A 72,089-nucleotide genomic window follows, 5' to 3' on the forward strand; every position below is an offset into this window, starting at 1 on the left:
CCATGCCAACTCCCTATTAGACTTACGACCACTAAGAGTTTGGTCAACTTTTGACACATCTGGACTTTCTCTTTGCCAACTTTTCGTTGGACTTCTGATCACTAAGTGTGGTCCTCCTTGACCCACTTAGATATACCATCTCGTGCCAAGTGTTCGGTCCTCCATGACCCACTTGGACTTCCTTCCACAAGATGTCTGATAACCATGATTTCATTGCATTATTTTGATTCATATATGCATGGTTTGATGTTGATTTTATAGGTTTAAATCATGGTTACATCATATTTTGTGTATTGTATCTATTTTGGACCTAATTGCAAATTATTATATTTTTATGTTATTTGATGCTAATACTTGATTCTTATTTTGTAGGCATCAAAGGATCTTGGATTTGGATCTATTTGGACCAAAATTGGGCTTGAATCGGAGTTCAAACGAGAAGATCAAGTTTTGAAGCATTATGGGCCGTTTATCAAGAATAGGAGAGATATGAACCATCCGTTGAAGATCTGGCCGATCCAACCTATTGGAGAGCAGATTTGAGCCATTGATGAAGATCCAGAAGTTTCGATCTAGATCTGAGTTCATCCAGTGATCCAGCCGGATTAATCTGGGTCGTTCATTGAAGATCGGAAGATCTGGGCCATCCAGTGATGATCTGGTCGATCCGACCTAAGGGAGAGTAGATCCAGACCCTAGATCAAGATCAGTACCTTCAGATCGGATTTTAGGTGACTTTCCACCATTGATTTAGCTCCAAAGCATCTCAGCCGTCCGTTCAGATCCAGATCTGATTTAAAACACAGAAGCTACAGTGCTTTCTCTTCGTCGATCTCCACAGCACTGTTTGCGTCCCGCGGCGTTCTTCTCCAGCGAGATTCCGACCCCATCTCGATCTCTAGATCAATTTTCCGGCCAATTTCATCGCCGACGACGTTCTCAGCTGCTTGCTACCATCTCCTGATGATGTAACCTCGCTTCAAGGTGTTCCTGCGGCGAGAATTCTGCTCCGCAACTCTTTGCTTCTGTCGCTGCCGATTGTGAGGTGTTCCTCCAATCGGTGGTTCCGATCCATTGGCGGTGTTCCTCCACTGCTACTGGACCATTCCCTACGACATTCCATCCATCATCTTCTCCACATCAGATCTGAGGTTGCAGCTCACAGATTTTCAGATTTCTTGAGTTGGGCGGCTCCAATTTTCACTAGTTCTGTTTGGAGTGGTCTCCGATGGTGCTGGTAAAGGTTGAGCTGAGTGTACCTACTGAGATTGTCTTTTCCGATTACAGTTGGAGTGTTCTCCGTTGTTTCCTTGTGTGACGGCAAGGAGAAGTTGCCGAGAGAATTGGTTTGGTGTTGAGATGGTTTAGGGTTTCTTTTATGCATTCTTTTTATTGTTGGTAGATTTATTTGGATTCAGTAATCATAGTTTTCTTTTAGCTTAATTGTTTTAATTCAAATGTTTGGAGTAATTTAGTTTCGATTGATTTTAAAGTTGTTATTAATCTTGCTTTAGCTTAGGGTTAAGTATTAGTGAGTAATTTAGTTTTCTGTAGTTTAATTAGCTTTAATTTCAGCAGTAGTGTAGTTTTTTATTCGCTGTGCTTTTCATTTGTTAGATTTAAATTCAAGCTTAAATCCCCCCCATTACATTTTTATATCGAAAACTCCAAAAATAGGAATAAAAAGACAATCCTAAATTACATTCTACCGTTGGTTCCTCGGATCGATCCTGGGCTCGTTACTACGACATTATTGTTTAATTAAGGGGTTCAGTGGAAAATACATTTTATTAATTTGATAAGCCCAATCGTGACACGCAGTAAATAATATGCTTTTCAAATTTTGGCGCCGTTGCCGGGGAAAACATTAATATGCAATGTTTGGTAATTTTAGGATTGTTCTTTATTTTAGAAAACTTTAAAAAAAATTTTGTTGTTTAATTGCTTTCATGATTATATATCCATGTGTTGATTTTATTTGTTCCTGAGTCTTCTGATTTTATTTGTTAGTGTTTCAGTGTAAGAACAGGAAATTTATTTAACCATGGATCAATATCAGTATTTTGGAGATTGGAGGGAGAGCTATTATTACCAGCCTCAGTCCTACCTACCTATGGAGCAGCGGAATAGGTATGAGGATGCACAAGAACAAATTGAAGAATCAATGTGGAAATTCAATGAAGTTATGCATCAAATGAGTGAGCATCAAGAGCAACAATTTTCAAGGATACAAAACATACAGAGTCAGTTAGATCAAATTACATCATCCATCAACCAGTTACAAAAACAAAGAGCCAGTGAGGAGATGGATTGTGGAGATCTTGTCAGGCCTGACACTACTTCTATTTCTTCACAACAATTTTCTAGTTTTATTTGTGATGATGTAGTTGTTCAGATTTCTGATTCTACTAATGATGTTGTTCTAGATGTTGTGAATGATGCAGGTATTATTTTTGAAGATAATTTAAGTGTAGGGGAATGCTTACTGGAAGCATTACCTCAAGAACCACCAAGAATTGAAGATGTAAGTGTAGGGACTTGTGCTATGGAGCCAAGCACCCAAGAATCACTACATGAAGTTGTACGTTCATCAGAACAAGAGCTTGAGCCATTTCTTGATGAAAAGGAGGTAACAAACACCACTCCAGGTACCTTTCAACATGATAAGGTAAGTATTGTTTATGAAACATCAGAAAATTTCATAGAGGTACCATTTATCGATTTTATTAGGTGTGATTCATTGTTTGATACATTTTCTACCCACACTAATATTTTCCTATTTTCTTTTTATCCCACATGCGTGTGGGAGGTGTTTTCTTTTATTGATGTGGTAGGAGAACATAAGCTTCCGGAGTGGGTATTAAAACTGAACCGTCTACGACCTTCGGAAAAAGTTTTGAAGGGAAAAAGGATTAATAAAAAGAATTTAAGTGGAACCATGATTACTCCACTTCCGGGGTGGATTCTACTTCTAAACCTTCTTCAACCACCGGGAATTAAAGGGGAGTTAGTTCCAATTTTGCTTACTCTTGCATTTTAATTCATGCTTTGTTAATAAATTCTTTTTGATACGTTTTCTTTAGTTTAATACTTTTCCTTTGCAATTTGCTTTCATACTTTGTAATTTTGTTAGTACATAGCATTTCTTTTTGAATAAAAGTCTCAATGGAATTTTCTAGTTATATTTTTAAGATGGTAAAAGTTGTTTTAAATTTGATCATCAACTTTAGGTCATTTGACATGATTGGATACTTTACTTACATGATATTGGTTAAAATGGTAGTGAATTCCAATTTAATTAGTTGAGCTTGATTGCATGTATATTACCTAGAGAGGACCACCTTAAGCCTATACTTCATTAATTTCTTTTGTGTGGCATGTACTCATAGCAATTGAACTCTAGAACTTGCTTTGCTTCTTTTCAAAGTCACAATAGCATATGTATGCATGAAATGAAGGATATTTGTCATTTTCGTTTCATCATAAATTCTAATTCCTTTCTCCACAATTTTCTTGAAACATTCTCATCTAGAATTCGAATTCTTTAGTATCTTTGCTTGTCATTCTTTCATTGGGAGTTTTGGTTGAATTCTTGGTGAGTTGAATCGACTAGATGGACAAAGAATTAAGTGTGGGGGAGGAAATTACATATGATCAAAGTTCATGATGATTGGAAATTACATATGATCAAAGATGGTTCATTAGATTGAATGCTTAACTTAATCATTCCTTGAGTTTATTCATGTATAGAGCAAGCTTAAATAGTCTTGAATTCTAGAAATTGTTACTTTGGTGATACGTTCAAGCTGTTTGAAGACATAGGTTGAAGAAGATTTAAAAAAAATGCTGAATCTGAACATTGTGTTGGAGCTATCTGATCAGGAAACAATGGAATTCAAGCTTGCATTTACTGGAAGTTAAATGAGAATTAAAGATTATGGCTTGATTAGAGAGAAGGAAAGCTTAAATTCTGAAAATCTCAAGTTGCTGGAAACTCAATGAAGTTGCTGAATTCTATTCTTTGGGCAGTATTCTGCGCTAATTTTTGGAGTATAGTTTTTAGCCAAATGAATTGAATTCAAATTAATTGTTAGTGAGCAATTGATTGCCATAGTTCATAAAGATTCAGGAATTGCAGAAATTCAGTTATAAAAACCTGAATGCAGAAGTTGTAGAATTGTGTTTAACAGAATTGTGTTTCAGAATTCAAAAGTTGAAGCAATTCCATTTGAGTCCAAGGTTTCTGTTGGAAGAAAAGAAAAGATGAATTTGTTTGGCTGATACTCAAGTAGGACAGTTCAAAATTTTCTGTGCCAAATTGATTACAGATTATCAACCAGAAGTCATAACTAAGTGAATTCTTTGAGTGCTACTTGACATTTGAAATGCTGTAACTTCAGGTTTGAATGCTGAATCAAACTATTGGATTGGAATATGGAAATAACCTGTTTGCTGAGATTTGAGTTGAAAAAAAAAATGTGTTGAAAGGTTATGCTTGTGTAGTACAGTGAGTCCTTGCTGGATTTCAAGCCAGAAGTGAATTCCAGATATCAGGTGAGATCAAATGTAGAAAAGAAATGATATTAAGTATGAAACTGGAATCTCTACAAAGCAGGAATGCAGATTTGAATTGTAGGAATGTGCCAACCTGAATTTCAATGTGTTTGAGCTGGAATGAACAGAATTTAAGCTGTTATTTATTGAATGCATACTAAGATGTTGTATGGAGATTAAAACTTCAAGGATTGGTCAGTGAATTTAAGGAAATCAGTTTTTGAAACCAATGGGAAATTAAGTGAAGCTCTTGTGTTAGCAGAAATAGATGTTATGTCCTTTTCATGCTTTTCAAAAACCTAGTGGACAGATTTTGAATTGTTAGAGTTGCTGAAATGGAAATATGTAGCTGATGAAATGTGATTGTAGCTGAATTCTATAATACAGAATTCAGATTGCTTGTGTGCCAAGTCTTTGGTTATAAAACTTATAATCAGTGAGAAGCCACATGAAGTTGTTGGTCTTATATTGTCTTCTCTGCCCAAATTTTAAAATTTGAATCCAGGAAGCTATATTCATACTCCAATCATTATAGTATTAAATGAAATTTAAGTTTCTTTGAATTTGAATTTTGGAGTATTCCTGCTGGAATGGATTTCTGAAACTGGAAGCTAGAGGTAGAGACAGAAATGAAGAAAGTGCAGATTTGTAGAAATATGGCAGTTCTGTGCCAAAATTGAGATATGGATTGTAACTATTAAGAGATGTTGAAACCTGTAGGATTCACAGTGATGCATTGTAAGGGATCTTAAGAAGCAAGATGAAGAAGTATTGAGATTTTGGTGGTTAAACAATGTATAGTTGATACAAAGGCAGAATGCTATAAGTTGCAACAATGAGGAAATTAAAGATGAAAATGTGAGATGAGTGTTATCTGAGATGTGCTAGTTTGTGCCAACTTTTCAACCCATTTTCTGGTCAGAAACAAGATTGAATTCTGCAGAATAAGAGCTGTAGCTGATAAAAGTGTGGATTGCTGAGTGAATCAGAGAAAAAAAATCTGCAGAATCTGCAACTCATTTTCAACAAAGATTATTTTTGAAAACTTGGTCTATTGAGTGCTAATTTCTATGACATTACTGAAGGAATAACTAGCTGCTTTCAGTTATTAAAAAAAAAACATGGCAGAGGATAAAGGTTGCTGCTGGATTTAGATTTTGTTGCTGGAATTTTGTACAATGCAGAACCAAAAATCTGGAATTAAAGTTTCATCAATGACATGTTTGATACATGTTGTGTGCCAAATCCTGATGTTATTTCGGATTAGCATTGTTGAGAATTCGAGTTCTAATCAGTTGAGTGTCAAATGAAATGTTCTCTTTAATTCAACTCTACATGATTCGAACTTCAATTTCTTCAAGTGTTATTTTCTGAAACTAGAAGCTGAATCAGAATTCTGTGAAGCTTGTTCTTTATCTGTAAATCTGCAGCAATTTGGAGATTTTGTGTGCAAAGTCTTCTTCATAGTGTGATCAGTAAAATTCCAATTGACGTTCTTGCTTCTCTATTGTCTTCCTTATCAAATTCCTTTATGATATAAAATCTGTAAATCTAGGAAGCTGACCTTTGGTCTTTCTGAGACGCTGAATTATAAATTGGATTTATGAAGCTTTCTAGCTCAATTGCAGTGCATGGAAATCAGAGTTCTGAAGTTACAGTTATTCAGATGTCACAGAAATCTATAAGCAAATAAAAATCTGCTGTTGATGGTCTTAATTGCATTATAGAAGCTGGTGGCTATTGTGTATCAAATGGTGTACCAAAATTTAATTACTAGTGTAATCAGTGAGAATTCTGGGAATTAATCTCTGATATTGAAGCGGTGAGCGCAGAATCTGCAGGATGCATAACCATGTCAATTTAGAGACTTAAAAGCCTGTGCTGAAATTCCATAAGTGGATCCTGAGATTAATTACCAAGAAAATGGAATCTATTGCTGCTGTAAGTGTACAACAAGGTTTCTACATTGCTGAAACTGAAAACTGGAAAACCAGAATTCAACGGATATAAGTTCTGATTTGGACTGTGTGATTGCATTGCAAAAATTCTGATTTATGAAGTTGATTTTGATACAAATGTTTGTGAGGAATCCATGTGCCAATTCTTATCAGTTAAATGTTGGATTAAGAGGAGTTAGATAAGCTGGAATTTTGTGAGTTTACAGTTTCTGAAGTTTAGCAGAACAGAATTTGAATTCTGCAATATGTGAATGTGTAACTGATTTCTTGGAGTCAGAATTTGGTAGATACATTTGATCTTTAAGCTGGACTTAATTGTGTGCCAACTCTAGATATTGTTTCTTTACAAACATCAATTGGAATTGAACTTGTCAGGGGCTGCTGAAATCAGAATCAGAATTCCTGGAATCTGATTAACTAACTGTAGAAGTGCTGAAAGATTGTAGAAATTATGCCATTTCTGATCTGCATTGTTTTGAAGTCAAGTTCTAAACATCTCAGTGCTGAATGATGTTTGCTTCAAAGCTTAATCTTCATGAATCCGGCCAAGTATTCAAGTGTTGTTAAATGCATGATTTGAATTCTGATATGCAGAAATTGGTAGCTGCATTTCAATGCTGAAATTTGCTCCTTGCTGAGAGAATATACAGTTTTAAGCAATGAGAATCTTTGCTAAACTGGAATTTTCATAAGGCAGTAGGAGTTACCTTAGTTTTTGAATTCTGTAACTTGAGTCCTAGATTCTGATGGAAGAAAAGAATATAGGATACATATTTGAGAATTGTTGTGCTGAAGTCACTTTGAATTTCAATTTCTGGACTGATATATGGAAAACTAGAACTCAGCCTTTACTTTTGATTTATATGGGTGCCAATTCAAATCTGTGGAGTATGATTTCTTTGTGTAGTGCTCTGAACATGAAGATTCAGCTGTACTTCAGAGACGAATTCAGTGAGTTGGATTATCTGTAACGCAGGAAGTTTTTATAGAATCCAAACTGAAAATTCTGTGATATTGATTTCTGCATATATGGAACCTCTGTATCAACTTAGATGGGATTGAGTTAATTTGGAAATGAATTGTTAGACTAATATTGCACGTTATTCTTTGGTAAACTGAACTCTAAATGGTTTTAGTTGCAGTTATCTTGAAATTACAGCTCTGAGACAGTGAGATTTCTGCACAATCTGGGAATGCAAGTTGCTGAAATTCTTATTCTTTGATAGCTGTGATAATCTGAGTTCCTGCTGTAATTGAGGTTTTAAATCATAATGGTTTGGTTACTTGAGTTCCAAAAGAATAGAAACATATAAAAAAAAAACCTGTAGCAGGAAGAAAAACACAGAAACAATGGAAATGAGTATCATGTTTTTGGGTTCATGATGTATTCCATTGTCCGAGACGGCCAAGATTTTAAGTGTGGGGGAGGGAGTTGTCCATAAATTGGTTTGAAGTGTTGGAATGCTGGAATTGAAGTGAAAATCAGTGAGAAAGAAAAAAAATTGGCACATTCAAGAGAGTATCAAAAGGGAGACAATGTATCAAGATTCTATGTTGGTCATCAAATTGAAGGAGAGGTTAGCTTGGTCTTTTGAATTGATAAAAACAAATGGTATTCATCTCTTTTCACATCAAAATAGTCAACTCATCAAGTATATTCCTCCAATACTCTCATCTTCTCATTTTTTTCATTAATGCCTTTTCCTTTGCCACTTCATTCACTTAAATTGTTCTTATTGCTCCATTTTAAATTTTTGATGATAAAATCCTTTTGATTCATGTATGCTATGTTTATAGTGGTGGAGAATTAGAATATAAGCAAGCTTATGGCAGTGAAGTGTTGTGAGTTGCATTGAGTGAGCTCCACTTATACACATTTTTGAGTGTGAGAGTTAGAATAGGTAAAAACCTTGTGAGATTGCAACTTGCTTAATTTTTTCAATTTGATTGAAACTACCATACCTACTGATTATTGTTTGGATTGTATTCATGATTGTTTGTGATCTTTAGATGATCTTACTTAAATTCCTTTTACTATCTTCTAGGTATTGCTAGGGAATTTTCTATGGAGATGATTTTTAGTTTTCTTTACTTGCACGGGACGTTCAAGGCTAAGTGTGGGGGATTTGATAACCATGATTTCATTGCATTATTTTGATTCATATATGCATGGTTTGATGTTGATTTTATAGGTTTAAATCATGGTTACATCATATTTTGTGCATTGTATCTATTTTGGACCTAATTGCAAATTATTGTATTTTTGTGTTATTTGATGCTAATACTTGATTCTTATTTTGTAGGCATCAAAGGATCTTGGATTTGGATCTATTTGGACCAAAATTGGGCTTGAATCGGAGTTCAAACGAGAAGATCAAGCTTTGAAGCATTATGGGCCGTTTATCAAGAATAGGAGAGATTTGAACCATCCGTTGAAGATCTGGCCGATCCAACCTAATGGAGAGCAGATTTGAGCCATTGATGAAGATCCAGAAGTTTCGATCTAGATCTGAGTTCATCCAGCCATTGATCCAGCCGGATTAATCTGGGTCGTTCATTGAAGATCGGAAGATCTGGACCATCCAGTGATGATCTGGTCGATCCGACCTAAGGGAGAGTAGATCCAGACCCTAGATCAAGATCAGTACCTTCAGATCGGATTTTAGGTGACTTTCCACCATTGATTTAGCTCCAAAGCATCTCAGCCGTCCGTTCAGATCCAGATCTGATTTAAAACACAGAAGCTACAGTGCTTTCTCTTCGTCGATCTCCACAGCACTGTTTGCGTCCCGCGGCGTTCTTCTCCAGCGAGATTCCGACCCCATCTCGATCTCTAGATCAATTTTCCGGCCAATTTCATCGCCGACGACGTTCTCAGCTGCTTGCTACCATCTCCTGATGATGTGACCTCGCTTCAAGGTGTTCCTGTCGCTGCCGATTGTGAGGTGTTCCTCCAATCGGTGGTTCCGATCCATTGGCGGTGTTCCTCCACTGCTACTGGACCATTCCCTACGACATTCCATCCATCATCTTCTCCACATCAGATCTGAGGTTGCAGCTCACAGATTTTCAGATTTCTTGAGTTGGGCGGCTCCAATTTTCACTAGTTCTGTTTGGAGTGGTCTCCGATGGTGCTGGTAAAGGTTGAGCTGAGTGTAGCTACTGAGATTGTCTTTTCCGATTACAGTTGGAGTGTTCTCCGTTGTTTCCTTGTGTGACGGCAAGGAGAAGTTACCGAGAGAATTGGTTTGGTGTTGAGATGGTTTAGGGTTTCTTTTATGCATTCTTTTTATTGTTGGTAGATTTATTTGGATTCAGTAATCATAGTTTTCTTTTAGCTTAATTGTTTTAATTCAAATGTTTGGAGTAATTTAGTTTCGATTGATTTTAAAGTTGTTATTAATCTTGCTTTAGCTTAGGGTTAAGTATTAGTGAGTAATTTAGTTTTCTGTAGTTTAATTAGCTTTAATTTCAGCAGTAGTGTAGTTTTTTATTCGCTGTGCTTTTCATTTGTTAGATTTAAATTCAAGCTTAAATCCCCCCATTACATTTTTATATCGAAAACCCCAAAAATAGGAATAAAAAGACAATCCTAAATTACATTCTACCGTTGGTTCCTCGGATCGATCCTGGGCTCGTTACTACGACATTATTATTTAATTAAGGGGTTCAGTGGAAAATACATTTTATTAATTTGATAAGCCCAATCGTGACACGCAGTAAATAATATGCTTTTCAATGTCCGATCACCCTTGACCCATCTGGATTTTCTTGCGCTAAGTATCCGGTCAATCCTTTGACCTACTTGGACTTCTCAATATTAGGTGTCCGGTCAACTTTTGACCCATCTAGATTTCTACGTGTCTGGCTTCACTCACCAAGTCTTTCAATCTACCTGCCTTCACTCACCAGGACCTTCACCTAGCTTCACTCACTAGGATTTTCATACTACCTAGCTTCACTCACTAGGTCTTTCACATGGCTTTACTCACCAAGATTTTCATACTGTCTGACTTCACTCACCAGGACTTCTCCTCTGCCTAGCTTCGCTCACTAGGTCTTTCACCAGGATTTTTCTTTTGTCTGGCTTCACTTACCAAGACTTCTCCTTTGCCTAGCTTCACTTATTAGATCTTCTCCTCTGTCTAGCTTCACTCACTAGATCTTTCACCTGGCTTCACTCACCAAGATCTCCCAACTGCCTGGCTTTATTCACCAGGACTTCCCATCCGCCTAGCTTCACTCACCAGGACTTCCCAGTCGAGTATCTGTTCAACCTTGACCTACTTAACTCTTCTTCACACCTAACTGGTCAACCTTGACCAGAGGAGAATTGTACCAACAATCTCCCCAAATGAAGGATTGCACCTGCAATCTCCATGTATTGTCAAACATTGAAACCCAAACATCAAGACTCAAGCTTGAGCCATCTCAAGCGTAGTCAACCAAGTAAACCTTGACCTAGGGAATATTGCACCAACAATCTCCCCCTTTTTGATGTTTGATAATACCTTTAAGTTAGGCTAATCTCATAGTCTCAACTTCCTTTCCTGCAATGTATGAATGAGAGTTTTCTTCATTCTCCCTCTTTCCTAGAGGGCAAACTCCTTCTTTAAATAATGAAGGCCTAACTTAACCCGACATTCTCCCTCTATTGGCACACATCAAAAAGAACTCTCCCCCTGAAGAGTTACTCACCGTTGTTCACAACTTCACTCGTTGTTCACAACACCATAATGAAGGTCCTATGCTCTTTATTATCTTCAACGCTCACCCTTGAGCGTCAACTAATCCAACAATGAAGGTCACATACCCTTAACTGTATTAAATGATCACCCTGGAGCATTATTCCACATTATCATGCTCATTCTAGAGCATCCATAACCCCTCAATGAAGATATCCACTCTCCATCATTTTTCAACGCTCAACCTCGAGCATTATTTTTCTAAACGAAGGTTTAACCACCTTCAATGGTTTTAGAAAATAAGTTCCATGTCTTTGAAAAGTAACTCCCCCTAAAGACATGCTTCAAACTTCTATCATTGCACCAATAATGACATGGAATCCCTAAATATTTAGGAAACCCAAATTTAGAAGTTTTGAGGTTCAAAAATTCAATAATAAAACCAAATCTCAACCTAAACTTCTACTTAGTCTTCTTTAACCAATCCATCATTGTTATCATCATGAAAACTCCCCCTAAATGTATACAAATATGTTTTGAGGGGTTAGGAATGGTTACCTAGACTAAAAATGATCTAAAATGCTGAAATTTAGCTTTCCCAGTTGAAATCAGCACTTCAATTGATTAAGGTTGAGTCTCAATCAAATGAACCGGATTCAATCAATCACTGGATTGATTCAGGCTATGTGGATCGATCGGAGGATCGATCCAACGAACTTCTGCTCGCAACAACATGCCTTCTCAATCGATCACCCGATCGATTGAGGCACTCCAATCTATTGGGTGATCGAATGAAGCACTGAGAACTTGAAATTCAATTTCAGTGAATATCAGAAACTCCCCAAAAATTCTACAAAATTTTAAAAATTATTAAAATTCGTGTAGACATTACTTAGGGTATACACTATCAAGGAAAAATAATTTTCTATAAAAATACTTCCTATTTTCAAAGATTGACACAAACTTGAAAACTTGTAAAAACTTTAGTGTTTTCTTCAAGTTTGTGCCTAACTTTTTATTGATGATTACTACCAAAAGATAGTTTTCATCAAGATTTTCCAAAAGCATTTCAAAATGATTTTCAAAACCAATATCCAACCATGTTCTTTGGGCTCAATGCACATGACTTGTACATGAGCTTTCCCAATGATTGGAAAACACATAACTATGTATTTTGATGAACCTAAAACTCAAAAGAATGCACTAAATCAACATCTTGAGTTTTGTTCATCATCCTAACATCTCACTTGTATATAATGTGCACTAAAACACATACAAGCCACCTTATAACTTTTTGTGAGATGTAAAGTTTGGTTTTGCCCTAAACTAGGGATCATGCATATCTATCTAGACATTTTAGATTATGAACATCCACCTAGGATGTTACTTGTTAGTAAATGTCATTATCCTTAATTGCAAGGAATTAAAAATAATGCATGATGAGTTAAGGCATACATCAAAATGAATAATTTTCAAAAGAAAAATTTACTATAACTACATCATGTATGTATGACATGACATGGTATTTTTGTGTTTTTCATGATAAGGCATGAATGCAAAAATGATGTCATGGCATGTGATGGGCAAACAAAGCATGACAATTAGCTTAAATAAAATACCTAGATTTTCTATCTAAGTGTCCTTAAATCCTTAGCTAAACCTAAGAATAATCCTAGATTGCCCATATCTTCTTAAGAAAATGCCCAAGCCAAACTTTGGCATTTCTTTTACTCTTAATTTGTTGTGCCAATTAAAATTACACATAATTCCTAAAGGTTTGACACACTTTATTCTTTCCAAGAGTAATCAATTTTTTAAATTAAGGCATAACTTGCTTTTAACTTTCTAAGAAAATACCAAAATACAACTTGGTATTTCTTACGCATCTCCTAATTTTGCCAATTTAAATTGGATTCCAATTCCTCAAGTTTTGGCATTTTTTACTCTTCCAAAGAGTAAACAAATTTAAAATAAGGCTTAAATTTGCCCTTAATTCCTTAAGAAAATGTCAAAATCTCAACTTGGCATTTCTTGTGCTCTTCTTATTTGTGCCAATTAAAATTAAATTCAATTCCTCAAAGCTTGGCACATTTCACTCTTCCAAAGAGTAAACAAGTAATCTATTTCATTTTCAAAGGTTAATAAAAACCTTGAAAATGCTCCTCGAGTGTCAATTTCATCAAGGTTGGATTAACTATCATTCCAATTAGAGTTGACACTCTCTAACCCATTTAAGGGGTAGAGAAAATACTCCTAGAAACCCAAAACCTATTGGTGCTCCTTGGATTCTCTAGATACTCACTAGGGATAACTTTCCGAGTTATCTTCCAAATGACCTTGTTTGGCTTCTTAGAAGCCTTGGTCACATTCTCTAAGTCAACTCTAGGGATTACTTCCCTTGTGACCTTCTTAGTGACTTTGTTAGACTTCTTAGAAGTCTTAGTCACTTTTGTCATAGTAAAGATACTCCTAGGGATAACTTTCCTTGTATCCTTCACTTGACCGCTAGACCTAGGCTTGGTTCCATAGTTATATGGAACCCTATGATAAGAAGGCACATCCTTCTTGGTTTTAGGTTTATATCCCAAACCTTTATGGCCATTGGATGACCCTTGTTGTTTTCCTAGACCTAGGTTTCGATTCTTGAACCCTTGTGTTTCATTAGTGATTCTTCTAAGGGTTCTCTCCAATTTATCAAGTCTTGACTTCAAGACTTGATTTTCTCTCCATAACACCTCAACCTTAGATTTTTCACTAACACCTTGATTTTTCTTTTTCTTAGGCAAATACCTAGAATCCTTAGAGTTTTGCCTAAATTATTTTCCACCATACTAACCTTAGGTTGAGTGGTTTTAGCATGATGGACTACATAATTTTCCTTAATTCTATCATTCTTCCTATCTTTATGGTAAATGACATTAAAATGAAATAAATTAGAGCTAGCATGCTTTTTACCATTATTTAAAGGGGTAGACTCAATAAATGATACCTTGAGTTTTACCTTGGAAGCTCCCCCTTGACTTGTGCTTCCTCTTTTTGGCTTGATCGACTTCTTCCCCTTTGAACATTGGCTCCGGTAACGTCCTTTTTGGTTGCAAGAAAAGCACACAATGTGCTCCTTGCTTTTCTTTGTTGTGGGGTTGGTCTCCTTGGGCTTCTTCTTGCCCTTAAGTGTCACTTGACCTTTATTCTTGGCCAATTTTGGACACTTACTCTTGCAGTGTCCTTTTCCCCTACACTCAAAGCATATAATATGATTTTTATTATTAATTGAAATAATTATACCTTCACGTGTAGGAATGACACTTGACCCTCCATTTGACTTTTCTTGATTTGTGGAGGTGGCACCATCTTTTTCTTCTTCGCTTGACCTAGAAGTAGAAGCTTTTCTTTCTTCTTGGTTCGGTGTCATTAAATGTCACTCCCCCTCAATCCTAGAGGTGGAGGCTTCGTCATCTTTATTCTCTTGCACATGAAACAAAGAGTATGCTCCCTCTTTGTTCTTTTGATTGCACTCCTTTGAGGATGAAGCGTCTTGGACTTCTTCTTCGGAAGTTGAGCATCTTTCAACTTCGATGTCCTTTTCCTCTTGGTCTTGATCCAATGAGCTGCCCTCTTTGGATTCTTCTTGATTTGGTACAGTGGAGGGTTCTTCATGAAGCTTGGCCAATTTGTTCCACAATTCTTTTGCATCTCCAAATTATCCAATTTTACATAGAATTGGACTTGGCAATAAACTAACCAATAATTTGGTTACCTTGTCATTTGCCTCGCACCTTTGGATTTGCTCTTGACTCCATTTGGTCTTCTTAAGGATCTTTTCTTTTGAATTCTTTGGAGCTTCGAAGTCTTCTATTAGAGCAAACCATTGCTCTATCTCCATCATAAGAAAATTTTTGATCCTTGATTTCCAAGAATCGAAGCTCGTCATTGTAAATGATGGAGGCACCCTTGTGTCAAATCTGAGTCCATCTCGAAATTCCATCTTGAAGTTGAGCTCTTGACGAATTCTTTGACTTGATGAATTTTGCTCCAACTTCTTTACCCTCTAGCTTTGTTGCCCCTTCCGGCGATGATTCCGTTGAAAAGTGACCTCGCTCTGATACTACTTGTTAGGGTCGATATGTAGCTAGAGGGGGGTGAATAGCTCGTCGCGCTCGTCATTGCTTATTTCTTGGTGATGATATGCAGCGGAAAGAACAAGAAACACAAATACAACGCTAACACTAGGATTTACTTGGCATCCACCTTAAGAAGAGGTAACTAATCTAAGGATCCACACGCGACACACACTCCACTAGTAGAAACACTCCTTTACGGTAACTACCAAAGGCGGAGAAGCCTTGTACAAACTCATACAACAACAAGAAGAAGAAAAGAAGAAGCAAATACAAGTAAATCTTACAAGATTTTATATAATGAACCCTAGCTAGCTTCTGCTTCTTATTTGAAACGCCTCTTAACCTTGGAAGTGCAAAAACACCTTACTCCAAGAAGCTTCAAGAATTGGCGGTGAGCTCTGGAAATGTCGCATTGAAGTGTTGAGAAGGATCGGGCGAAGTAGTGCTGAAGAAAACGCTCGCAACGACTTTATTCAGGGCCAACGGTCGAATGCCAATCGATTGAATTACTCTCAATTGATTGGGGAGACTTTGGATCGATCAGTTGATCGATTTAGAGCACCTCTGTGCTCTTGAAAATTGCTTGAATCGATTGCCCAATCGATTCAACATGTCTCACGCGGTTTCCAAGACTATCGTGCAATTTTCCAGCCTCCCAATTGATTACCCGATCGATTGGAGGTTTCAATTGTTCAACTGATCGATTCAGAAGCTCACTGTTCACTCAGAAACTCTTCTAATCGATTGACCAATCGATTGGGGAAGTTTTGATCGATTACCTAATCTATCCTGACCTTTTTTTGTACAAAATCACGTCAACCAATCGATTGATCTATCGATTGAACCCCCTCCAATCGATTGGCCAATCGATTAGAAAGAAGAGAATTGTGTGGAGCTTGAAATTAGCTTCGTTTCCCATCCGAGATCACCTCATTCCGATATCTGAGTCAAAAGTTTTGGCATTCGGAAGTTTACTATGTCCGAACTTCCTAGTTCCATGCCAACTCTCTATTAGACTTACAACCGCTAAGACTTTGGTCAACTTTTGACTCATATGGACTTTCACTTTGCCAACTTCTCGCTGGACTTCTGACCACTAAGTGCGGTCCTCCTTGACCCACTTAGATATACCGTCTCGTGCCAAGTGTCTGGTCCACCGTGACCCACTTGGACTTCCTTCAACCAGATGTCCGATCACCCTTAACCCATTTGGATTTCCTTGTGCCAAGTATCCGGTCAATCCTTTGACCTACTTGGACTTCTCAATACCAGATGTCCAGTCAACCTTTGACCCATCTGGATTTCCACGTGTCTGGCTTCACTCACCAGGTCTTTCAATCTGCCTAGCTTCACTCACTAGGACCTTCACCTAACTTCACTCACTAGGATTTTCATACTACCTAGCTTCACTCACTAGATCTTTCATTTGACTTACTCACCAGGATTTTCATACTGTATGGCTTCACTCACCAGGACTTCTCCTCTGCCTAGCTTCGCTCACTAGGTCTTTCACCTGACTTCACTCATCAGGATTTTCCTTCTGCCTGCCTTCACTCACCAGGACTTATCCTTTGCCTAGCTTCATTCATTAGGCCTTCTCCTCTACCTAGCTTCACTCACTAGGTCTTTCACCTGGCTTCACCCACCAGGATCTCCCAACTGGATGGCTTTATTCACCAGGACTTCCTAGTCGAGTATCCGTTCAATCTTGACATACTTGACTCTTATTCACACCTAACTGGTCAACCTTGACCAGAGGAGAATTGTACCAACAATCTCTCCAAATTAACGAATATACCTACAATCTCCATGTATTGTCAAACATCGAAACCCAAATATCAAGACTCAAGCTTGAGCCATGTCAAGCGTTGTTAACCAGGTCAACTTTGACCTAGGGAATATTGCACAGATGCCTGTGTGATGGCTCAATGTGGTCGATTTTTCTTGATTTCTTCATTTGCTGTGTGACAACGAATTTCATTGCCTTGAAATCTTTATCGGAACTTAACTGATTCACCAGAGCTCCCTAATTGGTTTAGGCATCCACATGACTAGCATAATTATGTGGACGCCGATGATTTTGTGCTCCAGACTAAATTGGAATTTTTGGAAGCTAGTGATTCCAAAAGGAAAATCACGGACTCTAGGTTAGATTATGGAAAGGAGCCTTGCAATATAGACGACAATGATGTTGATAAGATATGTAAAGTTTTAAGGTGAACATCACGTCTTTGAAGATCTCTTCCAAGCTTTTGTTGGTTGCAATGTAGAAATTTCTGAGGCTTTGATCAATACGATATTGAAGAGATTTAGCAATGACTGGTTTCCAGCCTTTGGCTTCTTTAGGTGGGCTGGTGCTCGAGCAAGTTTCAAACACTCTTCTATTTCTTATGATATGATGGTTGACATTTTAGGGAAATCGAAACAATTTGATGTGATGTGGAGTTTGGTCAATGAGATGGTTTGTCTTGGAGGCTTAGTGTCACTAACTACCATGACCAAGGTGATGAGAAGGCTTGCTGGAGCCGGTAGGTGCGGTGATGCCATAAAGACTTTCAAAAGCATTGAGAGCTTTGGTGTTAGGAAAGATACCATTTATATTAATGCACTATTAGATACCTTGTGTAAGGAGAAGAGTGTTAAGCATGCAAGAGATGCATTTTTGGAATTGAGGGATGAAGTACAACCTAATGCTAGTAGTTTTAATATTTTGATTCATGGATGGAGTAAAGCACGAAAAATAGAAGAGGATATAAGAATAATTGAGGAAATGAGAGAATTTGGTTATACCCCTTGTGTGATTACATTCACTTCTCTGGTTGAAGGCTATTGCTTGGAAAAGAACATTAGAATGGCCAGTGCAATTCTTAATGAGATGCGTGGGCATGGGTGTCAACCCAATGTTGCCACATATACTATAATAATGCATTCTTTGGCTAAGGCCAAAGAAATTCAAGAAGCCTTGTTGGTATTTGAGATGATGAAGGATGCTGGTTGTGCTCCAGATACCTCATTCTATAATTCTTTGATTTTTTTAATGGGGAAGTCAGGAAAATTGCGAGATGCACATCACATATTTGAGCAAATGAGGAAAAACGGCATCTTACCAGATGTGACCACATTCAATACCTTAATTTCAGCTTCCTGTGATTACTCTGAGGCAGAGAATGCTCTAAAGCTAGTCTTCTCAATGCAAGAATTTGATTGCAAGCCTGACATCAAAACTTACACACCCTTATTGAAACTTTGTTGTAAATGGAAATGGGTGGGAGTCCTTTTGTATTTACTTGGGCACATGTTTAAGAAAGATATTAGCCTTGACTCTAGTACATATAATCTGTTGGCATGCCTGGACTTTGCCGAAATGGCAAAATAGAACAATCTTGTTTATTTTTTGAGAAAATGGTCATGACAAGGTTCACATCTAAACAAAACACAAACTGTATTCTAATTAAGGAACTGGAAAGAAAGAATATGGATAGAGTAAAGTTAAAGATACAACAATGCATGTTGCAGGCTAGGACAATGAAACAAGGTGATTTTCTGTAATTGTATACGCATCATAATTGTGGCAAAAAGACGAATATGCTCGCCTACAGTACCCCCGCCAACCCGTCCCAACGCCAACACGGAGGAGGTAAATCACGAGCGGCTACTAGCCTTTGGAATAGTGACTAGCACATAAGGGAGGTATTTAACTCGACTTTCCCGAGATTCGAACCCCAGACCTCATTGTGGCAACACCTCATGCGCTAGCCACTAGACCCATCCGAGGGGACGTATACGCATCATAATGAATGAAGGCCAAGTGGTTGCTGATGGAAATCAACTTTGAGTAATCTTATTTGTGGGTTACGAGGTAATTATTGTGATTTAAGCTTTTTTTTTTCCAGTCTGGATTTATTGCTTTCTTCAGGGTATTTTATTGATTTCTGTTAGTCCCCATCTACTATCCATGTAATTGGGAGAGAGTAAATCAGGTATTGAGTAGACCCCATGTGGGAGGACATTTTTCACCGGTTTTGTCGGGATTCGACCCTTGCTCCATATTACAAATCTGCCATATTATTACCGGCTCAGCTGCGCCTCGTCGGCATTTCTGTTCTGCATTTGGATCATGGATTTTTCTTCTTTTTCTTTGCAAATCTCTTATGGTTTGGCTTTTGATCTTGGTTTTAGTGGCTTGCTTGTTCTGTTGAACACCTGATCTAACCTTGCTTTTATATTGGATACGTGATGTGTCAACTCATGTATTTTTATGATTGTTTTTTTTTCCTTTTATGCTCTGCATATTTCCATTTTTGGTTGTTGAAGTTACTTATTTTTGTTGGAGGTTTCATTGTGAAAGTTCTATTTGTTGGAACTGGATCACCAATCCTTGTCCTTGTTGATGTTTTGACAGTCTGCAATATCTAATTTGTTTCTGTTTGGATAATCATTAAGATCAAAGGACAAAACCACTCTAGGGTATGTTGATCTGTTTTACTTTGTTTTTTTTTCTTTTAAGTTATTGTATTTGAATTTTCATTTTGCACGGATTGGTCTTGTTAGATCACATTCTAATTTTATTTTTGATGAGTGGTCCTATGTTAAGCCACTTAAGTCATGAGTGAAGAGTTTGGTACTTAAGATGTGGAAATATATTTTAAAACGGTTTTATGTATATATATTATGAAAAAATGTCATAAAAGGTTCCATTTAGGAAGAATTTGGCAAATGATTTGCTTTTTTACCGTGATGTTTATCGTTATCTTCTGTTATATGTTACTATATTTGTTAGCTTAAACTTGAAAGGACTTGCTTCACACTGTTGATCAATTTGAGTTCTCCACTACCATGCTTTCACCAGATCGGCATAACATATTAACATAGCCAGTGGCATATAAATCCTGCATATGCATGTCAAATGAAATTGAATTCAAACTAAAATTAAAACATACAAAATAAAAATCACATCAGCATGTTGTCGACCACTTTCATTGAAAATTCCACCATATGTAAAATACACCATTCCGTTTTAAGTTAGATAACGTAATTCATCAACTAATAATTCAGAAACAAGAATTGAGCTTGTTTTAAAAGTACACCAGCTGAACTTTCAAGTCACTGGATTTTCAATTAAGCCCATGAGCCATCTCTTTCCGCCTCAATGTTACTTGCATAAATAGTGTCGAGTACACATCTGATAGGTTAGATTCAGATTGAGAATATCGGTGGTAGACAAAGAAATCAATTGCGAATAAAGAGTCTTGAGTGATTGAAACAAGAACCATCCAGAACAAATGTACTTCACAATACTATCTGCTTTCTTAACATCCATGTCTTTCAAATTAAACATAGTTAAGTTGATGATGTTCAAATCTTTCTTAGGCCTACATAGGTGCAGTGAATTTATTAGTTCTGACTTAGCTTAAACATGAATGAATATAGAGGAACCATCAAAACACTTTTACACCAAAGAATCCACCAAAAACTGGTGCATTCAGTCCTTGGTATTCTAAAAAAGGTAGATCTGTTACCTTAATGACCCCCCTAGAACCGGCCCACGGATATGGAGGGAGGTTCATGCAGGTATACAACCGTTGAACGCATGGTGGGATCGACCATGTCGGCCATCACCCCGGGGGATCGACTCCTGGCCATTACGTCAGAGTTGTCATGCATCCATCGTCTGTGCTACGCCCTGGGGGTCAGTCCTTGGTACTCTAACTTAGCTTAAGCATAAAATAAAATAGATGAACCATCAAAACACTTAAACACCAAGGAATCCACCAAAAGCTTTTCTTACTAGCATTTTACATGTCATAAAAGGATTATAGACACTATAACTATTGAATTGTATTGACATTTTCTGTTTCATGTCACTTTGTAATTATTCTCTAACAAATTTGATATCACCTTCATACAATCTACTAATGGTTGCTACTCCTTTAATTGACACATGATAATAAATTACTCAGGTGCAACACACCCTCATTCCTCTTATAGATTTTCTGCTTTTGTGATAAAAGACCTGTTGGTGCAATATCCCTTAGGTCAAGGTTGACTGAGTTGACCAAGCTTGAGTCTTGGTCATAATTTCGATGTTTGACAATACATGTAGACACATGGACAATGCAGGTGCAGTTGTTCATGTGGGGAGATTCTGATCAGAGACTGATCAGTGTGGATGAAGAAGAGTCAAGTAGGTCAAGGGTGACCGGATACCTGACTGGGAAGTCCTGGTGAGTGAAGCCAGGCATAAGGAAAGTCCTAGTGAGTGAATCTAGGCAGAAGGAAAGTCTGTTGGTGCGGGAAGCATCCGACGATCAAACCTTTGTTTTGATAATGGCAAAGGATTCAAAGTTAAGTTAGTGTGTGATCTAACAAGTTTGAATGAGTGTCTCAGGAAAGTCCTAGCTGCGGTTAGGCAAGTGAAAAACCCTAAGGGGTGGTAACCTTAGGTCCTAGGGGGCGGTAACCCTAGGTGGAGAAAAACCCTAAGGGGCGGAAACCTTAGGTCCTAGGGGGCGGTAACCCTAGGTGGAGAAAAAACTTAAGGGGCGGTAACCTTAAGTCCTAGGGGGTGGTAACCCTAGGCGGGAAGTCCAGTCGGTCTGGAGGACCGGACTAGCATCAGGTAATCTCTCCTGAGGGAAGTAGGTGAGGACGCGTTCCCCGTAGAGGGAACAGTAGGCGTCGGGTCGACCTAGGGTTTCCGGTTGGGAATCCAAAGTCAGACTCGGACAGTCCGAAGACTGTCAATTATTCCTAACTGTGTTTTATCAGATTCTAACACTATCTTGCAGGGTATTTTGCTCGGACTAACCTTTGTTTGCAGGTGAGAAACCTGCTGGAAAAAGGTGGTCCGGGCGCCCGGGATGTATTCGGGCGCCCGGGATGTATTCGGGCGCCCGGAGGTCCAAGCGCCCGGAACAGGTCCAGGTGCCCGGGACCAAGTTTTATCCCTGCCGCGACTTCGCCACGTGGAGCATCCTGGTTGGTTGGCCACGTCACACTCCAGGCGCCCGGAAGGGATCCAGGCGCCCGGGATGTCATATAAAAAGAGGGTCGAGGGAGCAGCTAAGAACAACAACACATTCTAAGCTTTCTTCTGTGAAGTGCTGCCAACGAGACGACCTTGAAGTGCTACTACTCAACGTCGACAACCCGAAGCTCAGACTCTTCGATCTTTTGTTGTCGGTATTAGTTTTCTTATTGCATTAATTGTAATTCAAATTGTAATCTTTCCGATATTATAGTTGTTGCCCATCGAAAGCGGTCAAGGACCGCGGGCCTTCGAATAGGAGTCGCCATAGGCTCCGAACGAAGTAAAACATCTGCGTCTGTTGTGTTTGCTTTTACTTTCCGCTACGTAACTCTTTTACGATTTCCGAAAAATGTTAAAATAGCCACGAGCGCTATTCACCCCCCCCTCTAGCGCTTTCGATCCATCAAAGTCCTGGTGAGTGAAGCCAGGCAGAAGGAAAGTCTTGGTGAGTGAAGCTAGGCAGAAGGAAAGTCCTAGTGAGTGAAGCCAGGCAGAAGGAAAGTCCTGGTGAGTGAAGCCAGGCAGAAGAGAAGTCCTAGTGAGTGAAGCTAGGCAGATTGGAAGTCCTAGTGAGTGAAGCTAGGCAGAAGAGAAGTCCTGGTGAGTGAAGCCAGGCAGAAGGAAAGTCCTGGTGAGTGAAGCCAGGCAGAAGAGAAGTCCTAGTGAGTGAAGCTAGGCAGATTGAAAGTCCTAGTGAGTGAAGCTAGGCAGAAGAGAAGTCCGAGTGAGTGAAGCTAGGCAGATTGGAAGTCCTGGTGAGTGAAGTCAGGCACGAGGGAAAATCCAGATGGGTCAAGGTTGACCAAACATCAGGTGAAAGTCCAAGTAGGTCAAAGGAATTGACCGAATACTTGGCAAGAGGAAGAAAGTCCAAGTAGGTCAAAGGAATTGACCGGATACTTGGCAAGAGGAGAAAAGTCCAAGTAGGTCAAAGGGATTGACCGGACACTTGGTGGGGAGTCCTGGCAGGTCAAAGGAGTGACCAGATGCTAGGCAGGATGTACCAACAGGTCAAGGTTGACCGGATGTTGGTTTGAGTGACTTGGGGCTTGGTTTTGGGCAAAAACCAAGAGCTGGATCGATCAGTGGATTGATCCAGGCTTTTCCCAGCGCACATAAAGCCTCTGGATCGATCAGTGGATCGATTCAGAGGTCCCAATCGATCAGTGGATCGATTGGGACGCTGCTGCTTCGCGCGATAAGCGCTGAATCGATGCGTGGATCGATCCAGGCGTGTTTCCAGAGCACAGAGGCGCTCTGGATCGATCCGTGGATCGATCCAAAGCCTCCCCGATCGATTGGGAGTTTTCGAATCGATTGGGATCCGACCGTTGCGTCGTATTTGAGCTGCAGGCGGGCGTCTCCTTCGGTATCGCTCTCAAAGCTCAGATCGCCAGTTCTTGAAGGATCTTGGAGGTTTTCCAAGTCAAGAGGCGGATCAAAGTCAAGAAGAGAAGCTAGGGTTAGGGTTTTCTGTATTCATTGTAAGCTTTGCGCTTGTATTTTGTTTCCCTTTCCTTTCTTCTTGTATTGAGAGTCTTGTAGGGCTTCTCCGCCTTCGGTAGTTTCCGAAAAGGAGTGTTTCATAGTGGAGGTGTGTGTGCGTGCGTGGATCCTTGGACTAGTCAGCTCTTGTGAGGTGGATACCAAGTAAAATCCCAAGTGTTAGCGTTGTATGTTTTTGTTTCTTGTATTTCCGCTGCACATCTTCGAAGAAACAAGCAACGTCAACCACGAAGCACGCGACGAGCTATTCACCCCCCCTCTAGCTACTTTTCAGTCCCAACAAGTGGTATCAGAGCAAGGTCGCTCTTCACCGGAATCATTGCCGGAAGGGGCAAACAAAACAAGCCAAGCTAGAGGGTGAAGAAGTTGAAGCAAATTCATCAAAAGTCAAAGATTTCAAGAAGCTCAACTTCAAGATGCAATTCCAAGATGGACTTGGATTTGACACAAGGGTGGCTCCACCGTACACATCCACAAGCTTCGATTCTTGGAAATCAAGAATCGAAAATTTTCTTATGATGGAGATAGAGCAATGGTTTGCTCTAATGGAAGACTTCAAAGCTCCAACAAACTCCAAGGGCAAGCTTCTCAAGAAAAGCAAATGGAGCTTGGAGCAAATTCAAAGGAGCGAGGCAAATGATAAAGTGACCAAGCTTTTGGTCAACTTATTGCCTAGCCACATTTTGGCTCAAATCGGAGAATTCAACGATGCCAAGGAGCTTTGGAGCAAATTGGTAACAATCCATGAAGAACCCTCCACTGTATCGAATCAAGAGGAATCCAAAGAGGGCGACTCATTGGAGCAAGATCAAGAGGAGGACTCCGAAGTTGAGAGATGCTCAACTTCCGAAGAAGAAGAAGTCCAAGAAGAAGCTTCATCTTCAAGGGAGTGCAATGAAGAGAACAAGGAGGGAGCATACTCCTTGTTCCATGTACAAGATGATGAAGCCTCCACCTCTAGGATTGAGGGGGAGTGTAGATCAATGAACCCGGAGCAAGAAGAGGCCTCCACATCCGGGTCAAGTGAAGAAGAAGAAGAAGATGGTGCCACCTCCAAAATTCAAGAAATATCAAATGGAGGAGCAAGTGTCATCCCTACACAAGAAGGTATAAATGTTTCAATTAAAAATAAAAATCATATAATATGTTTTGAGTGTAGGGAAAGTGGGTACTACAAGAGCAAGTGTCCCAACTTGGCCAAGAAGAAGGGTCAAGTGACACAAAAGGACAAGGAGAAGCTCAAGGAGACCACCCCCGGGACAAAGAAGAGCAAGGAGCACATTGTGTGCTTCTTGTGTCAACAAAAAGGGCATTACTGAAGTTAATGCTCCAAGGGGAAGAAGATGGTCAAGGCTCAAGGAGGCACTAGTCAAGGGGGAGCCTCTAAGGTAAAGAAGAAGGTAACAGTTATTGAGTCTACCCCTTTACATTATGGTAAAAAGCATGATAGGTCAAATTTATATCATTTTAATGCTATTTACCATGAAAATAGGAAGCATGATAGAGGAAAATCATGTAGCTTATCATGCCAAAACCTCTCAATCTAGGATTAGGAAGATAGATAAAAAAACTAGGCAATCACACTAAGGACCATAGTTATAAGCCTAGAAACAAAAATGCTCATGGGTGTAATGAAAAATCAAAATCTAAGGATTTAATGATAGAAAATCAAGTCTTGAGATCAAGGCTTGATAAAATGGAAAAGACCCTAAAAAGGATGGAAAATATCCTAAAAGGGCAAAATGAGCATAGCCTAGGTCTAGGAGCACAAAGGTCATCCAATTGCCATAGAGGTTTGGGATACAAACCAAAGGCCAAGAAGGATGTAATTTCCTATCATAGGGTTCCATATAGTTATGGAACCAATCCTAGGTCTAGTGGGCAAGCCAAAAATACTAGGGAGGTCATCCCTAAGAGTATTTTTGCAATAAATGTGACTAAGGCTTCTAATAAGTCTAAGAAAGTCACAAACAAGGTCACAAGGGAAGGAATCCCTAGAGTTGACCTAGAAAAAGTGACCAAGGTTTCTAAGAAGCCAAACAAGGTCACTAGGAAGGTATCTAGGGAAGTTATCACTAGTGAATACCTAGAGCATCCAAGGAGGACCAATAGGTTTTGGGTTCCTAGGAGCATCTTCTCTACCCCATAGATGGGCTAGAGAGTGTCAACTCTAAGAAAAATGGTAGTTAACCCAACTTTGAAGAAATTGACACTCAAGGAGCATTTTCAAGGTTATTATTAATCTTTGAAAATGAAATGGATTTATGATTTACTCTTTGAAAGAGTAAAATGTGCCAAATTAGAGAAGTATTGATTTTATTTTAAATTGGCACAATTTGAGAAAACATAAGAACTACCAAGTTGGGATTTTGGTATGTTCTTAGGAAATTAAAGGCAAGGTAAGCCTTAATTTAAAGTGCTACTCTTGTGGAAAAATGAAATTTGCCAATATTTGAGGAATACGCTTAATTTCAATTGGCAAAAATTAATCAAGAAAATTAGAAATGCCAATATAGGTTTTGACATTTTCTTGAAGCACTTTTGGGCAATCTAGGTTTAACTTTTAAGTTAGCTAAGATTAAGGATACTTAGATAGGTAATCTAGGTAATTTTATTTATGCTAAACCTTGCCATGTTATGCTTGCCCATCACATGCCATGACACCACATTTAGTTTTATATTTTTCATTCATGACTTATTATGAAAAATACAAAAATACCATGTCATGTCATACATATATCATGTAATTATAGGAATCTTTCTTTTGAAAGCTATTTCATTTTGATGTATGCCATAACATTATCATGCATTATGTTTAATTCCTTAAAAGCAAGGACAAATGACATTTATCAACAAGTGTTTTCAACAAGTGTTGTCAACAAGTGGTATTAACAAGTAACATCCTAAGTGGATGTTCAATATCCACAAAATGCCTAGATAGATATGCATGATCCCTAGATTAGGGCAAAACCAAACTTTACATCTTACAAAGACCAATAAGATGACTTGTATGTGTTTTAGTGCACATTGGATACAAGTGAAATGTTAGGATGATGAATAAAACTCAAGATGTTGATTTAGTGCATTCTTTTGAGTTTTAAGTTCATCAAAACACATAGTTATGTGTTTTCCCATCATTGGGAAAGCTAATGTACAAGTCATGTGCATTAAGCCCAAGGAATATGATGGGATATTGGTTTTAAAAATGTTTTTAAAATAATTTTGGAAAACCTTGGTGAAGGCTATCTTTTGAGAGTAATCACCATTGAATAGTTAGACACAAACTTGAGAGAAATCAGGCTGAATTTGAAATTCAGTAACTATCAGAGCTCCAATCGATCCATGGATCGATTGGAGTGCCTGAATCGATCAGTGGATTGATTCAGAAGGCAATTTTCGCGAGCAGAAGCTCGTTGGATCGATCAATCGATCGATCTACACATCCTTAATCGATCAGTGGATCGATTCAACTAGGTTCAATCGATTGGAACCCAACTACAATCGATCCATGATGCTGATTTGGGCTGAGAAAGCCTGATTTCAGCATTTTGAACCTTGTTTAGTCAATGTAACCATTCCAAACCCCTCAAAATACATTTGTATACATAAAAAGGGTGTTTTCATGTTGAAAACAAGGATGGATTGGTTAAGGAAGACTAAATTGAAGTTTAGGTTGAGGTTTGTTTCAAATCTTGAACATTTGAAACTCAAAACTTCTAAATTTGGGTTTCCTAAAGGTTTAGGGACTCCAAGTCATTGTTGGTGCAATGACAGAAGTTACCACCATGTCTTTAGAGGGAGAAACTCTTTAAAGACATGAAACATTATTTTTCATGAACCTTGGAGGGTGGTTAACCTTCTTTAGAGAAAATGCTCATGAATGAGCATTTGAACTTGAAATGCGGAGTGGATATCCTCATTATTTCAAGTGGTATTTCAAGTGGTTGAAAAATGCTCAAGGTTGGGCATTTGTCTATATTGCGGAAGAATGTAGGGAAAATGAAGGGTATGGGTCCTTCATTATGATGTTGATTACAACCTTGAGAAACTCTTCAGGGGGAGAGTTTTTAAAAAGGGATAAAGGTTCCACGAGTGCAGTTGTAACCAATGATGAGTATCTCTTCAGGGGGAGAGATAGTGTTTGTTTGATGTATGCCAATAGAGGGAGAATGTGTGGTTTAAGTTAGACCTTCATTACCTATGGGGGAGGTCATAGGGGGAGAATGAAGGGAACCAACATTCATACTTTTGCATGAAGAGAGTTAAGGCTATGGGATTAGCTTAACTCAAAGTGGTCTTAACTTAAAGGTATTGTCAAACATCAAAAAGGGGGAGATTGTTGGTGCAATATCCCTTAGGTCAAGGTTGACTGAGTTGACCAAGCTTGAGTCTTGGTCTTAGTTTTGATGTTTGACAATACATGTAGACACATGGATAATGCAGGTGCAGTTGTTCATGTGGGGAGATTCTGATCAGGGACTGATCAGTGTGGATGAAGAAGAGTCAAGTAGGTCAATGGTGACCGGATACCTGACTGGGAAGTCCTGGTGAGTGAAGCCAGGCACAAGGAAAGTCCTAGCGAGTGAAGCTAGGCAGATTGGAAGTCCTAGTGAGTGAAGCTAGGCAGAAGAGAAGTCCTGGTGAGTGAAGCCAGGCAGAAGGAAAGTCCTGGTGAGTGAAGCCAGGTAGAAGAGAAGTTCTAGTGAGTGAAGCTAGGCATATTGGAAGTCCTAGTGAGTGAAGCTAGGCAGAAGAGAAGTCCGAGTGAGTGAAGCTAGGCAGATTGGAAGTCCTGGTGAGTGAAGTCAGGCACGAGGGAAAATCCAGATGGGTCAAGGTTGACCAAACATCAGGTGAAAGTCCAAGTAGGTCAAAGGAATTGACCGGATACTTGGCAAGAGGAAGAAAGTCCAAGTAGGTCAAAGGAATTGATCGGATACTTGGCAAGAGGAGAAAAGTCCAAGTAGGTCAAAGGGATTGACCGGACACTTGGTGGGGAGTCCTGGCAGGTCAAGGGAGTGACCAGATGCTAGGCAGGATGTACCAACAGGTCAAGATTGACCGGATGTTGGTTTGAGAGGCTTGAGGCTTGGTTTTGGGCCAAAATCAAGAGCTGGATCGATCAGTGGATCGATCCAGGCTTTTCCCAGCGCACATAAAGCCTCTGGATCGATCAGTGGATCGATCCAGAGGTCCCAATCGATCAGTGGATCGATTGGGACGCTACTGCTTTGCGCGATAAGCGCTGGATCGATGCGTGGATCGATCCAGGCGTGTTTCCAGAGCACAGAGGCGCTCTGGATCGATCCGTGGATCGATCCAAAGCCTCCCCGATCGATTGGCAGTTTTCGAATCGATTGGGATCCGACCGTTGCGTCGTATTTGAGCTGCAGGCGGGTGTCTCCTTCGGAAGCACTCCACTGTTTCATCTCAGATCTCTCGCCAGCTCCTCCACAGCGCTCTCAAAGCTCAGATCGCCAGTTCTTGAAGGATCTTGGAGGTTTTCCAAGTCAAGAGGCGGATCAAAGTCAAGAAGAGAAGCTAGGGTTAGGGTTTTCTGTACTCATTGTAAACTTTGCGCTTGTATTTTGTTTCCCTTTCCTTTCTTCTTGTATTGAGAGTCTTGTAGGGCTTCTCCGCCTTCGGTAGTTACCAAAAAGGAGTGTTTCATAGTGGAGGTGTGTGTGCGTGCGTGGATCCTTGGACTAGTCACCTCTTGTGAGGTAGATACCAAGTAAAATCCCAAGTGTTAGCGTTGTATGTTTTTGTTTCTTGTATTTCCGCTGCACATCTTTGAAGAAACAAGCAACGTCAACCACAAAGCACGCGACGAGCTATTCACCCCCCCTCTAGCTACTTTTCGGTCCCAACAAGACCATCATGTCATAATCTATTCCATAGTATTGGAAAAGATTAGTGCATATGATTAGGAAATATTTTTACAACAAGCTGTAAAACAGAGTGGTGATCCATGTCTTGGGTACATGTTTAAGAAAGGATTTGCCTTGACTCTATCACCTTTAGCCTTTTGGGGCATGATCTTTTTTCCAAAATGGTAAAATAGAATACCTTATCTACTTTTTGACAAAATGGTAACGTCGGGCTTCACACGTAAACAACATGTATAATATTCTAACCAAAGGAATTGGAGAGAAAAAAATATGCACGGAGTAAGGTTAAAGATTCATCAATTATACTGCAGTTCGGATAGTGAAACCACCTAGGTAGAATAGCATCATACTGTATGAAACTCAAGTGGTGGTCCTGGATGTATGAATTTAGTTTACATCTAATATGAAGAAACTGTCACTGCTTTCTCCCTTTCTTTTGTAGTGTTTTATGTTTTCTAATTAAATTACATATGGCCAGATAATTTATCTAGATTTAATTTAACGTTGATTGATATGTTGAGCCCATGATCAATAACTACCACCCACCGCATCCTCTATTTTTGTATTATATTAAACTTCATTAAGAGAATACTGAAGTCAGTGATGTATGCCCAACCCTGGATCCTCAATTGTTCACTTATTTGGTTTATGCATAATAAGACTGTAAGCCCGGGCCAGAGCTTGCGTCGACTGTATCTCATTGTCATTGTACCAGTAGTACCTTACACCTGTTGCACCGGAAATCATCAGTGCAAATTACAAGAATCACACTGGTCTATGATTGCCTATTTCAAACCTCTTGCCTGTTTCTCCTACTGCACGCCACACCCAACACATTGCTAGCTTCTCATTTTCGATTCATAATCTCAAGCTTGTTTGCACTGGCTGCGCTACTTCAGTGGCGTAATGCATCTCATTGTCAGCTTTACCAGCATCATGATCACTGCTAATATCCACATATTATTTTGTTGCCAAAATCTAAATTGTGGTCGAGTGCATTGAAAGTATTTACCACTGACGGTAGAAAACCCGGTGTTGCCAACGAATAGATAACGAAAGGCAATGGGATTGATCTACACTTTCCACTACTGGAAGTGATCTCATCTATCTCCCCCCTTTTATCAGATTGAGGAATTTTGTTGCCTATATTGCTTTTTGTACATGCATGTGGTCAAATTTGATTTTTTTCTTTGCCGTAAGATTTTTCTTCATTCGAAGTATTCTTTCATTTTGCATGATGTTAATTGATTATGAATGAGTCTTGTGCAAATTACTTCTATGAAATTTTCTTTCTTATCTTTCAGAGTCATATTGTAAAAACGGACTCAATATATATTACTGGTCATAGATTCAATCACTTCAAGAGGTCATTTATGAAGATTAAGAAAACTCACCTTAAGATTGAATTAAAGGGACAATCTCAATGTAAGTGTGTATAAAGTCCATTATATGTTTGAATGATTCAGATTATTGTTAGAAGGTTATCAATCTCATCCAAATACATGTTTTTCTAATGTATGCTAGGGGGTTCTTTATCAACCAGTGGAAGTATTTTTGAAGCATAGGTGCATTTACATGAATAAATTATGTGTTTAACAATTATTTCTAGATCTTAATTCATGACATTTCCTTTAGAGGATGAGAGATTCATATTCATACACTGACTAAGCAAAATTAGGTGGAATGACTGAAATCTGCGTGCTTGAAATTAATTTTTGATCTGGATCATGAGACTTGCCAGATGACCATTGCCTTCGACCACTTTAGTGAAGGACTAATTCAACGAATGCCTAGGTAAATTCCGATCGTCAATTTTTTCTTTGTCGATAAATTGACATTTGGTATTGTTGTTTTCCAATGTGACAACCTAAAAGGTTCAGGTACGATTATTTTGAAGTAGTGAATAATGACTACACTCATTGGGAGATGTGATTTGAGGAAGTGCAAATCCAACTGCAAACACCAAGGAAACTGATAATTAGCACCCACAAATCTCGTTGCCAAGGAGAAAAAAAACAAAAGTTGTCTCATCAAAAAAATCCATGGCAAGTTAGATATTGCAAAGAACTAAAAAGAATATGATGATTTCATTTCCAGATTACCAAGAGGGAAGGACTGGAATTGGATCTCTTACTGAATGATGTCTACTTTACCCTACGAGGAGTTTCAAGTAAAAGCATCGTTGGATTATACACGTGATTGTCAGATTTTTTTTCCCTTTCCTCTTCACATTCATGGACATGCAATTTGCATTTCCTATTGTTAGAATTATACATGATTTTCGAGTAAAAATCCTATTGAAGTACACATGATTTAGAAAGATCTTGTTTATCTACAGCTGGGTTCGTTCTTGGGTAGATTCATCTGCTTGGATGGGCTGTGTAGACCGATTGAACTAGAAGGGTTCAACAAGTCGAATGTGTTGAACGATTTAATGGTTGGTCTAGTTGAAATGGGCAAACAAGATTAGTTGAGTAGTTAGGTAAATTAGTTTAACTAGTCGAACTAATCAAACAAAATGAATTGAAATCAAACATGTCGAATAAATTTATAAGAAAGTAGAAATATGTCATACAAGTCACTTGAGTTGGTGCAACCAAATGGGATGGTTGAGTTGATCGGCTTGTGGGGTCAACTGGGCTCGGGCTTGGTAGTTTTGGTCTCATTTTTGAAATTAAAAAGGCATCTCAAATTGAATAAATCATAAAAGGTATATTTTTTTACTTGTAAAAAAACCAAAAGATGTTTCCCCAATCATTTTATAACAAAAATATCCATTATTTTAGCGTTGTAGTAGAAACTATTTAACAATTATTATAATATATTTACGATGAGAGTATAGTTCAGATTTAAATGTGAAATAGGTGATTTTTTACATTATACTTAAATTCTAAATCCTAAAATTTTGAACTTTCAATTTTAAATTTTAGATAATATTATATCAAAACACTCTTTATCCACTTGATTAAAATTATTTAAATTTTTTAAAATTATTTTAAATTAATCAAATCACTATAAAACTATTATAGAAGTAACTAAGTAACTACTATAATACTATAACAATATTGTATTAGGTGTTACAAATTGTAGCAATTAAATAATAATTTTTATATGTTGTATTACTATAATAATATGGAAATAAAAAATAACATTGTATCTACTCAACCGTTTCTTTACGTTAATATAAAGATATTTTAGGGATAATTCCTTTTGATTTTTGACTAATTTTGAATTAACTAATTTGATTGAGCTTAGTTGGAGTAGATTAACACTGATTTTTTATTCTGTTTTATTTTTTATTTCTTGTATTTTTTAAAAAAGGAGTTAAATTTTGGGTTGGGCCGTTGGGGTATTTTTAGACCATGAACCATATCATATCATGCGTCTCCCACGTGCGAGGTATCGCTCCCGAACTCCGCCCTCCTCCGCCTCCGTCACGCGTTTGATCTCGTCGGAGGTGCTCTAATATCACCGGAGATGCGATCGATGGCTGGAAAGCGCTTGTGGTGGCTAGCTCGTCCCTAGCCCTCTCTTCCTCTTTCTCTCATAGTGGCATTCCCTCTTACACCGTCTTCTTCTCTAGCCCTAGACGCCGGAACCTTGGTGTTCCTCTTGTACCCGCCGTCGACTACCTCTTTTCTCAACCTTGTCATCGCCTTCCGGAAGGGGAGGCACGAGGGTTTCCTTCAAGGTTGATTTTGACAGCAACATCTTCAAGGAGTGACATAACTACAGCAAGGCTTATTTTGACCTAGGTAAATTCCTTTTTTTTTCCGGTATTTATTTTTATGGGATTATTGATCCAAAGGGAAATTGCACTCCAACATGAAGTTTATAGAGTTTTGAAGGTTGTTTATAGTGTTTTTATGTGCTTATTTCAGCACATTTGGATTTGAGGTTGAGTCATCCTATTGTGTTTAATTGGTGAAGAAGTTCTTGAGACAGTACTGATCTAGGGAGGTACTGTTTGCTCTTGGTCAATACTATATAGTGTCTCTTGATCAACAGTAATTGAAAAAAGAGATGGATGAGGTGCTTGGCCTACTTAGTGGTAAATCAGAATGCTATTAATCACATGCAATAGCATGGTTGTGCTGCTGATGCCACAATAAATCTTAGGCAATGAGGAGGTAGAGTTGGCTCGAGTAATTGAGTTTGTCAAAATAAATTTTTTTGACCAAATGTTAACCTATTAAATCCTTTTTTTAATGATTCAATGAACTTTCAATCAATTTAATTTATTTTCATGGTGTTAATTTGCTTATTTCTAGGTAATTTCTTGGAGCCTCTACTTTTTCTATACTTCTCCATCAATCTAAATGAGATAGCTGACTTCTCAGAAAATATTAGATTGACTTTTGCTTATACCGACCTAACTTGGGTGATCCATATCGATATGAACTGATTTTGATAACTGTGGCTTAGCTAATATGAATACTGTAATATGGAGCTGATGCCTTTATTTTTGTAATGAACAATTTCCATATTGCTATACCCTTATATGTGTATAACATTCTTTAAATCGTTTTGTCAAGATTTTTATTTAGACTTCCAAGTGTATCCTGAGTCATAACTATTTTTTCTGTAATAATTTTCTTCAGGAGCTTTCTAGAAAGTAAGAATTACTTACTATAAAAATTCAATTAAAGTATCTACTAATTGTATTATGCAAGGATTGAACACCTTATGGCTTTGCTAAAGTAAAACTGGAATAGTAATAAATTGGTGATGTTATACTAACCTGAAAGCATTACTGAACATATGTCCATGTTCCTCAGCTCCATATTACTGAACATATGTCCATGCTCTGAACATTGAGTTGTTTCTTTTATCAGTTTCTCATTTTATTGTTGTGAAATCTGATTTATAAACTTATAACTTGTGAACTTGCCGATTGATTCGAAAAGTGATACAAATGGGCTTATTTCTTATATGTCAGGTCTGGTCAGTGTAAAATATCAGACAAATATCAGTTTTTTTTGTCTGTTTGAGGAGGAAAAGCTGTCTACAATTCGTTGCTCGGTTTGGATTTCAGATGTCTGTGTGATGGCTCGATGTGGTCGGTTTTTCTTGATTTCTTCATTTGCTGTGCGACAACGAATTTCATTGCCTTGCAGTCCTTATCGGAACTTAACTGATTCACCAGAGCTCCCTGATTGGTTTAGGCATCCACATGACCAGCATAATTATGTGGACGCCGATGATTTTGTGCTCCAGACTAAGTTGGAATTTTTGGAAGCTAGTGATTCCAAAAGGAAAACCACCGACTCTAGGTTAGATTATGGAAAGGAGCCTTGCAATATAGACGATAATGATGTTGATAAGATATGTAAAGTTTTAAGGTTGAACTTCACGTCTTTTGAAGATCTCTTCCAAGCTTTTGTTGGTTGCAATGTAGAAATTTCTGAGGCTTTGATCAATATGATATTGAAGAGATTTAGCAATGACTGGTTTACAGCCTTTGGCTTCTTTAGGTGGGCTGGTGCTCGAGCAAGTTTCAAACACTCTTCTATTTCTTATGATATGATGGTTGACATTTTAGGGAAATCGAAACAATTTGATGTGATGTGGAGTTTGATCAATGAGATGGTTTGTCTTGGAGGGTGTCACTAACTACCATGACCAAGGTGATGAGAAGGCTTGCTGGAGCCGGTAGGTGGGGCGATGCCATAAAGACTTTCAAAAGCATTGAGAGCTTTGGTGTTAGGAAAGATACCATTGCTATTAATGCATTATTAGATACCTTGTGTAAGGAGAAGAGTGTTAAGCATGCAAGAGATGCATTTTTGGAATTGAGGGATGAAGTACAACCTAATGCTAGTAGTTTTAACATTTTGATTCATGGATGGAGCAAAGCACGAAAAATTGAAGAGGCTATAAGAATGATTGAGGAAATGATAGAATTTGGTTATACCCCTTGTGTGATTACATTCACTTCTCTGATTGAAGGCTATTGCTTGGAAAAGAACTTTAGAATGGCCTGTGCAATTCTTAATGAGATGCGTGGGCATGGGTGTCAACCCAATGTTGTCACATATACTATAATAATGCATTCTTTGGCTAAGGACAAAGAAATTCAAGAAGCCTTGCTGGTATTTGAGATGATGAAGGATGATGGTTGTGCTCCAGATACCTCATTCTATAATTCTTTGATTTTTTTGATGGCGAAGTCAGGGAAATTGCGAGATGCACATCACATATTTGAGCAAATGTGCAAAAACGGCATCTTACCAGATGTGACCACATTCAATACCTTAATTTCAGCTTCCTGTGATTACTCTGAGGCAGAGAATGCTCTAAAGCTTGTCTTCTCAATGCAAGAATTTGATTGCAAGCCTGACATCAAAACTTACACACCCTTATTGAAACTTTGTTGTAAATGGAAATGGGTGTGAGTCCTTTTGTATTTACTTGGGCACATGTTTAAGAAAGATATTAGCCTTGACTCTAGTGCATATAATCTGTTGGTGCTTGGACTTTGTCGAAATGGCAAAATAGAACAATCTTGTTTATTTTTTGAGAAAATGGTTATGACAGGGTTCACACCTAAACAAAACACATACTGTATTCTAATCAAGGAACTGGAAAGAAAGAATATGGATAGAGTAAAGTTAAAGATACAACAATGCATGCTGCAGGCTGGGACAATGAAACTAGGTGGTTTTCAGCAATTGTATAAGCATCATAATGAATGAAGGCCATGTGGTTGCTGATGGAAGTCATATTTGAGTAATCTCATTTTTGTTTTACGACGTAATTGTTGTGATTTAAGCTTGTTCTTTTTCCAGTCTATATTTATTGCTTTCTATCTTTGAGTAATCTCATTTGTGGTTTACGAGGTAATTGTTGTGATTTAAGCTTGTTCTTTTTCCAGTCTGGATTTATTGCTTTCTTCAGGGTGTTTTATTGATTTCTATTAGTCCCCACCGACTGTCCACGCCATTGTGAGGGAGTAAATTTGATATTGAACAAACCCCATGTGGGAGGGCATTTTTCACCGGCTTTGTCGGGATTCAACCCTTGCTCCATACTGCAAATCTGTTATATTGTTACCGGCTCAGCTACGCCTTGTGGGCATTTCAGTTCTAATTTAGTTATGAGGCGAATCTGTTAAGCATTTATGCAATGCTTGCGGAAACTCTTTAAGAGGACTAATACGTTGATGAGTTACAACTGTGTGTGAACATTAATTGTCATATCTACATATCCAAAGTGTAGAGTGTTTTTGATTCTATGTATTGATGATCTAGATGTCAATCTCTCTTTCCTACATAATAACAGTTTGTTTGAACTTGCATCATTGGAATGAACTGAAGGAGCTACATCTTGTGTTTGATGGAATCAGTGATTCTTTGGCTATTAGTTGGAATAAATATTACAATAAGCACATGAAATGATTTATCGGGTTAAACCAATTTAGAAGCATGAGTAAAAATACTAACAAAAAATTATCCATTAGTACAATAAGCAAGTAAAGTATGAGCTAATCTAATAGATTGAATCCCAATAAGAATATCTCTGATCTAGAGTCCCGCAATAGTTCTCGGTCGTGAAAGTGGAATGAAATATCAAACCACAATAGTCCTCCCATGGATGATTGTGTTTCTTCTGTAACATGAGCCACTAGTGTTGTTTATGGACTTGATCTCTATCATTTCTGACAAAATTGTTGTCTCTTTTAACATCTATTTAATTTTTTTTTTTTTTTTAGTTTTTGTTTTTGCAGACACTAGCTATTGTCAAGGAAGAAAACAATTGAGATCCCAATTCCACATCAATTCATGTATGTTCTATGTGGAACACCCTGATTGTTAACTCTGTTTCATGTTGTTGATGATAAGAAATTTCCTGTTCAATTTGGACGTGAGGTAATTTGTACAATGTCACATTTACCTTGTATTGGTTTTCCCCCTTGTCTTTGTTTAACAATAACATAACACATGTAGGGTCATAGGACTTTTTTGTTTGATAATCCACGAGTCAGGGCCTTGGACTCAACTAATCCTGGAGGTGGGTGTCCTTCCTCTTGGTTCGCCCACCGGGTAAATCCGGAAGCACAAGCGGTTCTACGCTCAACATCCAACTTACTAGATTTTTCACCCCATTGCAGGAAAATGCCCTACAGTGTGCCGTAGTTAGGATTCGAACCATGGGTGTTTGAGAGTATGTTGAATGCTTTTACCGTTACACCATAGGGAATATTTGATTTGGTGCTTTAGATGCTCAAAATGTTTTGATTACTTAGTTTGTCATCATAGTCAATCGTGCACCATATTTGTCTTAATTATTTGAGATTGAACACAAACTTTTACCTCCATCGAGAATTCATGATTATTGATTTATACAATATTGGCTGACAATGGTCGTCTATGCTTAACTCAATTCATAGCCTTTTTTTCATTCGGACTTGGAACTATCATTGACTGTCGTTTTCATGGCTCAGTTATTTTGCCAAATTATTATATTATGTATATTTTTTCTATCAATTCTTCATAATTTACCTAGAAACTGCGAGACTATAGTTTGTTATTGATGACGATAAGAGCTGGTAAAGTGTTGCAGGTGATGGCAGGCATGTTAAATATGGCAGATCGAGCTGATTGGAGAAATTGTAAGCTTAGCAAGCAAGAAGAAGAACAAATGGCAAGAGAATTCAAGGAGGGATTTGATGCTTTTGATCCTGTAGATTGATTTAGTAGAACCCTTCTTCTGGTAATTACTCGTTTAACCAAGATCTCCAACAAGGATTTCTGATACCTAGACATCTTCAAAGTTCTTGCACAGAATTTTGAGATAAATATGACTTTCCCATTTTATTCACCATCATTTGGTTTTAGATGTCATTGGTTGGTTGTTGACTAAATGTTTGAGCCAAAGTCGATTTATGTATTTCATCATCATTTAACACGGGCCGTGCAGTTTATCATAAAGTTAAATTAGTGGTGCCTATTATTGTTAAATTTTGATATTGAGTAGAGTATTCATTATTCGAATCCTAATGTTCTTAAATTTTAAAACTAATTTTTTTTTAACATCTCTCGAGTTTCAATAAATAATATATTTTTTATTGTAAAAAATGTGATATTTTTTTCAACAGATTTTAATAACTAGTTTTTCACTAACACCTTGATTTTTCTTTGTTGTGGGGTTGGTCTCCTTGGGCTTCTTCTTGCCCTTAAGTGTCACTTGACCTTTATTCTTGACCAATTTTGGATACTTATTCTTGCAGTGTCCTTTTTTCCTACACTCAAAGCATATAATATGATTTTTATTATTAATTGAAATAATTACACCTTCACGTGTAGGAATGACACTTGAATCTCCATTTGACTTTTCTTGATTTGTGGAGGTGACACCATCTTTTTCTTCTTCGCATGACCTGGAAGTAGAAGCTTCTCTTTCTTCTTGGTTCGGTCTCATTCAATGTCACTCTCCTTCAATCCTAGAGGTGGAGGCTTCGTCATCTTTATTCTCTTACACATGAAACAAAGAGTATGTTCCCTCTTTGTTCTTTTGATTGCACTTCTTTGAGGATGAAGCGTCTTGGACTTCTTCTTCGGAAGTTGAGCATCTTTCAACTTCGATGTCCTTTTCCTCTTGGTCTTGATCCAATGATCTGCCCTCTTTGGATTCTTCTTGATTTGGTACAGTGGAGGGTTCTTCATGAAGCTTGGCCAATTTGTTCCACAATTCTTTTGCATCTCCAAATTATCCAATTTTGCATAGAATTGGACTTGGCAATAAACTAACCAATAATTTGGTTATCTTGTCATTTGCCTCGCACCTTTGGATTTGCTCTTGACTCCATTTGCTCTTCTTAAGGATCTTTTCTTTTGAATTCTTTGGAGCTTCGAAGCCTTCCATTACAGCAAACCATTGCTCTATCTCCATTATAAGAAAATTTTTTATCCTTGATTTCCAAGAATCGAAGTTCGTCATTGTAAATGATGGAGGCACCCTTGTGTCGAATCCGAGTCCATCTCGAAATTCCATCTTGAAGTTGAGCTCTTGACAAATTCTTTAACTTGATGAATTTTGCTCCAACTTCTTCACCCTCTAGCTTTGTTGCCCCTTCTGGCGATGATTCCGTTGAAAAATGATCTCGCTCTGATACCACTTGTTAGGGTCGATATGTAGCTAGAGGGGGGGTGAATAGCTCGTCGCGCTCGTCATTGCTTATTTCTTGGTGATGATATGCAGCGGAAAGAACAAGAAACACAAATACAACGCTAACACTAGGATTTACTTGACATCCACCTTAAGAAGAGGTAACTAATCTAAGGATCCACACGCGACACACACTCCACTAGTAGAAACACTCCTTTACGGTAACTACCAAAGGCGGAGAAGCCTTTTACAAACTCATACAACAACAAGAAGAAAAGAAGAAGCAAATACAAGTAAATCTTACAAGATTTTATATAATGAACCCTAGCTAGCTTCTGCTTCTTATTTGAAACGCCTCTTAACCTTGGAAGTGCAAAAACACCTTACTCCAAGAAGCTTCAAGAATTGGCGGTGAGCTCTGGAAATGTCGCAGTGAAGTGTCGAGAAGGATCGGGCGAAGTATGTTGGGTTCTTCGGGCCGCGAAAATCGCTTTTTCGCGTCGCGGAAACCCCGAGTCACCCAAAGCCATGGATCTCGTGCAAAGATTCGTAAACAAAATTTTCGAAAAACCTTTTCTTGTACGAGTTTGTAAAAAACTTTAGATCTACACTAAAGTTAAGATCATTACCCTTGTAGCGAAGCCCTTCGCGTTCCCGCTTGTCCAAGATGTCGCCGGATCTCTAGTTGTCAAAGTAGACAACCTCTATATGTATCCACACGGACACAAGTAGAAGGAGATGACCAAAACACAAGGTGTGCTAGCACCAATGGAGTGTTCGGCCAAGGAATGGGAGAAGGAGAAGAGAGAGCTTCCAAGGGAGAAGAAGAGTGAATCAATCAATGAGAGGAAATTCAAAAAACCTCTTAGCCATCAAGTGGCCGGCCACTCTAGGAGGTGTAACCCCCACATTAATTCCAATTAATGTGGAGACCATTAAGAGTTGTAACCCCCATGAGGTGGCACTCTAGGATGATGTGGATCAACACTATTGGTCCACATCTTGTCACCTTACTAAATGACATGGCAACAAGTGTAACCTCCTCATTTAATGTGGGCTGGCCATATTAAATGCTATGGAGGCTTGTAACCTCCATGAGGTGGCACACATTGATGATGTGGAGCAATCCTATTGGTCCACATCTTGCCAACTCACTAGTGATGTGGCAAAAAATCAAGTCAAACATGACTTTTTCTCTTCCTCTCAAATCAAGTCAAACTTGATCAAATCTCTCTCATGGTTGATCTAATCCAACCATATGATTCAAGACAACTTAATATAACGAATCTAATTTATTAAATTAAGTTGATTTAATGAGTCATAATCTAAATTAGACTCATTGAATACATGAATCAACTTGAGTCCAACTCAATTAGCCCAATTTGGATTACTCTTAATCCAATATGATTCATCAAATGAATCTAATCCTCTTGGTTCATCATATGAACCAAATCTCCATCTAATTGTCCTTAGTGTGTGACCCTATAGGTTCTTGTAACGTTGGCAATGCCCTAAACCCATTTAGGAGCATAAGTAATGAGCGGTATCTAGCAACACATCATTACTACCCAAGTTACAAGAATGTCGAGATCCAACATCACCTTGTGACTACTAATTGTGACTCCTCACAATATATGACATTGTCCTTCTATCATAGACATCTAGATTGATCAATATGAGGCATAGACCGTGTCATCCTCTAATCAATCTAAATCTTGAACTCCAAGTAGACTCACTCGATCAAATGAGCTCAACATCTAATGTTGACTCATTTGGGCATGGCCATGCACTTAGTGGTCTCACTCTATCAAGAATACCGATGTCGCTCCCGTCATATGGGAGGGATAGATCCCATCTACATCACTCACATCCCTCTACATAATTCGTTATATATCCAGTAATTGCCTTTATAGTCCACTCTGTTACGGGTGACGTTTGACGAAACCAAAGTACATAACTCCTTATGTAGGGATCTATGGTGACTTCAGGTCTAAGGACTAGTAGTCATACTAATAGCCACATGAGAAAGTATATGACACTCATATAACGATCCATGATACTTTCTCATGGCGGGTCATTCAGTATACATTCTCCAATGTATACCCATGTGTCAGCTTGATATCTCTATATCCATGACTTGTGAGATCAAGTCATCGAGCTGACCTACATGCTAGTCTTATTGCATTAACATTGTCCCTGAATGTTAATACTTGACTAGGAATGATTTAGAATAGTGTTCCCTATATCATCTCACTATCGATTCAACTAATCGATTGATATAGGTATGAACCTTCTACTCAAGGACGCTATTATACTTAGTCTATTTGGCACTAATACAAATAAGTATAATAACCAAACAAATGCATTTATTAATATACAAGAATATGATACAATGAGTCTTTACAATCATCAAATGATTGGCTCTAGGGCTCTAACTAACAATCTCCCACTAGCACTAGTGCTAATCAGTATAGACTCTAAGGCCTAATGACCTAGTGTGACCATCATGCTTTCTCTGTGCCAAAGCCTTGGTCAAGGGATCTGCGATGTTAGCCTCTGTAGATACTCTGCAAATCTTCACATCTCCTCTATCGATAATCTCTCGAATGAGATGGAAACATTGTAGAACTGCTGTGACCTCTGCCAGCTTATAGCACTACCATTCAAGCAAAACACGAACCTCGACTGTGATCTTTAATCATCCTGATCGGTCTGGAAGCTGGCATCACTGTAACCCTTTATAGTTAGCTCATCATTGCCTCCATATATCAAGAAATATTCTTTAGTCCTTCATAAGTACTTAAGAATATTCTTGACCACTTTCCAGTGACTTTCACCTGGATCTGACTGGTATCTGCTCGTCATGCTCAAAGCATACGAGACATCAGGTCGAGTACATAGCATGGCGTATATGATAGACCCTATGGTTGAGGCATAAGGGATCTGATCCATGCGGTCTCTCTCCTCTCTAGAAGAAGGACCTTGAGTCTTCGAAAGACTCACGCCATGTGATATAGGCAAAAATCCCTTCTTGGAGTTTTGCATGGCAAACCGAAGGAGTACCTTGTCAATGTATGTACTCTGACTTAGGCCAAGCAATTTCTTAGATCTATCTCTATAGATCTGTATCCTTAGAATGTGGGATGCCTCACCTAAGTCCTACATTGAGAAGCAACTCCCTAGCCATGTCTTGACAGACTGAAGCATATGGATGTCCTTCCCAATGAGTAGTATGTCATCCACATACAATATGAGGAAGACAACTATATCCCCTACAACCTTCTTGTAGACACAAGGTTCATCTTCGTTCTTGATGAAACCAAACTGTTTGATTGCATCATCGAATCGAGATTCCAGCTCCGAGAAGCTTGCTTTAGTCCAAAAATGGACCTATGCAGCTTGCATACTCTACTAGTATGCTGTGGATCTACAAAACCCTCAGGTTGTGTCATGTACACATCCTCGAGCAGGTTTCTATTCAGAAACGCGATTTTGACATCCATCTGCCATATCTCGGAATCTGGTCTCATCACAGCTTCCTGATAGGTGGTAGGCTCATCTTCTATGAGCACAATGTCATCATGGTCAGACAAGAGAAATGAGTATCTCTCAGGCTGACGACGTACCCTATCAGACCTGCGAAGAGGTATGTCTACTTGAACCGGTTGTTGTTCCTCAACTCCTTGTGGAACAACATCATCCACAACACTTTGTGGTTCCAGTTCAATTTCCATCGAGACATCAGTGCTATTGTTCGCATCTTGAACTTCTTCAAGATCGAACGCGCTCCCACTAGTCTTTCTAGAAACAAAATCCCTTTCTAGAAAGACCCCAGTCTTTGCCACAACTACCTTGTGCTGACTGGGAATGTAGAAGTAATATCCCTTAGTTTCCTTGGGATATCCGATGAAATAGCACTTGTCGGATTTGGGTCCTAATTTGTCTGAGACTTGACGTCGTACGTAAGCCTCACAGCCCCAAATCTTCATGAAAGACACCTGGGCATCTCTCCCAGTCCATATCCTATATGGTGTCTTTATCACGGCCTTGGATGGAACTCGGTTGAGAATGAAAGCTGCCATGTCTAGAGCATATTCCCATAGATATGTCGGAAGATCTGTGTGACTCATCATAGATCGTACCATATCTAATAAGGTACGATTCCTCCTTTCGGATACACCATTCCACTGTGGTGTTCCAGGAGGAGTGAGTTGAGATAAAATCTCACACTCAGCTAAGTAGTCACGAAACTCATGGCTTAAGTATTCACCACCTCGATCTGATCGAAATACCTTAATACTCTTGCCAAGCTGGTTCTGTACTTCATTCTTGAATTCTTTGAATTTTTCAAAGGATTCAGATTTATGTGTCATCAAATACACATAACCATATCTACTGAAGTCATCAGTAAATGTGATGAAGTACCTATAACCGCCTTTAGCAGCAACATTGAAAGAGCCACATACATCACTATGTATGAGTCCTAACAAATCAGTTGCTCTCTCGCTGTGCCCACTAAAGGGAGTCTTGGTCATCTTGCCTCGTAGGCATGACTCGCATATCTCATATGATTCAAAATCAAATGAGTCCAACAAACCATCCTTATGGAGTTGGGATAAGAGTTTGTCATTTATATGACCTAAGCGACAGTGCCAAAGGTAAGTTTGGTTCATGTCATTAGACTTGAACCTCTTGGTATTTACGTTATAGATAGGGCTTTCAAGGTCTAGAATATAGAGTCCGTTTATCAGAGGTGCACTACAATAGAACATATCGTTTAAGTAGACAGAACAACATTTGTTCTTTATAATAAACGAGAAACCTTTCTTGTCCAAACAAGAAACTGATATAATGTTCTTAGTTAATGCAGGCACATAACAATAATCGACTAACTCTAGTACAAGCCCAGAGGGCATAGATAAACAGTAAGTCCCTACAGCAACAGCAGCAACCCGTGCTCCATTGCCTACTCGTAGGTCCACCTCGCCCTTTGTCAATGCCTTGCTATTTCTCAGCGCCTGCACATCAGTACAAATGTGAGAAGCACATCCAGTATCTAATACCCATGATATAGAAATAGTTAGATTGACTTCTATAACATATATACCTGAAGTGGAAGTCTCACTTCGCTTCTTCTTAAGATCCTCCAAGTATACCTTGCAGTTCCTCTTCCAGTGTCCGGTCTGACCGCAGTGGAAGCAAGTAGCATCCTTGGCGACCCCTCCTTTAGGCTTCAGTGCCTTGCCTTTGCCCTTGGTTTGGGACTTTCCCTTACCTTTGGGCTTGCCCTTGCCCTTGTGCTTCTGGACCATCGAATGGGCTTAACCTTCTTAAGGTTAATCTCGGTAGTTCGTAACATACTAAGTAGCTCGGGTGGCTTGTCAATCTCGTTCATGTTATAGTTGAGAACGAATTGACTATAGCTATCCGCCAAGGACTGCAAGATCGTAGCCAGCTCTTGGCCAAGTGGGAACCCAGTCTTTGTAGGTTCTCTATGTACTCAATCATCTTGAGTACATAAGGACCTCGCTGAGATCGACATCTTGCACTGAAAAGTGCCTTAGAGATCTCAAATCTCTCATGCCTCGCTTGTCCTCGATATAGTTGGTGAAGATGCTCAACCATATCGTGGCGCCCATCAACTCGTGTTGCTTCAGTCCGAGTTCATGGTCGCAAGCATTAGACAGGACACATCTAATGCGTCGTCTTGATGCTTCTTGTAAGCATCTTTGTCTGCTCGCGGGGCATTGGCAGGAGGAGCCTCCGGAATGGGCTGCTCCAGAACGTACAGTTTACGTTCCTGGGTGAGAACTATTCTCAAGTTCCTGTACCAGTCCAGGAAATTCGCTCTGTTGAGCTTGTCCTTCTCAAGGACAGATCGCAGGGAGAAGGAATTCGTGTTCGACGTCATGGTTATCTACAACAGAAAATTTGCAGAAATAAATATCATATTCTTTTAAAATCATTTAATTAGGCCTTTAATTAAATGATGCTCCCATTGAATTCTTTAATTCTTGTGGGACAAGATCCACATCATACTAACCCTTGAGTTAGCTTTGGCTAATACGCCCAAGGCTTAGCATGATCGGTAGGTAACGATTACCAATTACATCTCTATGCAACTCTTGTTTATAAAATCAATATCCGCATTTATATTAAAACTCGAGTTAGCTTTGGCTAATACGCCCGAGAGTTAATATAGATGTGATTTTGACCTATCTTTTCCAACCGTTGGAAGAATGCCTATAGTTGACTCGATCTAACCGATCAACTAGGAATACTCAATCTAATTGAGTTTGTATTCACCCATGCGTTGATAGGCGGGACCAAGATTGTCCCTCCGTACCCTACCAAGATAATATGTATTGCTCTGCTTTGGCAGATTCAACAATACATGTGATCGAGATAGTGATAGGTATTACGGCACGGTTAGGCATTTAGAGTTGGTTTGATCGAGATCTAATCTAATCGAAAAGGATGCATCTTGTGCACGACTTAGATCTAATCTAATCGCAAGGGTGCATCATGTGCACGACTTAGATCTAATCTAATCGTAAGGCACTAATTAATTAATTACTTATTAAACATGCATCATATACATAAGCAATTAACTAATTAATCTATTTGTGATTTAGTCATGGCCCTACTACGATCTTCTCAAGCCAATGAGAAGATCGAATGGTCAACCTAGGGTCAACAGCTTCTCCAAGCTCCTCCCTTTGACCACCTTGTGTTGCTCGTGCCCGCCTCGGAACTCCGTCTCGTGTGGACCCTCCACCGCTCCAATTTGTACATTACAATTTGAAACTCGAGTTACATTCGAGTCTAAATCTAATTTACAACAAGAATATAAGAGAAGGCACGACGCGCAGGTCGCGAATATAATACAACACTCGCAAACACGTAACGGCACGCAGGTCGTATTATGAATTACAACACAATCAATCATATTGGGTTTTGGGCCATGACTATCACAAAATTAATATATAATTCAAAATTATATATTTTCATAATTTTCTATAATTTTAAAATTAATTTTTACAATTTTTACGAGTAAAATTTCCCGGCGGTCCCGTTTAGCGGTTTCGGGCGTCACGGATCCCATTGCGGGGCCAGGGGCAGCGCCCTACCCGCGATCTAACCATCGCGAGGGTTCCTTTGCGATCCAACATCGCCTAAACCCACTGTCCCAAAACGATTTGGGCCGAGACATTGCCGTTTCGGAAAAATCTTCCCGGCGGGTTCGTTTTTAGCGATTTCGGGTGCAACCGCGGAGCAAATCCCCTCGCGGAGTTAGGGGCAGTACCCCTACCCGCGATCTAACCATCGCGAGTTGCTCCTAAGCGATCTAATGGCACCCAAGCCCGCTGTCCCCAAAAATTTTGGGGCGAAACGAAGCCGTTTTGGAAAAATCTTTCCGGTAGCCGAAGCCTACAAGTGCCGAGACACTTGTGCTTCGCTTCTATGGAAAAATTACCTATAAAAACTCGAAAACCAAAATTTTACAGAAAATTACAGAAACTTTAGTTTTCATAAAACCAAAAACAAACTCATACAAGCCTTGCACGTGGCTCTGATACCACTGTTGGGTTCTTCGGGCCGCGAAAACCGCTTTTTCGCGTCGCGGAAACCCCGAGTCACCCAAAGCCATGGATCTCGTGCAAAGATTCGTAAACAAAATTTTCGAAAAACCTTTTCTTGTACGAGTTTGTAAAAACTTTAGATCTACACTAAAGTTAAGATCATTACCCTTGTAGCGAAGCCCTTCGCGTTCCCGCTTGTCCAAGATGCCGCCGGATCTCTAGTTGTCAAAGTAGACAACCTCTATATGTATCCACACGGACACAAGTAGAAGGAGATGACCAAAACACAAGGTGTGCTAGCACCAATGGAGTGTTCGGCCAAGGAATGGGAGAAGGAGAAGAGAGAGCTTCCAAGGGAGAAGAAGAGTGAATCAATCAATGAGAGGAAATTCAAAAAACCCCTTAGCCATCAAGTGGCCGGCCACTCTAGGAGGTGTAACCCCCACATTAATTCCAATTAATGTGGAGACCATTAAGAGTTGTAACCCCCATGAGGTGGCACTCTAGGATGATGTGGATCAACACTATTGGTCCACATCTTACCACCTCACTAAATGACATGGCAACAAGTGTAACCTTCTCATTTAATGTGGGCCGGCCACATTAAATGCTATGGAGGCTTGTAACCTCCATGAGGTGGCACACATTGATGATGTGGAGTAACCCTATTGGTCCACATCTTGCCAACTCACTAGTGATGTGGCAAAAAATCAAGTCAAACATGACTTTTTCTCTTACTCTCAAATCAAGTCAAACTTGATCAAATCTCTCTCATGGTTGATCTAATCCAACCATATGATTCAAGCCAACTTAATATAATGAATCTAATTCATTAAATTAAGTTGATTTAATGAGTCATAATCTAAATTAGACTCATTGAATACATGAATCAACTTGAGTCCAACTCAATTAGCCCAATTTGGATTACTCTTAATCCAATATGATTCATCAAATGAATCTAATCCTCTTGGTTCATCATATGAACCAAATCTCCATCTAATTGTCCTTAGTGTGTGACCCTATAGGTTCTTGTAACGTTGGCAATGCCCTAAACCCATTTAGGAGCACAAGTAATGAGCGGTATCTAGCAACACATCATTACTACCCAAGTTACAAGAATGTCGAGATCCAACATCACCTTGTGATTACTAATTGTGACTCCTCACAATATATGACATTGTCCTTCTATCCTAGACATCTAGATTGATCAATATGAGGCATAGACCGTGTCATCCTCTAATCAATCTAAATCTTGAACTCCAAGTAGACTCACTCGATCAAATGAGCTCAACATCTAATGTTGACTCATTTGGGCATGGTCATGCACTTAGTGGTCTCACTCTATCAAGAATACCGATGTCGCTCCCGTCATATGGGAGGGATAGATCCCATCTACATCACTCACATCCCTCTACATAATTCGTTATATACCCAGTAATCGCCTTTATAGTCCACCCTGTTACGGGTGACGTTTGACGAAACCAAAGTACATAACTCCTTATGTAGGGATCTATGGTGACTTCAGGTCTAAGGACTAGTAGTCATACTAATAGCCACATGAGAAAGTATATGACACTCATATAACGATCCATGATACTTTCTCATGGCGGGTCATTCAGTATACATTCTCCAATGTATACCCATGTGTCAGTTTGATATCTCTATATCCATGACTTGTGAGATCAAGTCATCGAGCTGACCTACATGCTAGTTTTATTGCATTAACATTGTCCCTGAATGTTAATACTCGACTAGGAATGATTTAGAGTAGTGTTCCCTATATCATCTCACTATCGATTCAACTAATCGATTGATATAGGTATGAACCTTCTACTCAAGGACGCTATTATACTTAGTCTATTTGGCACTAATACAAATAAGTATAATAACCAAACAAATGTCTTTATTAATATACAAGAATATGATACAATGAGTCCTTACAATCATCAAATAATTGGCTCTAGGGCTCTAACTAACAAAGTAGTGCTGAAGAAAACGCTCGCAACGACTTTATTCAGGGCCAACGGTCGAATGTCAATCGATTGAATTACTCTCAATTGATTGGGGAGACTTTGGATCGATCGGTTGATCGATCTAGAGCACCACTGTGCTCTTGATAATTGCTTGAATCGATTGCCCAATTGATTCAACATGTCTCACGCGGTTTCCAAGACTATCGTGCAATTTTCCAGCCTCCCAATTGATTACCCGATCGATTGGAGGTTTCAATTGTTCAACTGATCGATTCATAAGCTCACTATTCGCTCAGAAACTCTTCTAATCGATTGACCAATCGATTGGGGAAGTTTTGATCGATTACCTAATCTATCCAGACATTTTCTGTACAAAATCACGTCAACCAATCGATTGATCTATCGATTGAACCCCCTCCAATCGATTGGCCAATCGATTAGAAAGAAGAGAACTATGTGGAGCTTGAAATTAGCTTCCTTTCCCATCCGAGATCACCTCATTCCGATATCTGAGTCAAAAGTTTTGTCATTCGGAAGTTTACTATGTCCGAGCTTCCTAGTTCCATGCCAACTCTCTATTAGACTTACAACCGCTAAGACTTTGGTCAACTTTTGACTCATATGGACTTTCACTTTGCCAACTTCTCGCTGGACTTCTGACCACTAAGTGCGGTCCTCCTTGACCCACTTAAATATACCGTCTCGTGCCAAGTGTCTGGTCCACCGTGACCCACTTGGACTTCCTTCAACCAGATGTCCGATCACCCTTAACCCATTTGGATTTCCTTGTGCCAAGTATCCGGTCAATCCTTTGACCTACTTGGACTTCTCAATACCAGATGTCCAGTCAACCTTTGACCCATCTGGATTTCCACGTGTCTGGCTTCACTCACCAGGTCTTTCAATCTGCCTAGCTTCACTCACTAGGACCTTCACCTAGCTTCACTCACTAGGATTTTCATACTACCTAGCTTCACTCACTAGGTCTTTCATCTGACTTTACTCACCAGAATTTTCATACTGTATGGCTTCACTCACCAGGACTTCTCCTCTGCCTAGCTTCGCTCACTAGGTCTTTCACCTGACTTCACTCATCAGGATTTTCCTTCTGCCTGCCTTCACTCACCAGGACTTATCCTTTGCCTAGCTTCATTCATTAGGCCTTCTCCTCTACCTAGCTTCACTCACTAGGTCTTTCACCTGGCTTCACCCACCAGGATCTCCCAACTGGATGGCTTTATTCACCAGGACTTCCTAGTCGAGTATCCGTTCAATCTTGACATACTTGACTCTTATTCACACCTAACTGGTCAACCTTGACCAGAGGAGAATTGTACCAACAATCTCTCCAAATTAATGAATATACCTGCAATCTCCATGTATTGTCAAACATCGAAACCCAAACATCAAGACTCAAGCTTGAGCCATGTCAAGCGTTGTTAACCAGGTCAACTTTGACCTAGGGAATATTGCACAGATGCCTGTGTGATGGCTCAATGTGGTCGATTTTTCTTGATTTCTTCATTTGCTGTGTGACAACGAATTTCATTGCCTTGCAATCTTTATCGGAACTTAACTGATTCACCAGAGCTCCCTAATTGGTTTAGGCATCCACATGACTAGCATAATTATGTGGACGCCGATGATTTTGTGCTCCAGACTAAATTGGAATTTTTGGAAGCTAGTGATTCCAAAAGGAAAATCACGGACTCTAGGTTAGATTATGGAAAGGAGCCTTGCAATATAGACGACAATGATGTTGATAAGATATGTAAAGTTTTAAGGTGAACATCACGTCTTTGAAGATCTCTTCCAAGCTTTTGTTGGTTGCAATGTAGAAATTTCTGAGGCTTTGATCAATACGATATTGAAGAGATTTAGCAATGACTGGTTTCCAGCCTTTGGCTTCTTTTGGTGGGCTGGTGCTCGAGCAACTTTCAAACACTCTTCTATTTCTTATGATATGATGGTTGACATTTTAGGGAAATCGAAACAATTTGATGTGATGTGGAGTTTGGTCAATGAGATGGTTTGTCTTGGAGGCTTAGTGCCACTAACTACCATGACCAAGTTGATGAGAAGGCTTGCTGGAGCCGATAGGTGCGGTGATGCCATAAAGACTTTCAAAAGCATTGAGAGCTTTGGTGTTAGGAAAGATACCATTTCAATTAATGCACTATTAGATACCTTGTGTAAGGAGAAGAGTGTTAAGCATGCAAGAGATGCATTTTTGGAATTGAGGGATGAAGTACAACCTAATGCTAGTAGTTTTAATATTTTGATTCATGGATGGAGTAAAGCACGAAAAATAGAAGAGGATATAAGAATAATTGAGGAAATGAGAGAATTTGGTTATACCCCTTGTGTGATTACATTCACTTCTCTGGTTGAAGGCTATTGCTTGGAAAAGAACTTTAGAATGGCCAGTGCAATTCTTAATGAGATGCGTGGGCATGGGTGTCAACCCAATGTTGTCACATATACTATAATAATGCATTCTTTGGCTAAGGCCAAAGAAATTCAAGAAGCCTTGTTGGTATTTGAGATGATGAAGGATGCTGGTTGTGCTCCAGATACCTCATTCTATAATTCTTTGATTTTTTTAATGGGGAAGTCAGGAAAATTGCGAGATGCGCATCACATATTTGAGTAAATGAGCAAAAACGACATCTTACCAGATGTGACCACATTCAATACCTTAATTTCAGCTTTTTGTGATTACTTTGAGGCAGAGAATGCTCTAAAGCTAGTCTTCTCAATGCAAGAATTTGATTGCAAGCCTGACATCAAAACTTACACATCCTTATTGAAACTTTGTTGTAAATGGAAATGGGTGAGAGTCCTTTTGTATTTGATCCGACGGTAAGAATGGGGGACTTACAGATGGGGTCCATGGGGTCCCGTCTGAGCGGAACCAGAGATTACCCAGTCAAAGGTTTGGGTTTCCGACGCCAAAGCAGGAGAACCGGAGCCGAGTGGCCGAGCGGAGGTGTCCGCTCGGCCGAGGACAGAGTGGCCGAGCGGAGATGTCCGCTCGGCCGTAATCGTGGCGAGGGAACAGTGGTTAGCCTAGCGGCCTATTCGCTCGGCTCGGGATATGGTATGTCAGCAAAGGCATGATGATTAGACTGTACGCAAGATAGCACAATTAAAGGCCCCAACATCACGTCACGGAGAGGTTGATACAGTAGCAGTATGGTCTTATGGATGCCCGTCTGACAGGCCCACACCTAGGCATGGTCGAAAGCATGTGATTGCTTCGATTGGTGTGCCCAGGCTCCTTCGAGAGGTCTATATAAGGTCTCCACTTCTTCAACCGGAGGTACACAAGTCTGAATCTCGGGAGCCACCTCTTTGTTATTCCTCGCCTGACTTGAGCGTCGGAGGGCCGTCGCCGGGACACCCCTCCCGGCTCGGTTTTGTTGCAGGTTCGCCGGAGCACTCGAGGATCCAGCAGGGAGCCCCACATCCCCAGCGTCCGTTGACTCCTGGTTCGGACAGGATCAATTTGGCGCCGTCTGTGGGAACGCACCTGCATCCGAGCAGAGGCAATGGACGAGGCTGGAAGACTACATACCGTGGCACTCTCACAAGAAAAACTTGACGCTCTAATAAAGGCAAGAGCAGCTAAGCTCGTGGAGCAACAGACAGAAGGCTCAAGCTGAGCGGATACCCGAGCGACACAGGAGGACCGACCGGAGAAACATTAGAAATGGGAGCAAAATAAGGGTCCGATCGGGCCTCGGGTGGGAGCAACTCCTGCCCCGATATCGGTCCGACAAAGGGGTCTTCATCAGACAAGGCAACTGGCCAATAAGTTTCGACAAGTATAACGTATGCTCCTCACTCCACGGGTATTCGGGAGTTGAGAAATTGGGTCATAGTCGTGCCGATCGATAGGTCAGTTCTTTCAATTATCTGTTGCTCATAGATTGATAGTTTAAGTAAGAACTCCCGTGTCGCTCGGCCGGGAGGATAATAACCGAGCGTGCCGCTCGGCCGGGAGGATAATAACCGAGCCACACGCTCGATGGGAAACTCCCGTGCCGCTCGGCCGGGAGGATAATAACCGAGCCCAAGCTCGATGGGAAACTCCCGTGCCGCTCGGCCGGGAGGATAATAACCGAGCCCAATCTCGATGGGAAACTCCCGTGCCGCTCGGCCGGGAGGATAATAACCGAGCCCAAGCTCGATGGGAAACCCCCGTGTCGCTCGGCCGGGAGAATAATAACCGAGCCCAAGCTCGATGGGAAACCCCGGCGGGGAGAGGATAACAACGCCCAAGCTGGGAAACTCCCGGCCGGGAGGATAATAACCGAGCCCAAGCTCGATGGGAAACCCCCGTGCCGCTCGGCCGGGAGGATAATAACCGAGCCCAAGCTCGATGGGAAACCCCCGTGCCGCTCGGCCGGGAGGATAATAACCGAGCCCAAGCTCGATGGGAAACTCCCGTGCCGCTCGGCCGGGAGGATAATAACCGAGCCCAAGCTCGATGGGAAACCCCCGTGCCGCTCGGCCGGGAGGATAATAACCGAGCCACACGCTCGATGGGACTCGGCCGGGAGGATAATAACCGAGCCACGCGCTCGATGGGAAACCCCCGTGCCGCTCGGCCGGGAGGATAATAACCGAGCCCAAGCTCGATGGGAAACCCCCGTGCCGCTCGGCCGGGAGGATAATAACCGAGCCCAAGCTCGATGGGAAACCCCCGTGCCGCTCGGCCGGGAGGATAAAAACCGAGCCCAAGCTCGATGGGAAACCCCCGTGCCGCTCGGCCGGGAGGATAATAACCGAGCCACGCGCTCGATGGGAAACTCCCGTGCCGCTCGGCCAGGAGGATAATAATCGAGCCCAAGCTCGATGGGAAACCCCCGTGCCTCTCGGCCGGGAGGATAAAACCGAGCCCAAGCTCGATGGGAAACTCCCGTGCCGCTCGGCCGGGAGGATAATAACCGAGCCCAAGCTCGATGGGAAACCCCCGTGCCGCTCGGCCGGGAGGATAATAACCGAGCCCAAGCTCGATGGGAAACCCCCGTGCCGCTCGGCCGGGAGAATAATAACCGAGCCCAAGCTCGATGGAAACCCCCGTGCCGCTCGGCCGGAAGGATAATAACCGAGCCCAAGCTCGATGGGAAACTCCCGTGCCGCTCGGCCGGGAGGATAATAACCGAGCCCAAGCTCGATGGGAAACCCCCGTGCCGCTCGGCCGGGAGGATAAAAACCGAGCCCAAGCTCGATGGGAAACCCCCGTGCCGCTCGGCCGGGAGGATAATAACCGAGCCCAAGCTCGATGGGAAACCCCCGTGCCGCTCGGCCGGGAGGATAATAACCGAGCCCAAGCTCGATGGGAAACTCCCGTGCCGCTCGGCCGGGAGGATAATAACCGAGCCCAAGCTCGATGGGAAACCCCCGTGCCGCTCGGCCGGGAGGATAATAACCGAGCCCAAGCTCGATGGGAAACCCCCGTGCCGCTCGGCCGGGAGGATAATAACCGAGCCCAAGCTCGATGGGAAACCCCCGTGCCGCTCGGCCGGGAGGATAATAACCGAGCCCAAGCTCGATGGGAAACTCCCGTGCCGCTCGGCCGGGAGGATAATAACCGAGCCCAAGCTCGATGGGAAACCCCCGTGCCGCTCGGCCGGGAGGATAATAACCGAGCCCAAGCTCGATGGGAAACCCCCGTGCCGCTCGGCCGGGAGGATAATAACCGAGCCCAAGCTCGATGGGAAACTCCCGTGCCGCTCGGCCGGGAGGATAATAACCGAGCCCAAGCTCGATGGGAAACCCCCGTGCCGCTCGGCCGGGAGGATAATAACCGAGCCACACGCTCGATGGGAAACTCCAGTGCCGCTCGACCGGGAGGATAATAACCGAGCCCAAGCTCGATGGGAAACCCCCGTGCCGCTCGGCCGGGAGGATAATAACCGAGCCCAAGCTCGATGGGAAACTCCCGTGCCGCTCGGCCGGGAGGATAATAACCGAGCCCAAGCTCGATGGGAAATCCCCGTGCCGCTCGGCCGGGAGGATAAAAACCGAGCCCAAGCTCGATGGGAAACCCCCGTGTCGCTCGGCCGGGAGGATAATAACCGAGCCACGCGCTCGATGGGAAACTCCCGTGTCGCTCGGCCAGGAGGATAATAACCGAGCCAGAGGCTCGATGAGAAGACCCCGTGCCGCTCGGCCGGGAGTATAGTAACCGAGCCAAAGGCTCGATGGGAAGACCCCGTGCCGCTCGGCCGGGAGTATAGCAACCGAGCCAGAGGCTCGATGGGAAGACCCCGTGCCGCTCGGCCGGTACTATAGCAACCGAGCAAGAGGCTCGATGGGAAGGCCCCGAGCTGCTCAGCCGGAGGTATAGTATCCGAAGGCCTCGTACCATTCGGAGGTAAATTATCCGAGCCAAGCGCTCGACGACGAAGGCCCCGAGCTGCTCAGCCGGAGGTATAGTATCCGAAGGCCCCATACCATTCGGACGGAGGTAAATTATCCGAGCCAAGCGCTCGACGACGAAGGCCCCGAGCCATTCGGCCGGAGGTATATTGAACGAGCTACACGCTCGAGAAATCGAAGGCCCCGGACCGTTCGGCCGGAGGTAAATTATCCGAGCCAAGCGCTCGAAAGCGAAGGCCCCGAGCCGTTCGGCCGGAGGTAAATTATTTGTGCAAAATGCTCAAGGACGAAGGCCCCGAGCTGCTCAGCCGGAGGTATAGTATCCGAAGGCCCCATACCATTCGGACGGAGGTAAATTATCCGAGCCAAGCGCTCGACGACGAAGGCCCCGAGCCGTTCGGCCGGAGGTATATTGAACGAGCTGCACGCTCGAGAAATCGAAGGCCTCGTACCATTCGGACGGAGGTAAATTATCCGAGCCAAGCGCTCGACAACGAAGGCCCCGAGCTGCTCAGCCGGAGGTATAGTATCCGAAGGCCTCGTACCATTCGGAGGTAAATTATCCGAGCCAAGCGCTCGACGACGAAGGCCCCGAGCTGCTCAGCCGGAGGTATAGTATCCGAAGGCCTCGTACCATTCGGACGGAGGTAAATTATCCGAGCCAAGCGCTCGACGACGAAGGCCCCGAGCTGCTCAGCCGGAGGTATAGTATCCGAAGGCCTCGTACCATTCGGACGGAGGTAAATTATCCGAGCCAAGCGCTCGACATCGAAGGCCCCGGACCGTTCGGCCGGAGGTAAATTATCCAAGCCAAGCGCTCGAAAGCGAAGGCCCCGAGTCGTTCGGCCGGAGGTAAATTATTCGTGCAAAATGCTCAAGGACGAAGGCCCGAGCCGTTCGGCAGGGCGTGCGATATCCTTCATCGGCACAAAAAAGCGAAGGCCCCCAGCCGATCGGCCGGGAGGTGTATATATTTAGACTCGTAAGCGAATGACCCGTGCTGTTCGGCCGGGCATAAATATTGTTCGAGCGCGGGATATGATACGAAGACCCAGGCTGCTCGGCCTGGTAAGGAGTTAGCCTTGAAAGGCCGACGAGCTCCGTCGTTAAAGATCGAGAGCCGCGCCGACCGGCTATAAATATCCGCGCCGACGAGCTCCGTCGTTAAAGATCGAGAGCCGCGCCGACCGGCTATAAATATCCGCGCCGACGAGCTCCGTCGTTAAAGATCGAGAGTCGCGCCGACCGGCTATAAATATCCGCGCCGACGAGCTCCGTCGTTAAAGATCGAGAGCCGCGCCGACCGGCTATAAATATCCGCGCCGACGAGCTCCGTCGTTAAAAATCGAGAGACGGTCCGGCGTCTATAAACCCTCCGGCCGGGAAACCGGGTGACGAGCCGGCGTCTATAAATCCCCGAGCAGAAGACCGACGAGCTCCGTCGTTAAAAATCGAGAGACGGTCCGGCGTCTATAAACCCTCCGGCCGGGAAACCGGGAGACAAGCCGGCGTCTATAAATCCCCGAGCAGAAGACCGACGAGCTCCGTCGTTAAAAATTGAGAGATGGTCCGGCGTCTATAAACCCTCCGGCCGGGAAACCGGGGGACGAGCCAACATCCACGCTGAGCGCCAAGACATACAAAGCGAAGAGCCGAGCGGCTCAAGGGATATCAGCAGCAGCGATAAGGCGACGACCGCCCGCTCGGACACACAGTCCAGTCAGTCGGACTCACTGCCTCCTTCGACTAGACTTGAAGGGGAGGCAAGTGATCCGACGGTAAGAATGGGGGACCCACAGATGGGGTCCATGGGGTCCCGTCTGAGCAGAACCAGAGATTACCCAGCCAAAGGTTTGGGTTTCCGACGCCAAAGCAGGAGAACCGGAGCCGAGTGGCCGAGCGGAGGTGTCCGCTCGGCCGAGGACAGAGTGGCCGAGCGGAGATGTCCGCTCGGCCGTAATCGTGGCGAGGGAACAGTGGTTAGCCTAGCGGCCTATTCGCTCGGCTCGGGATATGGTATGTCAGCAAAGGCATGATGATTAGACTGTACGCAAGATGGCACAATTAAAGGCCCCACCATCACGTCACGGAGAGGTTGATACAGTAGCAGTATGGTCTTATGGATGCCCATCTGACAGGCCCACACCTAGGCATGGTCGAAAGCATGTGATTGCTTCGATTGGTGTGCCCAGGCTCCTTCGAGAGGTCTATATAAGGCCTCCACTTCTTCAACCGGAGGTACACAAGTCTGAATCTCGGGAGCCACCTCTTTGTTATTCCTCGCCTGACTTGAGCATCGGAGGGCCGTCGCCGGGACACCCCTCCCGGCTCGGTTTTGTTGCAGGTTCGCCGGAGCACTCGAGGATCCAGCAGGGAGCACCACATCCCCAGCATCCGTTGAGTCCTGGTTCGGACAGGATCAGTATTTACTTGGGCACATGTTTAAGAAAGATATTAGCCTTGACTCTAGTACATATAATCTGTTGGCATGCTTGGACTTTGCCAAAATGGCAAAATAGAACAATCTTGTTTATTTTTTGAGAAAATGGTCATGACAAGGTTCACATCTAAACAAAACACAAACTGTATTCTAATCAAGGAACTGGAAAGAAAGAATATGGATAGAGTAAAGTTAAAGATACAACAATGCATGTTGCAGGCTAGGACAATGAAACAAGGTGATTTTCGATAATTGTATACGCATCATAATTGTGGCAAAAAGACGAATATGTTCACCTACAGTGCCCCCGCCAACCCGTCCCAACGCCAACACGGAGGAGGTAAATCACGAGCGGCTACTAGCCTTTGGAATAGTGACTAGCACATAAGGGAGGTATTTAACTCGACTTTCCCGAGATTCGAACCCCAGACCTCATTGTGGCTACACCTCATGCGCTAGCCACTAGACCCATCCGAGGGGACGTATACGCATCATAATGAATGAAGGCCAAGTGGTTGCTGATGGAAGTCAACTTTGAGTAATCTTATTTGTGGGTTACGAGGTAATTGTTGTGATTTAAGCTTGTTTTTTTTTCCAGTCTGGATTTATTGCTTTCTTCAGGGTATTTTATTGATTTGTGTTAGTCCCCATCTGCTATCCATGCATTGGGAGGGAGTAAATCAGGTATTGAGCAGACCCCATGTGGGAGGACATTTTTCACCGGCTTTGCCGGGATTCGACCCTTGCTCCATATTGCAAATCTGCCATATTGTTACCGGCTCAGCTGCGCCTCGTCGGCATTTCTGTTCTGCATTTGGATCATGGGTTTTTCTTCTTTTTCTTTGCAAATCTCTTATGGTTTGGCTTTTGATCTTGGTTTTAGTGGCTTGCTTGTCCTGTTGAACACCTGATCTAACCTTGCTTTTATATTGGATACGTGATGTGTCAACTCATGTATTTTTATGATTGTTTTTTTTTCCTTTTATGCTCTGCATATTTCCATTTTTGGTTGTTGAAGTTACTTATTTTTGTTGGAGGTTTCATTGTGAAAGTTCTATTTGTTGGAACTGGATCACCAATCCTTGTCCTTGTTGATGTTCTGACAGTCTGCAATATCTAATTTGTTTCTGTTTGGATAATCATTAAGATCAAAGGACAAAACCACTCTAGGGTATGTTGATCTGTTTTACTTTGTTTTTTTTTCTTTTAAGTTATTGTATTTGAATTTTCATTTTGCATGGATTGGTCTTGTTAGATCACATTCTAATTTTATTTTTGATGAGTGGTCCTATGTTAAGCCACTTAAGTCATGAGTGAAGAGTTTGGTATTTAAGATGTGGAAATATATTTTAAAACGGTTTTATGTATATATATTATGAAAAAATGTCATAAAAGGTTCCATTTAGGAAGAATTTGGCAAATGATTTGCTTTTTTACCGTGATGTTTATCGTTATCTTCTGTTATATGTTACTATATTTGTTAGCTTAAACTTGAAAGGACTTGCTTCACACTGTTGATCAATTTGAGTTCTCCACTACCATGCTTTCACCAGATCGGCATAACATATTAACATAGCCAGTGGCATATAAATCCTGCATATGCATGTCAAATGAAATTGAATTCAAACTAAAATAAAAACATACAAAATAAAAATCACATCAGCATGTTGTCGACCACTTTCATTGAAAATTCCACCATATGTAAAATACACCATTCCGTTTTAAGTTAGATAACGTAATTCATCAACTAATAATTCAGAAACAAGAATTGAGCTTGTTTTAAAAGTACACCAGCTGAACTTTCAAGTCACTGGATTTTCAATTAAGCCCATGAGCCATCTCTTTCCGCCTCAATGTTACTTGCATAAATAGTGTCGAGTACACATCTGATAGGTTAGATTCAGATTGAGAATATCGGTGGTAGACAAAGAAATCAATTGCGAATAAAGAGTCTTGAGTGATTGAAACAAGAACCATCCAGAACAAATGTACTTCACAATACTATCTGCTTTCTTAACATCCATGTCTTTCAAATTAAACATAGTTAAGTTGATGATGTTCAAATCTTTCTTAGGCCTACATAGGTGCAGTGAATGTATTAGTTCTGACTTAGCTTAAACATGAATGAATATAGAGGAACCATCAAAACACTTTTACACCAAAGAATCCACCAAAAACTGGTGCATTCAGTCCTTGGTATTCTAAAAAAGGTAGATCTGTTACCTTAATGACCCCCCTAGAACCGGCCCACGGATATGGAGGGAGGTTCATGCAGGTATACAACCGTTGAACGCATGGTGGGATCGACCATGTTGGCCATCACCCCGGGGGATCGACTCCTGGCCATTACGCCAGAGTTGTCATGCGTCCATCGTCTGTGCTACGCCCTGGGGGTCAGTCCTTGGTACTCTAACTTAGCTTAAGCATAAAATAAAATAGATGAACCATCAAAACACTTAAACACCAAGGAATCCACCAAAAGCTTTTCTTACTAGCATTTTACATGTCATAAAAGGATTATAGGCACTATAGCTATTGAATTGTATTGACATTTTCTGTTTCATGTCACTTTGTAATTATTCTCTAACAAATTTGATATCACCTTCATACAATCTACTAATGGTTGCTACTCCTTTAATTGACACATGATAATAAATTACTCAGGTGCAACACACCCTCATTCCTCTTATAGATTTTCTGCTTTTGTGATAAAAGACCTGTTGGTGCAATATCCCTTAGGTCAAGGTTGACTGAGTTGACCAAGCTTGAGTCTTGGTCATAGTTTCGATGTTTGACAATACATGTAGACACATGGACAATGCAGGTGCAGTTGTTCATGTGGGGAGATTCTGATCAGGGACTGATCAGTGTGGATGAAGAAGAGTCAAGTAGGTCAAGGGTAACCGGATACCTGACTGGGAAGTCCTGGTGAGTGAAGCCAGGCATAAGGAAAGTCCTAGTGAGTGAATCTAGGCAGAAGGAAAGTCTGTTGGTGCGGGAAGCATCCGACGATCAAACCTTTGTTTTGATAATGGCAAAGGATTCAAAGTTAAGTTAGTGTGTGATCTAACATGTTTGAATGAGTGTCTCAGGAAAGTCCTAGCTGCGGTTAGGCAGGTGAAAAACCCTAAGGGGTGGTAACCTTAGGTCCTAGGGGGCGGTAACCCTAGGTGGAGAAAAACCCTAAGGGGCGGAAACCTTAGGTCCTAGGGGGCGGTAACCCTAGGTGGAGAAAAAACTTAAGGGGCGGTAACCTTAAGTCCTAGGGGGTGGTAACCCTAGGCGGGAAGTCCAGTCGGTCTGGAGGACCGGACTAGCATCAGGTAATCTCTCCTGAGGGGAGTAGGTGAGGACGCGTTCCCCGTAGAGGGAACAGTAGGCGTCGGGTCGACCTAGGGTTTCCGGTTGGGAATCCAAAGTCAGACTCGGACAGTCCGAAGACTGTCAGTTATTCCTAACTGTGTTTTATCAGATTCTAACACTGTCTTGCAGGGTATTTTGCTCGGACTAACCTTTGTTTGCAGGTGAGGAACCTGCTGGAAAAAGGTGGTCCGGGCGCCCGGGATGTATTTGGGCGCCCGGAGGTCCAAGCGCCCGGAACAGGTCCAGGTGCCCGGGACCAAGTTTTATCCCTGCCGCGACTTCACCACGTGGAGCATCCTGGTTGGTTGGCCACGTCACACTCCAGGCGCCCGGAAGGGATCCAGGCGCCCGGGATGTCATATAAAAAGAGGGTCGAGGGAGCAGCTAAGAACAACAACACATTCTAAGCTTTCTTCTGTGAAGTGCTGCCAACGAGACGACCTTGAAGTGCTACTACTCGACGTCGACAACCCGAAGCTCAGACTCTTCGATCTTTTGTTGTCGGTATTAGTTTTCTTATTGCATTAATTGTAATTCAAATTGTAATCTTTCCGATATTATAGTTGTTGCCCATCGAAAGCGGTCAAGGACCGCGGGCCTTCGAGTAGGAGTCGCCATAGGCTCCGAACGAAGTAAAACATCAGCGTCTGTTGTGTTTGCTTTTACTTTCCGCTACGTAACTCTTTTACGATTTCCGAAAAATGTTAAAATAGCCACGAGCGCTATTCACCCCCCCTCTAGCGCTTTCGATCCATCAAAGTCCTGGTGAGTGAAGCCAGGCAGAAGGAAAGTCTTGGTGAGTGAAGCCAGGCAGAAGGAAAGTCCCGGTGAGTGAAGCCAGGCAGAAGGAAAGTCCTGGTGAGTGAAGCCAGGCAGAAGAGAAGTCCTAGTGAGTGAAGCTAGGCATATTGGAAGTCCTAGTGAGTGAAGCTAGGCAGAAGAGAAGTCCGAGTGAGTGAAGCAAGGTAGATTGGAAGTCCTGGTGAGTGAAGTCAGGCACGAGGAAAAATCCAGATGGGTCAAGGTTGACCAGACATCAGGTGAAAGTCCAAGTAGGTCAAAGGAATTGACCGGATACTTGGCAAGAGGAAGAAAGTCCAAGTAGGTCAAAGGAATTGACCGGATACTTGGCAAGAGGAGAAAAGTCCAAGTAGGTCAAAGGGATTGACCGGACACTTGGTGGGGAGTCCTGGCAGGTCAAAGGAGTGACCAGATGCTAGGCAGGATGTACCAACAGGTCAAGGTTGACCGGATGTTGGTTTGAGAGGCTTGGGGCTTGGTTTTGGGCAAAAACCAAGAGCTGGATCGATCAGTGGATTGATCCAGGCTTTTCCCAGCGCACATAAAGCCTCTGGATCGATCAGTGGATCGATCCAAAGGTCCCAATCGATTAGTGGATCGATTGGGACGCTGCTGCTTCACGCGATAAGCGCTGGATCGATGCGTGGATCGATCCAGGCGTGTTTCCAGAGCACAGAGGCGCTCTGGATCGATCCGTGGATCGATCCAAAGCCTCCCCGATCGATTGGGAGTTTTCGAATCGATTGGGATCCGACCGTTGCGTCGTATTTGAGCTGCAGGCGGGCATCTCCTTCGGAAGCACTCCACTGTTTCATCTCAGATCTCTCGCCAGCTCCTCCACAACGCTCTCAAAGCTCAGATCGCCAGTTCTTGAAGGATCTTGGAGGTTTTCCAAGTCAAGAGGCGGATCAAAGTCAAGAAGAGAAGCTAGGGTTAGGGTTTTCTGTACTCATTGTAAGCTTTGCGCTTGTATTTTGTTTCCCTTTCCTTTCTTCTTGTATTGAGAGTCTTGTAGGGCTTCTCCGCCTTCGGTAGTTTCCGAAAAGGAGTGTTTCATAGTGGAGGTGTGTGTGCGTGCGTGGATCCTTTGACTAGTCAGCTCTTGTGAGGTGGATACCAAGTAAAATCCCAAGTGTTAGCGTTGTATGTTTTTGTTTCTTGTATTTCCGCTGCACATCTTCGAAGAAACAAGCAACGTCAACCACGAAGCACGCGACGAGCTATTCACCCCCCCTCTAGCTACTTTTCAGTCCCAACAAGTGGTATCAGAGCAAGGTCGCTCTTCACCGGAATCATTGCCGGAAGGGGCAAACAAAACAAGCCAAGCTAGAGGGTGAAGAAGTTGAAGCAAATTCATCAAAAGTTAAAGATTTCAAGAAGCTCAACTTCAAGATGCAATTCCAAGATGGACTTGGATTTGACACAAGGGTGGCTCCACCGTACACATCCACAAGCTTCGATTCTTGGAAATCAAGAATCGAAAATTTTCTTATGATGGAGATAGAGCAATGGTTTGCTCTAATGGAAGACTTCAAAGCTCCAACAAACTCCAAGGGCAAGCTTCTCAAGAAAAGCAAATGGAGCTTGGAGCAAATTCAAAGGAGTGAGGCAAATGATAAAGTGACCAAGCTTTTGGTCAACTTATTGCCTAGCCACATTTTGGCTCAAATCGGAGAATTCAACGATGCCAAGGAGCTTTGGAGCAAATTGGTAACAATCCATGAAGAACCCTCCACTGTATCGAATCAAGAGGAATCCAAAGAGGGCGACTCATTGGAGCAAGATCAAGAGGAGGACTCCGAAGTTGAGAGATGCTCAACTTCCGAAGAAGAAGTCCAAGAAGAAGCTTCATCTTCAAGGGAGTGCAATGAAGAGAACAAGGAGGGAGCATACTCCTTGTTCCATGTACAAGATGATGAAGCCTCCACCTCTAGGATTGAGGGGGAGTGTAGATCAATGAACCCGGAGCAAGAAGAGGCCTCCACATCCGGGTCAAGTGAAGAAGAAGAAGAAGATGGTGCCACCTCCAAAATTCAAGAAATATCAAATGGAGGAGCAAGTGTCATCCCTACACAAGAAGGTATAAATGTTTCAATTAAAAATAAAAATCATATAATATGTTTTGAGTGTAGGGAAAGTGGGCACTACAAGAGCAAGTGTCTCAACTTGGCCAAGAAGAAGGGTCAAGTGACACAAAAGGACAAGAAGAAGCCCAAGGAGACCACCCCCGGGACAAAGAAGAGCAAGGAGCACATTGTGTGCTTCTTGTGTCAACAAAAAGGGCATTACCGAAGTCAATGCTCCAAGGGGAAGAAGATGGTCAAGGCTCAAGGAGGCACTAGTCAAGGGGGAGCCTCTAAGGTAAAGAAGAAGGTAACAGTTATTGAGTCTACCCCTTTACATTATGGTAAAAAGCATGATAGGTCAAATTTATATCATTTTAATGCTATTTACCATGAAAATAGGAAGCATGATAGAGGAAAATCATGTAGCTTATCATGCCAAAACCTCTCAATCTAGGATTAGGAAGATAGATAAAAAAACTAGGCAATCACACTAAGGACCATAGTTATAAGCCTAGAAACAAAAATGCTCATGGGTGTAATGAAAAATCAAAATCTAAGGATTTAATGATAGAAAATCAAGTCTTGAGATCAAGGCTTGATAAAATGGAAAAGACCCTAAAAAGGATGGAAAATATCCTAAAAGGGCAAAATGAGCATAGCCTAGGTCTAGGAGCACAAAGGTCATCCAATTGCCATAGAGGTTTGGGATACAAACCAAAGGCCAAGAAGGATGTAATTTCCTATCATAGGGTTCCATATAGTTATGGAACCAATCCTAGGTCTAGTGGGCAAGCCAAAAATACTAGGGAGGTCATCCCTAAGAGTATTTTTGCAATAAATGTGACTAAGGCTTCTAAGAAGTCTAAGAAAGTCACAAACAAGGTCACAAGGGAAGGAATCCCTAGAGTTGACCTAGAAAAAGTGACCAAGGTTTCTAAGAAGCCAAACAAGGTCACTAGGAAGGTATCTAGGGAAGTTATCACTAGTGAATACCTAGAGCATCCAAGGAGGACCAATAGGTTTTGGGTTCCTAGGAGCATCTTCTCTACCCCATAGATGGGCTAGAGAGTGTCAACTCTAAGAAAAAGGGTAGTTAACCCAACTTTGAAGAAATTGACACTCAAGGAGCATTTTCAAGGTTATTATTAATCTTTGAAAATGAAATGGATTTATGATTTACTCTTTGAAAGAGTAAAATGTGCCAAATTGGAGAAGTATTGATTTTATTTTAAATTGGCACAATTTGAGAAAACATAAGAACTACCAAGTTGGGATTTTGGTATGTTCTTAGGAAATTAAAGGCAAGGTAAGCCTTAATTTAAAGTGCTACTCTTGTGGAAAAATGAAATTTGCCAATATTTGAGGAATACGCTTAATTTCAATTGGCAAAAATTAATCAAGAAAATTAGAAATGCCAATATAGGTTTTGACATTTTCTTGAAGCACTTTTGGGCAATCTAGGTTTAACTTTTAAGTTAGCTAAGATTAAGGATACTTAGATAGGTAATCTAGGTAATTTTATTTATGCTAAACCTTGCCATGTTATGCTTGCCCATCACATGCCATGACACCACATTTAGTTTTATATTTTTCATTCATGACTTATTATGAAAAATACAAAAATACCATGTCATGTCATACATATATCATGTAATTATAGGAATCTTTCTTTTGAAAGCTATTTCATTTTGATGTATGCCATAACATTATCATGCATTATGTTTAATTCCTTAAAAGCAAGGACAAATGACATTTATCAACAAGTGTTTTCAACAAGTGTTGTCAACAAGTGGTATTAACAAGTAACATCCTAAGTGGATGTTCAATATCCACAAAATGCCTAGATAGATATGCATGATCCCTAGATTAGGGCAAAACCAAACTTTACATCTTACAAAGACCAATAAGATGACTTGTATGTGTTTTAGTGCACATTGGATACAAGTGAAATGTTAGGATGATGAATAAAACTCAAGATGTTGATTTAGTGCATTCTTTTGAGTTTTAAGTTCATCAAAACACATAGTTATGTGTTTTCCCATCATTGGGAAAGCTAATGTACAAGTCATGTGCATTAAGCCCAAGGAATATGATGGGATATTGGTTTTAAAAATGTTTTTAAAATAATTTTGGAAAACCTTGGTGAAGGCTATCTTTTGAGAGTAATCACCATTGAATAGTTAGACACAAACTTGAAGAAAACGCTAAAGTTTTAGCAAGTTTTCAAGCTTGTGTCAATCTTTGAAAATATGATGTATTTTCATAGAAAACTATTTCTCCATGATCAAGTATGCCCTAAATAATGTCTACACGAAATTTCATGATTTTTGAATTTTTGTAGAATTTTCTAGGGGTTTCTGAAGTTGGCTGAATTTGAAATTCAGCAAGTATCAGAGCTCCAATCGATCCATGGATCGATTGGAGTGCCTGAATCGATCAGTGGATCGATTCAGAAGGCAATTCTCGCGAGCAGAAGCTCGTTGGATCGATCAATCGATCGATCTACACATCCTTAATCGATCAGTGGATCGATTCAACTAGGTTCAATCGATTGGAACCCAACTACAATCGATCCATGATGCTGATTTGGGCTGAGAAAGCCTGATTTCAGCATTTTGAACCTTGTTTAGTCAATGTAACCATTCCAAACCCCTCAAAATACATTTGTATACATAAAAAGGGTGTTTTCATGTTGAAAACAAGGATGGATTGGTTAAGGAAGACTAAATTGAAGTTTAGGTTGAGGTTTGTTTCAAATCTTGAACATTTGAACCTCAAAACTTCTAAATTTGGGTTTCCTAAAGGTTTAGGGACTCCAAGTCATTGTTGGTGCAATGACAGAAGTTACCACCATGTCTTTAGAGGGAGAGACTCTTTAAAGACATGAAACGTTATTTTTCATGAACTTTGGAGGGTGGTTAACCTTCTTTAGAGAAAATGCTTATGAATGAGCATTTGAACTTGAAATGCGGAGTGGATATCCTCATTATTTCAAGTGGTATTTCAAGTGGTTGAAAAATGCTCAAGGTTGGGCATTTGTCTATATTGCGGAAGAATGTAGGGAAAATGAAGGGTATGGGACCTTCATTATGATGTTGATTACAACCTTGAGAAACTCTTCAGGGGGAGAGTTTTTAAAAAGGGATAAAGGTTCAACGAGTGCAGTTGTAACCAATGATGAGTATCTCTTCAGGGGGGAGATAGTGTTTTTTTGATGTGTGCCAATAGAGGGAGAATGTGTGGTTTAAGTTAGACCTTCATTACCTATGGGGGAGGTCATAGGGGGAGAATGAAGGGAACCAACATTCATACTTTTGCATGAAGAGAGTTAAGGCTATGGGATTAGCTTAACTCAAAGTGGTCCTAACTTAAAGGTATTGTCAAACATCAAAAAGGGGGAGATTGTTGGTGCAATATCCCTTAGGTCAAGGTTGACTGAGTTGACCAAGCTTGAGTCTTGGTCTTAGTTTTGATGTTTGACAATACATGTAGACACATGGATAATGCAGGTGCAGTTGTTCATGTGGGGAGATTCTGATCAGGGACTGATCAGTGTGGATGAAGAAGAGTCAAGTAGGTCAATGGTGACCGGATACCTGACTGGGAAGTCCTGGTGAGTGAAGCCAGGCACAAGGAAAGTCCTAGTGAGTGAAGCTAGGCAGAAGGAAAGTCCTGGTGAGTGAAGCCAGGCAGAAGGAAAGTCCTGGTGAGTGAAGCTAGGCAGATTGGAAGTCCTAGTGAGTGAAGCTAGGCAGAAGAGAAGTCCTGGTGAGTGAAGCCAGGCAGAAGGAAAGTCCTGGTGTGTGAAGCAAGGTAGAAGAGAAGTTCTAGTGAGTGAAGCTAGGCATATTGGAAGTCCTAATGAGTGAAGCTAGGCAGAAGAGAAGTCCGAGTGAGTGAAGCTAGGCAGATTGGAAGTCCTGGTGAGTGAAGTCAGGCACGAGGGAAAATCCAGATGGGTCAAGGTTGACCAGACATCAGGTGAAAGTCCAAGTAGGTCAAAGGAATTGACCGGATACTTGGCAAGAGGAAGAAAGTCCAAGTAGGTCAAAGGAATTGATCAGATACTTGGCAAGAGGAGAAAAGTCCAAGTAGGTCAAAGGGATTGACCGGACACTTGGTGGGGAGTCCTGGCAGGTCAAGGGAGTGATCAGATGCTAGGCAGGATGTACCAACAGGTCAAGATTGACCGGATGTTGGTTTGAGAGGCTTGGGGCTTGGTTTTGGGCAAAAACCAAGAGCTGGATCGATCAGTGGATCGATCCAGGCTTTTCCCAGCGCACATAAAGCCTCTGGATCGATCAGTGGATCAATCCAGAGGTCCCAATCGATCAGTGGATCGATTGGGGCGCTGCTGCTTCGCGCGATAAGCGCTGGATCGATGCGTGGATCGATCCAGGCGTGTTTCCAGAGCACAGAGGCGCTCTGGATCGATCCGTGGATCGATCCAAAGCCTCCCCGATCGATTGGGAGTTTTCGAATCGATTGGGATCCGACCGTTGCGTCGTATTTGAGCTGCAGGCGGGTGTCTCCTTCGGAAGCACTCCACTGTTTCATCTCAGATCTCTCGCCAGCTCCTCCACAGCGCTCTCAAAGCTCAGATCGCCAGTTCTTGAAGGATCTTGGAGGTTTTCCAAGTCAAGAGGTGGATCAAAGTCAAGAAGAGAAGCTAGGGTTAGGGTTTTCTGTACTCATTGTAAGCTTTGCGCTTGTATTTTGTTTCCCTTTCCTTTCTTCTTGTATTGAGAGTCTTGTAGGGCTTCTCCGCCTTCGGTAGTTACCGAAAAGGAGTGTTTCATAGTGGAGGTGTGTGTGCGTGCGTGGATCCTTGGACTAGTCACCTCTTGTGAGGTAGATACCAAGTAAAATCCCAAGTGTTAGCGTTGTATGTTTTTGTTTCTTGTATTTCCGCTGCACATCTTTGAAGAAACAAGCAACGTCAACCACAAAGCACGCGACGAGCTATTCACCCCCCCTCTAGCTACTTTTCGGTCCCAACAAGACCATCATGTCATAATCTATTCCATAGTATTGGAAAAGATTAGTGCATATGATTAGGAAATATTTTTACAACAAGCTGTAAAACAGAGTGGTGATCCATGTCTTGGGTACATGTTTAAGAAAGGATTTGCCTTGACTCTAGCACCTTTAGCCTTTTGGGGCATGATCTTTTTTCCAAAATGGTAAAATAGAATACCTTATCTACTTTTTGACAAAATGGTAACGTCGGGCTTCACACGTAAACAACATGTATAATATTCTAACCAAAGGAATTGGAGAGAAAAAAATATGCACGAAGTAAGGTTAAAGATTCATCAATTATACTGCAGTTCGGACAGTGAAACTACCTAGGTAGAATAGCATCATACTGTATGAAACTCAAGTGGAGGTCCTGGATGTATGAATTTAGTTTACATCTAATATGAAGAAACTGTCACTGCTTTCTCTCTTTCTTTTGCAGTGTTTTATGTTTTCTAATTAAATTACATATGACCAGATAATTTATCTAGATTTAATTTAACGTTGATTGATATGTTGAGCCCATGATCAATAACTACCACCCACCGCATCCTCTATTTTTGTATTATATTAAACTTCATTAAGAGAATACTGAAGTCAGTGATGTATGCCCAACACTGGATCCTCAATTGTTCACTTATTTGGTTTATGCATAATAAGACTGTAAGCCTGGGCTAGAGCTTGCGTCGACTGTATCTCATTGTCATTGTACCAGTAGTACCTTACACCTGTTGCACCGGAAATCATCAGTGCAAATTACAAGAATCACACTGGTCTATGATTGCCTATTTCAAACCTCTTGCCTGTTTCTCCTACTGCATGCCACACCCAACACATTGCTAGCTTCTCATTTTCGATTCATAATCTCAAGCTTGTTTGCACTGGCTGCGCTACTTCAGTGGCGTGATGCATCTCATTGTCAGCTTTACCAGCATCATGATCACTGTTAATATCCACATATTATTTTGTTGCCAAAATCTGAATTGTGGTCGAGTGCATTGAAAGTAGTTACCACTGACGGTAGAAAACCCGGTGTTGCCAACGAATAGATAACGAAAGGCAATGGGATTGATCTACACTTTCCACTACTGGAAGTGATCTCATCTATCTCCCCCCTTTTATCAGATTGAGGAATTTTGTTGCCTATATTGCTTTTTGTACATGCATGTGGTCAAATTTGATTTTTTTCTTTGCCGTAAGATTTTTCTTCATTCGAAGTATTCTTTCATTTTGCATGATGTTAATTGATTATGAATGAGTCTTGTGCAAATTACTTCTATGAAATTTCTTTCTTATCTTTCAGAGTCATATTGTAAAAACGGACTCAATATATATTACTGTTCATAGATTCAATCACTTCAAGAGGTCATTTATGAAGATTAAGAAAACTCACCTTAAGATTGAATTAAAGGGACAATCTCAATGTAAGTGTGTATAAAGTCCATTATATGTTTGAATGATTCAGATTATTGTTAGAAGGTTATCAATCTCATCCAAATACATGTTTTTCTAATGTATGCTAGGGGGTTCTTTATCAACCAGTGGAAGTATTTTTGAAGCATAGGTACATTTACATGAATAAATTATGTGTTTAACAATTATTTCTAGATCTTAATTCATGACATTTCCTTTAGAGGATGAGAGATTCATATTCATATACTGACCAAGCAAAATTAGGTGGAATGACTGAAATCTGTGTTCTTGAAATTAATTTTTGATCTGGATCATGAGACTTGCCAGATGACCATTGCCTTCGACCACTTTAGTGAAGGACTAATTCAACGAATGCCTAGGTAAATTTCGATCGTCAATTTTTTCTTTGTCGATAAATTGACATTTGGTATTGTTGTTTTCCAATGTGACAACCTAAAAGGTTCAGGTACGATTATTTTGAAGTAGTGAATAATGACTACACTCATTGGGAGATGTGATTTGAGGAAGTGCAAATCCAACTGCAAACACCAAGGAAACTGATAATTAGCACCCACAAATCTCGTTGCCAAGGAGAATAAAACAAAAGTTGTCTCATCAAAAAAATTCATGGCAAGTTAGATATTGCAAAGAACTAAAAAGAATATGATGATTTCATTTCCAGATTACCAAGAGGGAAGGACTGGAATTGGATCTCTTACTCAATGATGTCTACTTTACCCTACGAGGAGTTTCAAGTAAAAGCATCGTTGGATTATACACGTGATTGTCAGATTTTTTTTTCCCTTTCCTCTTCACATTCATGGACATGCAATTTGCATTTCCTATTGTTAGAATTATACATGATTTTCGAGTAAAAATCCTATTGAAGTATACATGATTTAGAAAGATCTTGTTTATCTATAGCTGGGTTCGTTCTTGGATAGATTCATCTGCTTGGATGGGCTGTGTAGACCGATTGAACTAGAAGGGTTCAACAAGTCGAATGTGTTGAACGATTTAATGGTTGGTCTAGTTGAAATGGGCAAGCAAGCTTAGTTGAGTAGTTAGGTAAATTAGTTTAACTAGTCGAACTAATCAAACAAAATGAATTGAAATCAAATATGTCGAATAAATTTATAAGAAAGTAGAAATATGTCATACAAGTCACTTGAGTTGGTGCAACCAAATG

The 72,089-nt window shown here is 41.0% G+C and overlaps 1 protein-coding gene and 2 pseudogenes across 1 annotated transcript; all 3 read left to right on the top strand.

The window, feature by feature from the left end:
• Positions 1 to 17,322: 17,322 nt before the first annotated feature.
• LOC121972515 lies at positions 17,323 to 18,867 on the top strand (annotated as a pseudogene).
• A 14,227-nt stretch (positions 18,868 to 33,094) lies between these two features.
• Positions 33,095 to 38,708, top strand: LOC121970249 (annotated as a pseudogene).
• A 12,762-nt stretch (positions 38,709 to 51,470) lies between these two features.
• Positions 51,471 to 52,061, top strand: LOC121972516 (pentatricopeptide repeat-containing protein At3g22670, mitochondrial-like). Its single transcript, XM_042524176.1, has one exon. It carries the CDS (start codon positions 51,471 to 51,473, stop codon positions 52,059 to 52,061), a length of 591 nt encoding a protein of 196 aa, XP_042380110.1.
• Positions 52,062 to 72,089: the final 20,028 nt, after the last annotated feature.

Source organism: Zingiber officinale, chromosome 4A (genome assembly GCF_018446385.1).
Source record: "Zingiber officinale cultivar Zhangliang chromosome 4A, Zo_v1.1, whole genome shotgun sequence".
NCBI classification, from domain to species: domain Eukaryota; kingdom Viridiplantae; phylum Streptophyta; class Magnoliopsida; order Zingiberales; family Zingiberaceae; genus Zingiber; species Zingiber officinale.

Bases quoted from the DNA above. Each gene is read 5' to 3' on its own strand.
- LOC121972516 (XM_042524176.1), top strand. From the start codon at position 51,471: ATGACCAAGTTGATGAGAAGGCTTGCTGGAGCCGATAGGTGCGGTGAT.